General features: G+C 39.7%; 4 protein-coding genes, 1 long non-coding RNA gene and 2 pseudogenes across 12 annotated transcripts; 1 reads left to right on the forward strand and 6 right to left on the reverse strand.

Annotated features, from left to right (window-relative positions):
* Positions 1–6,777: 6,777 nt before the first annotated feature.
* On the reverse strand, positions 6,778–8,157 carry LOC112170268 (annotated as a pseudogene).
* A 1,078-nt stretch (positions 8,158–9,235) lies between these two features.
* Positions 9,236–41,754, reverse strand: LOC112170904 (annotated as a pseudogene).
* On the forward strand, positions 26,821–34,956 carry LOC112170265 (disease resistance protein RUN1). Of its 7 annotated transcripts, none has more exons than XM_040507795.1 (11): positions 26,821–27,485; positions 27,744–28,845; positions 30,172–30,519; positions 30,618–31,902; positions 31,994–32,134; positions 32,310–32,481; positions 32,673–32,750; positions 32,833–33,596; positions 33,683–33,734; positions 33,894–34,158; positions 34,283–34,956. In XM_040507795.1, the coding sequence occupies exons 1-4, from the start codon at positions 26,977–26,979 to the stop codon at positions 31,890–31,892; spliced, it is 3,234 nt and encodes a 1,077-aa protein (XP_040363729.1). In that variant the 5' UTR covers positions 26,821–26,976; the 3' UTR covers positions 31,893–31,902; positions 31,994–32,134; positions 32,310–32,481; positions 32,673–32,750; positions 32,833–33,596; positions 33,683–33,734; positions 33,894–34,158; positions 34,283–34,956. The 7 variants fall into 7 exon arrangements, with proteins under 7 accessions (XP_040363729.1, XP_040363727.1, XP_040363731.1 ...); XM_040507793.1 differs by having other exon boundaries at positions 32,833–33,422; positions 33,518–33,596; positions 33,683–34,158; XM_040507797.1 differs by lacking the exon at positions 33,683–33,734 and having other exon boundaries at positions 32,833–33,422; positions 33,518–33,596.
* Positions 39,747–40,817, reverse strand: LOC121049742 (pentatricopeptide repeat-containing protein At2g15630, mitochondrial-like). Of its 2 annotated transcripts, none has more exons than XR_005801201.1 (2): positions 40,538–40,644; positions 39,747–39,896 (listed from the first exon to the last, which is right to left on the reverse strand). XR_005801201.1 is itself a non-coding variant. In XM_040507802.1 (2 exons), the coding sequence occupies exons 1-2, from the start codon at positions 40,781–40,783 to the stop codon at positions 39,819–39,821; spliced, it is 249 nt and encodes an 82-aa protein (XP_040363736.1). In that variant the 5' UTR covers positions 40,784–40,817; the 3' UTR covers positions 39,747–39,818. The 2 variants fall into 2 exon arrangements, 1 of the variants encoding a protein (XP_040363736.1); XM_040507802.1 differs by having other exon boundaries at positions 40,613–40,817.
* A 211-nt stretch (positions 41,755–41,965) lies between the features above and the next one.
* On the reverse strand, positions 41,966–44,742 carry LOC112170272. The gene is made up of 2 exons (XR_002925050.2): positions 44,705–44,742; positions 41,966–42,204 (listed from the first exon to the last, which is right to left on the reverse strand). It is a non-coding gene; the product is annotated as an uncharacterized LOC112170272 (long non-coding RNA).
* Positions 44,743–45,294: 552 nt separating this feature from the next.
* Positions 45,295–46,632, reverse strand: LOC112170906. The gene has a single exon (XM_024308176.1). The coding sequence runs from the start codon at positions 46,630–46,632 to the stop codon at positions 45,295–45,297; it is 1,338 nt and encodes a 445-aa protein (XP_024163944.1).
* Positions 46,633–47,086: 454 nt separating this feature from the next.
* LOC112170907 lies at positions 47,087–48,110 on the reverse strand. The gene is made up of 2 exons (XM_024308177.1): positions 47,799–48,110; positions 47,087–47,704 (listed from the first exon to the last, which is right to left on the reverse strand). The coding sequence occupies exons 1-2, from the start codon at positions 48,108–48,110 to the stop codon at positions 47,087–47,089; spliced, it is 930 nt and encodes a 309-aa protein (XP_024163945.1).
* Between the last annotated feature and the right edge of the window lie 23,507 nt (positions 48,111–71,617).

Below are 71,617 nucleotides of genomic sequence, written 5' to 3' on the forward strand. Positions count from 1 at the left end.
GCCAGTGATTGCTGAAGGTAAGCTTTAATCCTTTTATGATTTATGTGCATATGTTGTGAGCATGTAAGTATGGTTTTACAATTGGTATCAGAGCATAGGCTCACAAGTATCAAAATCGTTGAAGGGTTTTGCAAAACAAACACACAAAAAAAAAAAAAAAAAGGGTTTTTGCTTTACGGGTCAAGTAACTGACCAAGTCACTGACCATGTAACTGGTCATGTAACTGATCAAAGTAAGTTACTTAAGTCGATTGCTGCATCTGGTTAATTATCAAATTCACGCTTCCGCTGTGATTTTTAGCAGCAAATTGGGGAAAAAGAAAAAACAGGTTTTTCTGTGAAATTGATTTCGATTCATAGCATGATAATTGAGTTTTTGATTGTGCTCAAGAACACTAGTTGCATTCCCGGCGTGCGTTAGGTTAGAGTAGATGGTGACCGGATGAAATTTACAATTTCTTGATTGTTCTGTGGTTTCTTGGAATCAAATCAATTTTGGTTATGCTTGAATATGCATGTTGAATTGATTGATGATATGGTATTGTATCTGTGATTGTCTAAAAATTGCATGAAGAACAAAAAAAAAATCTCCCAGAATTTTTTACACATTATTAAAATTGACAGATACGAGAGCTTAATTTTCTTACAAGGATGAATCTGGGTAGAATATAAAGTTAAAAGCTCATGAGTTTTGTGGTTTTCTATTGGCATAAGTGATTATGATGCACAAAGTATTCTTCATTGATGTTGGCAGAAAACAATGATCAGGTAACTGACCAACTAGTCAGGTCACTGACCATGTAACTGGTCGGGTCACTGACCAAGTAACTGGTCAGGTCACTGACCATGTAACTGGCCAGGTCACTGACCATGTAACTGGCCAGGTCACTGACCATGTAATTGGCCAGGTCACTGACCAAGTCACTGGTCAGTTAACTAATCATGTAACTGATCGAGTAACAAAACTGAAATTGTGTTTTGTGTTTTAAAACTATGCTTCAGTTTTATCTTCCAAAGAAGTGGTCAAGTATGGTTTTAGAATACAAAACAGCAATATGCGTGCTTGATGAAAATAAATACGGATACTTAGAAATTTTTCTTCTGTCTAAAGATGTGGATAAATTTCTTTGGATAACTTGTTTTCATTGAACATGGTATATTGATAAAGAACTCCAGGATGTTATGCTTCTGCTCAAAAGTGTTGCTTAACATTATTTTTGGTTATGGACTGATATGAATGCAAGTATGGATTGTTTAGGTTTTCTGTATGTTCTTGTTTTGGTTGCTTAAAGCTAAATAAAACACAGAAAACTTAAAGTTATTTTCTTTACAAATTGAGAACTCACACGAATTTTTTGTTTTGCTCCTTAGGTAACTCTTACATGAACTTGAACAGTGTCTTGATGCTAACTGGAACCAACTATAGATCTTGGCTAGATTCTGTAGAGAACTATATGGGAATGCATGAGAACATAGACTATTGCTTCACTGAGGACAAACCTGAAGAGTTAACTGAAAAGAGCACTAAGAAGGAAACTGATCTTTACAAGAAGTGGCATAGATCCAATAGAATGGCTAAGAACCACATTCGTACCTCTATGTCCAAGACTGTCAGAGGAAGTATAGAAGAACCTGAGCTAGCATCAGATTTTTTGGAACTCATAGGTGCTAAGTTTAAAGAAAGTGAAAAGGCAGAAGCTGCTAGGCTAACCAAGGAGTTTCATGATTTGAAGTACATGGGTTCAGGGGGAGTTAGAGAGCATATTATGAAGATGATCAATATAAATGGCAGACTCAGGGAGCTCTTGATGGGGGTTAGGGTTGAGCAGGTAGTGCATTATGCACTACATTCCTTGCCTAACAGTTTTAGTCATCTTAGGACCAGTTACAACTCTCAAAAGGGAAACTGGACTCTAGATGAACTTATATCCATCTGTGTGGATGAAGAATCTAGGATCAAGGAAGAAAAGGAACCTGCTACAACCATTAACCTCATTGAGAAGCCTAAAAGGAAAAAGCCCCAAAATAAGCTCAAGCCTATCAAAGCCATAACTAAGAGTTCAACAGCTACAGTGGCCAAGGAAAATAGGCCATTTAGGTTCAAGTGCTACTTTTGCAAAAGAGTAGGACACATGAAAAAGGACTGCACTGGCTATAAAAATTGGTTAGCCAAAAAGGGTAAGATTTTTTCTAATACAGTTTTTTCTTTAGAAATTAATCTTATAAATGTTGAACCACAGTCTTGGTGGATAGATTCAGGCTCACCTATTCATATTACTAATTCTTTGCAGGGATTCATAAGGAGGAGAATCCCAAAAGGTGATGAAGTGAACCTGTGTGTAGGCAATGGCATGAGAGTGGCAGTCAAGGCTATTGGAACCTTAAAGCTCGATTTAGGATTAGGAAAATTGTTAGTTTTGGACAATGTTTTTTATGTACCTTCTATGAGAAGGAATTTGGTTTCGGTTTCTCTTTTAGTAAAATCTGGTTGTAGACTTGTTATGGATAGTAATGGAATTCTTATTTCTAAAAATTCTGTTCAAATTGGTTCTGGTGTTATTATGAATGATTATTTACAGTTAAATTGTTCAATGGCTCAACAAGAAATTTTACTTGTTGAAAATAACACAAACAGTACTAACACTTTAACAGGTGTTAAAAGAACCAAACTAAATGAAAAGTCTGCATTTTTATGGCATAGAAGACTCGGCCATGTTTCAAAAGAGAGACTGAAAATTTTGGTGAAAAACAACATCCTAAATGAACTTGATTTTTCTGATCTAACAGATTGTGTGGAATGTTTTAAGGGAAAAATAACCAACACAAGAAAGAAGACTGCATATAGAAGCCAAAATTTATTAGAACTCATACACACTGATATATGTGGACCATTTAGGCATCAAACTATCTGTGGGAATGTGTATTTTATCACATTCATTGATGACTTTTCTAGATACAGTTATATTTATCTACTTTCAGAAAAGGCACAAGCATTGAAAGCCTTTCAAATCTTTAAGTCTGAGGTAGAAAATCAACTAGAAAAGAAAATCAAAACAGTAAGGTCAGATAGAGGGGGAGAGTTCTATGGAAAGTACACTGAATCCGGCCAACAAAAGGGTCCATTTGCCTTGTTTTTGCAAGACAATGGAATTAAAGCTCAATACACAACACCCTATAATCCACAATAGAATGGTGTTGCAGAGAGAAAGAATAGGACTCTTTTGAACATGGTTAGATGTATGATGTGTACAACTGGTTTGCCTAAATTTCTGTGGGGTGAGGCTTTAAAAACTGCAAATTATATTTGCAATAGGACACCTAGCAAAGCCATAGAAAATACTGCTTTTGAGCTTTGGTGTGGCAGGAAACCTAGTCTTCATCACTGTCATGTTTGGGGATGTCATGCAGAAGCTAGGATTTATAATCCAAGCTTGAATAAACTTGACCCCAAAACTGTTAGTTGCTATTTTATAGGTTATCCAGATAAATCTAAAGGCTATAAATTATATTCTGCTCATCATTCACCTAGAATTTTTGAAACACATCAAGTAAAGTTTCTAAGTGAAAAAGTTCACAATACAAACCTTGAGGATTTAACCTCAGATTTTGAGGAAATTGTGTCAGATGAGAATATAAGTGTAGCATTGCCTTTAGAACAAGATGTAACTGATCATGTCACTGGTCACGTAACTGACCATGTCACTGACCAAGTAACTGTACCTGGTCGAGTAACTGGCCAAGTAACTGACCATGTCACTGACCATGTCACTGACCAAGTCACTGACCATGTAACTGCCCAAGTAACTGTACCTGGTCAAGTCACTGCCCATGTCACTGACCGTGTAACTACCCAAGTAACTGTACCTGGTCAAGTCACTGCCCATGTCACTGACCATGTCACTGCCCATGTAACTGCCCATGTCACTGACCAAGTAACTGACCACGTAACTGGTCAAGTAACTGAACCTCAAAATCATTCAGTGGTTCAACCTAGAAGATCACATAGAGCAAGAAAACCAACTTATGGGGGGGAAGAGAGTGACTACATTGTTTATCTACAAGAAGCAGAAATTGAAATGGACTGTGCAGAGGACAATGATCCAACTACATTTAATCAGGCCATTGAAAGTAGTGAATCTCATCAATGGCAGCTAGCAATGGAAGCAGAAATTAATTCCATGAGTCAAAATGCAGTTTGGGAATTAGTTGAACCTGACCCCAACCAGAAGCCTATAGGTTGTAAATGGGTTTTCAAAACCAAAAGAGATGCAAATGGCAATGTAGAGAGACATAAAGCAAGATTAGTTGCCAAAGGTTTTACACAGAAGGAGGGCATTGATTTTACTGAGACTTTTTCTCCAGTTTCTACAAAAGACTCGTTTAGGATAATCATGGCCTTAGTGGCTCATTTTGATATGGAGCTACACCAGATGGATGTTAAAACAGCTTTCTTGAATGGTGAACTAGATGAAGTGATTTATATGAGGCAGCCAGAAGGGTTTGTACAAGCTGGAAGTGAAAACTTAGTGTGTAAGTTAAGAAAATCAATTTATGGCCTTAAACAAGCTTCTAGACAGTGGTACAAGAAATTTGATTCTGTGATTTCTACTTTTGGATTTACAAAAAATCTTGTTGATGAATGTGTTTATTTGAAGACAGTTGGGAACAATTTTATTTTTCTAGTACTCTATGTGGATGATATACTTTTGGCTAGCAGTAACATTAAATTGCTTAAAGATACCAAGAGTTTTCTGTCAAGGAATTTTGACATGAAAGACTTAGGAGAAGCATCCTATGTACTAGGTATTGAGATTAAAAGAGATAGGGCACAGAGGCTACTTGGTTTGTCTCAACAGAATTATATTACCAAAGTTTTAAAGAGATTTGGTATGGAGAAGTGTGCAGCTAGAGAAGTTCCCATGTCCAAAGGAGATAAGTTAACCAAGAAGCAAAGTCCCAATAGTGATGTTGAGAAAGAAAATATGGAGTCAAAGCCTTATGCCAGACTTGTAGGAAGTCTCACGTATGCACAAGTCTGCACTAGGCCGGATTTGTCTTTTGCAGTAGGAATTTTGTCAAGATTCCAATCTAATCCAGGCCATGAACATTGGGTAGCTGGGAAGAAAGTGTTGAGATACCTGCAGAGAACTAAAAACCACATGCTAGTTTATAGGCAAGTGGAGGATCTGAAACTCATTGGATTCTCAGACTCAGATTTTGCAGGGAATTATCCAGACTCCAAGAAGTCCACTTGTGGATATGTGTTCTTGCTTGCAGGAGGTGCTATTGCTTGGAAAACCATGAAACAAACACTTGTTTCAACTTCTACTATGCAAGCTGAATTTATTGCAGTATATGAAACTGTGTGTGAAGGACTTTGGATTAGGAATTTTCTCATGCAGACCAAAGTTTTGAGTCACATTGTGGCTGGAACACTTGTAATTTATTGTGACAATGAGGCTGCAGTTTTCTTTAGCAAGAACAGTAAAAGGTCAAATAATTCCAAGCATATTGATCTAAAGTATTACAGTGTTAGAGAAAGAGTAAAGCATGGCGAAATAGCTGTTTTGAGTATTGACACAAATTCACAGCTAGCAGATCCTTTCACCAAGGCATTGTCAGTAGCAGCATTCCAGAAACATACAGCAAGCATTGGAATTTTAACTAATTTAGATGCTTAGGTTCAATAAAGAGTTAGTCCAGTTGGAGCATTTAAAATTCTAAGGTTTTTTGAGTTCTTGTGTGTTTTAGTTGTGATCTTTTATTTTGTTTATCACAACTTGTTTGTAATGACAGATTTTATTATTAATAAATTTTGAGGTATTTTCAGATTTTGGTTATTACTGCAGTTTTTGTTGAATGTTCTGAAAATTATCGATTTTGTGTTTAAAGTTATACTTGCTATCAGATGGCTTAAATCATGTGAAGCATGATGTTAAGGTTCAAGCAATATCTTTAAGCCATCAGTGTTCAGTAAATTTGCTTGAGTTTTTGGTTTTAGAAACATAAAGTAGGACCTAATATATGTTTACTTGTTGATACACATTAACATATATTGTATCACTTCTGGTTTGACATATGTGGATTGCAGGAGCTTGTGTTTGTGGTTTTGAAACTCTGCATTTTTGTTAAAATGTATACTGTTTCTTGCTCTGCATAAGTAACTGTGATCTGACCATGTTGGAATGGATTTTCGATTTAAGTTTGTTATCTGGCGCGCACTTCAGTAAGTTAAGTAGGTTTTGATGTTCTCTGGTGCAAATCATCGAGCATGATATGTGTGAGTCCAAGGGGGAGATTGTAAGATCAAATATGGACATAACACATATCATCATAAAGTAATTGATGATTAGCTTAATATCAATCCTAGTTTAACATGGATACAAACAGTAAATCAATACTAGTGACTTAATGAATAGTGTATCAATTCATTAAGGATAGTAATCTATTGCTTAGTCTACAAGGAAGGCTACAAGTTGTGATACATTAAGAATCTAACTAGGAAACCTAAACCGATATGGATAGCTTTAATGGGAAGCTTCTTGAGGTTTAAGTCACCTATATATACAGATGAATTGGTCCCTGATTACTGCCGACGTTTTGCATATTGTTCTGTCCATTGAGAAGCAAGTTGGTAAGTAACAGAAGACCATATTCAGTGATCGTGTTTGCAGCATAAGATGGAATCCATGCCAGTGATTGCTGAAGGTAAGCTTTAATCCTTTTATGATTTATGTGCATATGTTGTGAGCATGTAAGTATGGTTTTACACTATCTGCCAAGCTTGAAGCCAGCTCTTGTCGGAGAAGTCCACTGAATCCAAAGAGGCTCTACACTTCGGAAGCTGCAATTTTCCACGAACCAAAAGCAACCAGATGCACAATTCAAATATTCAATCCAAAAACTCCTCCATACATGTAAACACAATCACAATCTTATTGATAAAGAAAAAACCAAAGGCTTTCTGAGCTTCTCTGCAACAAGATTATACAACAAACACAGTAGACAATTATGAGCAAAATGAACAAAACACATCAAAACTATCAACCCTAATCAAGCTTCAAAGTTGTCAACATCTATATAATTGTTTTCAATAATAGACCCAAATCAATTTTCATACTAAATTAAAAGTCGGAAGTTAATCGATACCATAGAAAAAATAAAAAATTCTTACCCAAGGTGGTGTTCTTTGTCAAGCCTCCAATGAATATCTTTCTGCACAAAAAGAATGATAGAGCAAATTGGATCATTCGCAAGGCAAATGGTAAAGCACCAACCTTGCCGCAAAGCAAACACTATGAGCTGCAATAACAAATGATAATGCCCTTCAAGACCAACATGGTCAGTGGAGTGGAAATGGAGAAGGAAAAGATCTTGGCAGAAAACAGAGGCCGTAAGCAATCCAACGACCCCAGGTAGGATTTGAAACGAATTAATAAACCCAGCTGAAAGCGAAAACCCTGCAAATATGCAAGGTGGAGGAACATGGTTGCATGCTCCAAATTATGGAGCTTGAAGGAGAAGTTAAGAACAGGGAAGTCTAGAACTTGCACGATAACTGCAAATCCAGAGAAAGATAAGATGAAAATGAGTCCCAGGTGTTTAATTTTGGAAAAAGGGTAGTTCAATGGGTACCAAAACCTCACTCTAAAGTTACTAGTGCCTTTGAGAAAATAAGATCTGATAGTGTTGACTGTATGCCATAAACCAAGAAGGGTGAGGGCAAAGCCAGGTACTACGTGCCCAATGAACGTGCCCATCGCAAGCTTTTCTCCATAGATCAGGGTTTCTGGTACATGATTTGGAGATGCTTAACTCACAGTCTCTGAATAGAGCTTAAACACATGAAGCCATTGCAGTGGCACTGAATACTAAAAGCAGAAAACCTACATTTTGGTAATTTTTCAAAACATTTGGTGCATGATGCATGTATTTCCACACACATAATTGCACAAGACGACACTCAGCTATGAGTGACACTCCAAACAATGGATATCGAAAATGGAAGTGTGACCACAGGAAGAAGATTAATGGTTTTACTGTTACTTTCAACTGTCAAGACCATTGAATTGAGTTGTTTGGATTCCAGGCTGATTAATTTAATTTATTTCTTATTATAACATGGCTTTCTTATGAACAATGTAGACTATCCTTGGTATTTATGAATTAAAGGTCTTGAATCTTCAACAGTGTAAGGACTAGAGTGCAACTAGTGGAGAGTGAAGTGGTTTCAATATATGAGTGTGGCAAATAAGATGTTCCCACTTGTTCAAGATATTTCATTATCTCGTGGACTTATTCAACAAAACAATAGTATAGTGATGGTAAAAGTCGTAAGATTCCTGGTATATTACCTTGCCACAAAATGAGTGTACCAAAGATGATTGATTTCTAAGTCCAAATCACAAAATGCTAAACTTCTTAGCACCTGAAAAAACAAAAATGTTTAAAGCTGGAGACTTGGGAGCATTATCGTTGAAAAAGTCGGGACAATTAAGAAAGCTGAACTAAAACCACGTTATTGAGTTCATTTTTAATAATGTTAATGCTTGCATACATCCTCTACCCTAGTTCTTCTTATTGTTGGAAATGTTAGGATTCCCATGTTTTTACCAGGTAACAATCTGGAGGCAATTAGAAATCATGATTATCATTGAAATAGTTTAATCTGTTTTGAGTTATAACTTGATTCAGTCAATTTAAAGTAGTCTGACAAGAGTCATATACTCATCGCAATTAATCCAGTTTATATTCTTTTGAAGTAGTTAAGTGTTATTAGAGTTAGAACTGAAAGGAAACAAGTGACTGGATATGCCTGCTCTAAAGCATGTATCAAGATCTATAAAAGTTATTGAGCTACAATTAAACAGCAAAAACACATTTACTGCACAAAATGGTAGATTTTCCGGCTGTAATTAACTTGGCAACAATACTGTCTTTATGGAGAATGCATTATTTTCAATTTTTCATGAATTCCACTCATATTAAAACTCAAGTATACTGTGTGTACATGGTGTAGCTCAGTGCCAACAAAGAAATAAAGAACTACACAGAAGAGGTTACATAATCTTACAGTAAGACATTCTCTATAAACCCAATCAGTTCATTCTGAATCAAGTTCAACAATACTATTGAATGCGATAGATACCTGAGCTGAGCTTGTCAGGTCATCTTCAAGAAGTAAGCAAAAAAATCTTCCAGAAACAGAATTTGAGTTCGAGAACACCACTATCATTAGAAGTAAAATACACGGAGTCATGAATCACCCTTTCTGAGAAATTCCTCAACATTCTCAATTCCCTCAATCAGAGAGTAATATGTGCTGTCATTGGGAGTAATCCCTCTGCTCACCATTTCTTTAAGGAGCTCTTGAGCAAGATCACCTTCTTGGTTTTTGCATAGACCTTTTATAAGAGCATTGTACGTTAGATGTGTAGGATTGAAACCTATACTCAACATCTCGTCTCGAACTTTGAATGCATCATTCATATCACCCCGTTTACTATGTCCACTAATGAAATCAGGCTTAATTCCCTGTCTCTTGATCTCATCCAGAAGTTCCCGAGCTTCCTCAACTTTCCCTTCCCTGCAGCGCCCTTGCATTAGGGTATTGTAAGTCACCTCATCTGGATGAACCTTCATTTTATCCATCTAACTCAAAAGCGAAAAATGCACGCTCCATATTCCCATTAGCACAATGACCATCAATCAAGGCATTGAACATCACAACATCTGGTAGAACACCCTTACGCAGTATCTTCTCAAACAAGTCATCTGCCTCATTCATTCTCTTCCTTTTACTCAAAACATAAATAAGTGATGTATAAGTTTCCTTAGTGGGCTCTATCCCTTCACTCAACATTTCATCGCAAAGGATAAACGCTTTCTTTGCATTCCCAGACCTGCAATAGCCATTAATCAAGATATTATACGTAATGGCATCAGGAACCATTCCCTTTTCTTCCATTTCTCTAACCATACAATCATCTTCACTCACCCTACCTTCCATAAACAATTCATGAATCAACAAATTGTAAGTTGACACTGTCGGCATTATACCCTTCATCACCATCTCATCTCTATAACCGAAAGCCCTGTCCAGAACACCCTTATTGCAATAACCATCAATCAGGGTGTTGTAAGTAACAGCACTTGGAAGCAGCCCAATTTCCAGCATTTTATCAAAAAGACCAGACGCTTCATCAAGCCTTCTCTCCTTACACATCCCACTAATAAGCAATCCATACGTGTAAGAATCCGGCTGAACTCCTCTACCTTTCATAGCATTAAAGATTATCAAGCTAAAGCACTCAAAAGCGTCATAAGCCCTCTTCATTTCACAGCAAGCACTTACCAGCAAGTCGAGAACGACGCCGCTTTGGGCACCCAAATGTACTCGGGCACGAGCCAGCGAGTCGAAAACGTCTCAAATCGGAGAAATGCCACTGCCGACGACTTACTTCAGGAGCTCCAGGGAGGGTTTTGGGAAAGGCAGGGCGGCGAGAATGGCGACGGCGAGGCATTGGGTTTCGATTTCGAGGCGGCGGAAGTCGATGTGGGATGTGAATTGATGGACGAGGTGAGGGCTTTGGTGGAGATGGAAGAGGGTTTGAGAGATTAGAGAGGAGGGGAGGTTGGATGAAATGCAGAGCCGTCCCTTGACCAAGGCAGTGGCCTTGGGCCTCAGTTTGGGGAAGGCCTCCATCTCCAAATATATATATATATATATATATATATGTTAAAAAAAAAAAGATTGTAAGATTTTGTCATTGTCTACCACGGGTTTTGCTTTCTAGAACGTGCCTCACGCGCTTCCCCAAAACCCATCTGCTACTCATCTTCTTCCCCGATTGGCCTGTCAACTCTAAATCTCTCCGCCTTCTCCGGCTACCTGAGCTTCTCTGGTGGCTACCCCAGCGTTCGTGTTCTCCGCCCTTCCACAAGGCTCCGATGTTGATTCAACGCAAACATGCGAAGAATGGCGATGATATCAGCTCCGATCTGGAATCTCTTCGCATGGAAGACTTGGACTCCTCGGTTCGAACCTCGCCTTGCCTTCAACCTTAGATGACCTATGCTAGTACTCTTAAGAATCCGGTTGACCGTTTCAGACAAACCATGGTGGAAGACTCTGAGTTTACTGATGAGGACTGCTCTTATTCCCAGGGTATTCATGGCCTAAATGTTTCCTTCTCTGAAAAGGTGCACAACAAACTGGATTATGATTGGCGATGTGCTGTTGTGGTCAAGCTCATGGGTAAGCCAAATTCAACTAATACTTTGATTTCATGTTGAGGGGTCTTAGGAGAAAATGGCAGGTTAAAGGGGGCTGGCAATTAATTGACCTCCCCAATGATTTTTTCATTGTGAAATTTACTCTTGAGGAAGACATGAATTATGCTTTGTGTGGTGGTCCTTGGATTCTTGGGGGCCAAACTTTGATTGTGAAAAAATGGAGACCAGATTTTGATCCCATGACTAAACAAATTGGCAAAATGGCCTTATGGGTTAGAATTTTTGGATTGCCTGTGAAATATTTCAAGGAGTTTACTGTTGCAAAAATTGGAAAAATCCTTGGAGACGTTGTGAAAGTTGATAAGCTTACTGTTGGGCAATCTAGGGGCAAGTTTGCTAGAGTTTGCATTGAGGTTGACCTCAGTAAACCGTTGAGGCCTTATGTTGAAGTTGAATCTTCTGCTTTTCAAGTGGTTTATCAAGGAATATCTCTTATCTGCTTTGAATGTGGCTGTTTTAGGCACCCTAAAGACAAATGTCCTACTCTGAAAGTTGATGCTAATAAAACCTTTGTTGATGAAAGCACCAAGACTCCTGCTCCTAGCTATGATGTTGCTGATAACTCTGATGTGAATATGTCGCATGAATTACCTGTTAATCCCTGTGATCCTGATGTTGTGCTAAAAGATGACATGGGCCCGTGGATGCTCATGAGTTACAGAAACAAAAAGAAGAGCAATGATTCTGGTGGCAACAAAAAGAGCAGTAACTCTGGCTCTAGATTCTCTATACTGCAAGATGAGAGTGAGCCTAATTTGCCTGCTAAGACCATGAATGAAAACTCTGTTGATACAGCTCAGCCGATTGTGAGACTTTGGCAAAGCTTCCAAGAGAAAAAGAAACAAGCCCCTGTGTCCACCAAAGCTAAAAATGCTAGCACTTCTAAAGCCCCTATGAAGAGCACTGCTACTGATGGCATTACTTCACCTCCCAAAGCTGGTCCAAAGTTCACTGACATATCTAGCTTCAAAATCATGGGGAACTCCAGAGTTCCTATGAAGGATGTTTCTAACCTTGAAAGCTCAGGTGGATCCAAACTTGAAGTGGTCTACCAAAGGAAAACTAAAAGCCACACTTCCTCTACCACCAAACAGCAGAACCACATCTTCAAGAGGCTCTCCTTTGAAAACATGGGTTCCACTGCTCCAAGTGATGGCATATCTGCCATTTTTGGTCATTGCCCTCCTGAGGAGCTTGCGACTAACATGGTTGCTGCTTCCTCATCATCCCAAGACTCTGCCACCTTTGTTGAAAAGACTTTTGCTGATAACAGCAAGCTGACAGCTGATGACAACCTACCTTCTCATGATGGGGAGGGCATGGTTGATGCTTAACTTGGGGTTCCTACCCTCTCTTTCACTGCCTCTCAATGATTAAGATCTTATTTTGGAATGCAAGGGGTGCTGGAAGTGAAAATTTCAGGTCTGCTGTTGCAGATCTTGTTAAGATTAATTCTATTGCCGTTTTGGCTTTATGTGAACCTCGTGTGCAGTTCCATAAAGCTAGGGACTCTCTTAGAAAACTGGGATTCTCCGATTTTAAAGTTGTTGAGGCTGCTGGGTTCTCTTGTGGCATTTGGCTTCTTTGGATCATTGTTCCAGAACCCAGATTGACTTCATTGATGATAATTTTCAATCAATTTCTGTTAAAGTTACCCTTCCTGGAAATTCTCCTTAGATGCTTACTGTGATCTATGCTAGTCCTAACCACACCTCAAGAGCTTCCCTCTGGAGTTATTTGGATAACCTTAAAGCTTCTACTAATCTTCCTGCTTTGTTTATTGGTGATTTTAATGAGCTTGTTTCGGATGCTGACAAAAGTAGTGGCTCTCTAACTGGACGATTTGGTGCTCTTAGGAGTTGGATTAATCGGAATGCTCTAATTGACATGGGGTTCAAGGGCTCATGTTACACTTGGAGTAATAATTCTGTAAAGGAAAGACTTGATAGGGGCTTATGTTGCTGTGAGTGGAGATCCATGTTTGCTGAAGCTTTTATTCAACATTTGCCCAAGACAAGATCGGATCATTGTCCCATTCTTATGCAGTCCTTTTCCAACATTCACATTAGTAGAAAAGCTATGCCCTTCAGATTTCAGGCCATGTGGTTTTCTCACCCTAATTATTCCAAATTTGTATCCTCTACTTGGAATACTTTATCTGGTGATTTTTCCTCTAAAACTAATGCTCTCTCTATTGCTCTAGCTCATTGGAACAAAGATGTTTTTGGCCATCTCTTCCAAAGGAAAAGAAGGTTACTGGCTAGAATTGGTGGTATTCAAAAGGCAAGAGACAGGTATGAGAATCCTTTTCTCATTAATTTGGAGGCTGAACTCATTCAAGATTATGAAAATATTAGAGATCAAGAGAATCTTTTTTGGAGGCAAAAGTCTAGAGACAAGTGGCTGCTTGATGGTGACAGGAATACCAGGTTCTTTCATTTGACCACCCTCATTAGAAGAAAGAAAAATAAGATTGAAGGTCTTTTTGATTCTCATGGTGCTTGGTTCACTGATTCTGAGAGCATGAAGAACATCTCTGTTGATTTTTTCACTGATCTATTTTCTTTGCATAATCCTGAAGATATTAGATTCTTAATTCCCTGGCTCTTCCCTACCCTTGATCAGAACAGGCTGGTGAGTAGCCGACCTGTTTCCCTCTTAGAAGTTAAAGATGCTTTGTTTGCTATTGGTGGCCTCAAAGCCCCTGGTCATGATGGCTTTCTTGCTATTTTTTATCAAAACCACTGGCAAACTTGCTCTAATGACATTTTTAAGGATGTCCATGAGGCTTTCTGCGCTTGCAAAATTCCTGCTGGGCTTAATCATACCATCATATCTCTCATTCCTAAAGTTGATGGACCTCAACATATGGTCAATTTCAGACCCATTAGTCTTTGTACCACCATTTATAAAGTGATTTCTAAAATTATTGTGGCTAGGATCAGACCCTTGATGAAGACCCTCATTAGCCCTAATCAGGTGAGCTATGTTCCTGGCAGGCACATCTCTGACAATGTCATGATTGCTCAAGAGATGTTGTTTAAGTTCAAAAAGTCTTGTGGCCATAAATGGTTCTTTGCATGGAAGGTTGATTTGTCTAAAGCCTATGATAGACTAAGATGGGACTTTATTGAGCGTGTGCTTTGGGAAGTTCAATTTCCGGAACCTATTGTGAAATTAATCATGCACTGCATTACTTCCACCAGTTTCCAGATTTGCCTTAATGGTGAACTCACTAATTCTTTTAAAGCTCAGAGAGGGATTAGAAAAGGAGATCCTCTTTCTCCTTACATCTTTGTCCTCTGTATGGAAAAGCTATCTCATTTGATTTAGTCTGCTGTGGAGTTTGGCCAATGGAAACCTGTTAGAGCTTCTCAATCTGGCCCTATGGTTTCTCACTTATTTTTTGCTGATGATTTAATGCTTTTTGCTGAGGCCACTACTAATCAAGCCACTACGCTCAAAAAATGTCTTGACCTCTTTTGCTCTCTCTCTGGACAAGCTGTTAGTTATCAGAAGTCTCTTATTTTTTGCTCTCCTAACACTACCAAGATGACTGCTGCTGATATTTCCAGGACTTGTGGCTCTCCCCTTACTGAGGATCTTGGAAAATATCTTGGTATGCCTCTCATTCACTCTCAAGTTAATATGCATACTTATGCTGGTGTTTTTGACAAAATCCAAAATAGACTCTCTAGCTGGAAGAGTAAGGTGCTTAGCATGGCTGGCAGACTTACTTTAGTTCAATCTATTACTTCTTCTATCCCTATTTATGCCATGCAAACTACAAAACTACCTGCTAGTCTTTGTGATAAAATTGATAAATTAAATAGAGACTTTATTTGGGGGGATACTGATGGCAAAAAGAAAGTCCACCTGGTCAACTGGGATATGGTCTGCCAACCCAAACAGTTGGGTGGTTTGGGAGTTAAATTGACTGCTGAGATGAACCAGGCAATGCTTTCTAAAGCAAGTTGGAGAATCTTCCAAAATGATAGTGGTTTATGGGCTTCCATTTACAAAGATAAGTATCTATCTAAAAATCTTCTTACTGATATGAACTATAAGCCTCCTCCTGATTGTTCTAGCACTTGGAGAAGCATCTCCTATGGTGCTGAGTTGATGAGAAAATGCTTAAAATAGAGAGTTGGTGATGGGAGAAGAATTAAGTTTTGGACTGATCATTAGCTCATGCCCAATCCCCTTATCACTTTTGCTCTTCCTTTAGCTACTATCAATATTAATGCTGTTATCAGTGATTTCTGGGATGATGTTGGTTGGAATATTGATCTCCTCCTTACTTTGGTGCCAAGTCACATTGTCAGCCAAATAGTCAATGTCCCTACTGGTTTTGCGAACTGTGGTAGTCAATGAATTAAAAAATGCGCCTTGAGGTGCTCCTGAGGCCTAAAAGGCGGAAATCAGCCCCTAAATTGAGTGAGTTTCGATGAAAAGGCGACGAGGCTTCTGAGGTGGCGAATAAGGTGTCCTAGGCGCACGCGCAGCGGTTTTTTTTTTTTTTTGGGTCTTTTCCGATACGACGTCGTTTTGGGTTTTTAAGGCTTAAAGACCTGCCTAGGTCGCGCGACACTGAGCAGAGGACATCGTTCCAACCCCCATTTCAGCTTTCGCACTTCCAAAGAGATAAAAGGCAGCAATCTGATGCAAATCCCTTAGAACCCAATCAACCCATCATCTTTCTCAAGGATTTGGCTGTAAAGGAGACCAAGCAGACTATTTTCGAACTTGGAGTTCGAGTTGCAGACTTGGAGTTCGATTATTGGAGTTTGATTTGCAGCCTTCAAGTTCGATTATTGGAGTTCGATTTGGAGTTTGATTTGGAGTTTGATTTCAGACTTGGAGTTCGATTTGGTGTTCGATTTGCAGACTTGGAGTTCGATTTGGTGTTCGATTTGCAGACTTAGAGTTCGAATTGGAGTTCGATTCGCAGACTTCGAGTTCGATTATTGGAGTTCAATTTGCAGACTTGGACTTCGATTATTATAGTTTGATTTGCAGACTTGAAGAGGTGCTTGCAGATTTGGAGTTCGACTTGCAGACAAGATTTGAAGGTACAGTTCAATTGATTTTCGCACTTTGAAGTTTGAATGTTTAGGCTCTGCTTTGTAAGGCTTTGTGAATATAAGATTTTTGATTGTTACAAGTAATTCGGAATTGCTGAATGCATAGATGTTGGTTGGTATTGTATCCTTGACTAAATGCATAGATGTTGGTTGGTATTGTCCAAATTAGCTGCCCAAATTGCATCGGACTCCTTGCCCAGATGTTGATTTGGTTACTATTGTTGTTGTGTTGATTGTGCCCATATATTTTTTGCTTAATTGTTATCTCCAAATTGTCTATATATAATAGGCTTGTCTACTAATGTTATTTTATCTACACTGCCCAGATTGTTATTTTATATGTAATTGATAGGATGTTATGTTTAGTGCAGCAACAATGAGTTCTAGTACTACTACTAGTGGGATGACAAAGAAAGATCATGCTTGGAAATGGACTAAACCAATTCCGGGGGAGTTGAAGTACTTTTTGTGTGCGTTTTGTGATCAAAAAAATACCGGGGGAGTTTGAACTTTCTTGATCTTTGGTGTTTGAACTTTAAATCCTTGATTTCATTTTATGTTGGTAATTTTTTTGAATCATATGCTTCTAGTACTTCATTTATTGTGAGTGAATGACAATTAGTAATGTTCTTTTGGTTACTCTTAATGTGGTATATATAAGAGTAGTAATTACATGAATATAGGTCAATTATGCGTAAGGCTTACGCCTTACGCCTCAAGGCGAACGCCTTGCTGAGGCTCACAGGAAAACGCCTCGCCCTATGCCTCAGCGTTTTAAAACATTAGTGGTAGTGATTCTGTTATCTGGGGCACTACTTCCAATGGTAAATTTTCTGTCAAGTTTGCCTACAATTCTAAGTTTGATTTGACTAGGCCTCATGTCTCCCATTGGAACACTATATGGAAATTTAATGTTCCTCCAAAACTCAAATCTTTCTTGTGGGTGGTTATGCATAAAAAACTTCTGACTAATGTCCAAAGAGCTAGAAGAGGCTTCACACTGGATCCTTCATGCCCTATATGCCATATGGAGGAGGAAACTATCTTGCACATGCTCAGAGATTGTCCTAGAGCATTTGCCATTTGGAGACCCTTTCTCAAACAGGGTAACATTCTCAACTCTTTCTCTCTTGATTGGAATGGTTGGATTGCTGCTCAAATTCATTGTCAAACTGTCATTCAAAAGAATGTGAAATGGTGCAGTCTCTTTGTTTTCATTTGTTGGTTCATATGGAAATGGAGGAATAAGGCTGTTTTTGATCTCAGTTTTGCTATGCCTACCTGCCCTAGAAAAGTTATCTGGAACTATGCAGATGAGTGGACTAGTGTCAATCTCAGGAAAAATGCGGATTATGTTTTCAGTAGTGTTTATCTTGCTTGGCAAAAACCTGCTGATAATTTCTATAAGTTAAATGTGGATGGGACTAGGAGCTCATCTTCTGGTAAGATTGGAGCTGGAGGTGTGATCAGGGATAAATTTGGCAACTGGATTTCTGGATTTCAAGTCAACTTAGGCATTGGTGATATCCTTGATGCTGAGGCCTGGGGTCTTTACTTTGGGCTTAAAATGGCTGCTAACTTGCAGATCCCTCAACTGGAGGTTGAGTCTGACTCTGCGGTCCTGGTTCAGCTGATCCAATGTGCTGAGCTTGACACTCACCCTCTTGGTTCTTTATTGATTGGTTGCTTGAACTACATGAAGAGCATGGGAATGGCTCATATCTGCCACATCTTCAAGGAATGCAATATGACCGTAGATGCCTTAGCCAAAGACAGTATTAATCATGAGCTTGATCTTATTGCTCTTGATAGCCCTCCCCTGCATGCCACTCAGTTCTACCTTGATAACATAGCCTCTATGTCTAGAGCTAGAAGGAGTGCTTGTGTTAATTCTTAGTTGTTGTTCTTTTCTGTTTGGGTCTTTTAGGCCCAGCTTGTAACCAAAAAAAAAAGATAGTAAAAGAAAGAGTTTTTGTCCATTTACCCCATTTCTAGGGATTTTTTTCCCACTTACCCCATTAAGTTTTTTTAATTCTCTCTTACCCAAAACACTCTAAGGAGGTCTTCCCTAATACCCCATTAAGGTTTTTTTTTTGTTTTTCATTTTTTTTTTAATACCATTTTACCCTCATCCCTTTGTTACTTAGAGAGAGAGAGAAAATGGAAGAGAGAGAACCCATAGGAGACTTCGCCGGAGCCGGTCACCGATCGCTGCCCACCGGAATTTTCTAAAAACATCTATTGCCCCCAATACACGTCTATTGCCCCCAATAGAGGGGCAATAAACTTCTATTGCCCCCTAATAGATGTCTATTGGGGTCTATTGCCCCCAATAGACATCTATTGCCCCCCAATAGACGCCTATTGCCCCTAAAATTAGACAAATAAAACTTTGATTAAAGAAAAAAACAAAGAGATTATATCAATTTTAAACGTCTATTGCCCTGCAATAGACGTCTATTGCCTCAATAGACATTCAAAACTTTTTTTCTTTCCTTCTGTCCCATTCAAAAAATTTGGCACATATAAGCACATGCTCTGCCCTGTCCGCATTCACATCCAATGCAATGTGTATCTACATAGCACAACGCCAACCATGATGACAACAAACAAATAGACAAGAAAGACTCGTAAATGAACCTACGGAAATGCATCGCAAATGGCTACTCTGGAAAAACCCCAACCACCCGAGAACTATAACAATCAAAACCCATTATGGATGCGCTTCTTCTTTTCTTTCTGTTGCTTTGCGGCGCACCCTTCTTTCCCTGCCCGCCCATCGCAACCCCGAAAGCCCATCCAAGATCCACGCCCCTTCACGCTCAACCTCCAAGATCCGATTGGCGCATGGAACTACTGGGATTTCTCCACGCCTTCCGGTCCCTGCAACTAGCGCTGCGTCTTTTGCGACGATACTACTCGGGTCTCCGAGCTCCGCTTGCCTCGCCTCCAACTCGGCGGCCGACTCAGTGACTCGCTCGTGAATCTTAGGATGCTGGGGAAGCTGAGCCTCCGGTCAAACTCCTTCAAACAAACAACAAACAAAACTCGCTGATCTCAGGCCTGAGGTGGTGATGATGATGCTTCTCGATCGAAACGCCGCCACCGCCGACGCCGTCTTCTACCATGGACGAGTACTTCCGCTTCAGAGTGGCTCGATCGGAGCAGGAAGACTCGTAAATGAATCCAAGGAAGGATCCGGTGAGAGAGAGAGAGAGAGCAGATCGGAGAGTGATGAGAGAGAGAGAGAGAGTGCAGATCATGGAGAAAGCAGAGAGAGAAAGAGAGAGGCATAGAGGGTACATGTAATTAATTAATTAAGCTAAGGGTAAAACTGTCATTTTTCTTTAAACAGGGTAGGTGGGAATAAAAATTTATTGTTGGGGTAAGTGGGATATTTTTGTTCAATTTTGGTGCTTTAGGTCAATGACCCTAAAAGAAAAAAGACGCAGAACTGCAGTTTGTAGAAGACGACGTTGAGGCCAATGAAATCAAACCCGTGACTCCATGAGGCCTCAAAATTTCTTCTTTTTCTTTTGTATTTGTAAGTTAAACACCCCAAGCTTTCCTCTTTCTCCATCACTTTGGGTTTAGAAAAGAATATAACCAAAAGTTTTGCTCTCACTTTCACTAATTTGGGCAAAAATGAAACATTGGCTGCTGAAACATGAATTTTTGATTCCCCTCTGATTCTTTCAAAGACAAACGGCAACATTTCTTCCTTTTATGTCTATTAAGCCATTGACAAACTCTCATAGACACATAGAAGCAATCTTTCTCTTACTTTTACTCAATTCTGAATTTCACCCTCTGTTCTAATTTCGTAATCATAATTCAGATAGTTGATACAATTTTAACAAACCGTCAAGGCCTGAAGTCCAAAATTTTGTGGTTAGAAAATCAGGTTCTAATGTTCTTTATTGGCATTGTTACTTTTTATTTTGTTTATATAATCTACTGTGTTTTAGTTTGAACTTTGCTTTGCTGACATTTTTTTTTTCAATGGACAAAATTATGAGGAAGGTCTCTCTAAATTTTGCCTCAGGCCTCACTTTGTCACGGGATGGCCCTGATGAAATGCCACTGACAAGTTTGGATGGAATTGAGGAGAGAGTGGTGGATGATGGGTGGAGGAGGGTCTGGTGGGGTGAGGGAACAGAGAGATGGGGTTTGGGTTGTGAGGAAAAGGGGTCTGAGATTTTGGGGTTTAAGGGTCTGAGGGTTTAGGAGTTTGTGAGATTTCATTGTTGGCTAAGAAAGAAACGACTAACGAGGGCGCCTTAGTGCGGAAACGAGTGAGGGGTTTTGATTGAACTATTTTACTAATATGGCTCTGGATATGTGAATTTTTTTTTTTTTCACAGTTGGACGTAGGGGTCATCATGGGCCGGGCTAGGGCCAGCCCTACCTTAAATTTTAGGGCTTAGGGTCAGGCCGGGGCTTAAAATGTTAACCCTTACCCGCTCGAAAAGCCCGATCCGCTAGGGCCGGGTCGGGCCGACCTTCCGAATAGGGCCGAAATGGGCCAAAAAGGGCCTTATTTTGTTTAACAAAATATATATATATATATATATATTATTATTTCTTTCCTCAAAATGTGGCTCAATGATTATATAGGTAATACAAGACTTATTGTTTTTTGTTGATCATATTTAATACAAGACACACACACACACACACACACACACACACACACACATATATAACCACCACAGGTGGTCGAGTTGGTAAGAGCCTCCAGGTGTGGAACCCCCACACCCGGGTTCGAATCCCACCGACGCTTATTAGAGTTAAATCCCAATATATTCTTGGTGGCCAGGGGGGAGGAAGCGTTCTGACAAGATCCCCCGAGCACGGATTAGTCTCTGGGCCTAGGAAGTCTTTGAGGACACCGTGTGATTGACAAAATATATATATATATATATAAATTAACTTATAACATGTATTAATTTAGTTAAGGTAATTATATTCAATTAACTATTTCTATAAATCTCACAATATTAATTGTTGTGTAACAAAGAAAATAAAAATTAAAGAAAACAAAGCCTATGGAATAGAAAATAATAAAAATAATATATAAATTTTAGGGTTGGGCCGGGCCGTAGGGTAGGGCCGGGCTTCATTTGCATGACCCTTACCCTACCCTATTTGAGAAAGGGTAGGGCCGGCCCGCCCTAATGCAAGGGCTGGGTCGGGCTTCGGCCCTACTGGCCGGGCGGGTTTAGGGCCGAAGGGCTAAATGATGAGGCCTAGTTGGACGCTTAACTTGCTTAGGCTGACTAACTCAAGCATCGTCGAGTCGAGTTTGATTGAGCCAACAAACCATCAAAACCCAATCCAATTTGAAAACTAATTATACAGACGTGTAGAGCAAGACAAGGAGAGGAGGTTTCATACCACAGGCGGCCCAAACGGTGGCCGGAGGCGCCAGAAGTTGTTGAGGTTGCCGGAGAAGTCTCGGAACTTGCAGTCATTGAGTCTCCTTCTTCGTTCAATACATGGACGATCAGAGGCTACAGGGAGTAGGCCACAGCGAGACGAAGACGTTGGTGCCCGCGCTCCGTCGTGGGTGGCCGTACATGGAAGTTCCGGTCGGGTCGCTTCGTCGGGTCGCGATACGTCTCGGGTCAGAGAGCTCCCAGCTCTCGCTCTCGCTCTCTCTCTGTCTCTCTCAGCGTCTTGGGAGATTAGAGAGGAGGGAAGGTTGGGTGGAAGGTGTTCCGTATGTGTGAGAGGCAAAAAGAAAAAATTCAAAATCATGCCCACACGGTGTTATAAGGGGAATAAAGATTATGTGATTCAAATTGTTTCGTATGTGAGTTTTGCTTTTCAGGTTTCCACAAATATTACCCACCCCATCTTGAGATATGTTCACTCTTCACAACAAAAGGTATAGAATACTCGATCACCCTCTATCTTACATTGTGATTGTCGAAATCAATTCACTCGTGTGTGTTTGAACCCAAAATTAACATTTTTTCCAGACAAGGGGGACTCGAAGAAAACTGGGCCAATATCCGTGGCCCAAGCGATATATTTTTGACAAGTTCGAAATATATTATTTAGAGGCTAAATAAAGCCTACTTAGAGGCCAAACAATTTTGAAGCAGATCTGGATATTCACTGATTTACTATTAATTATCAAATATTTGATAATTAATGGTGATCTATTTATTTGATTACCAAGTATGGTGCAAGAAGGAGCAAGGACATGAGCCATGCGAGTCATATATTCTCATGCAATTAAGTCCTATGGTGGACCAAATAAGGAAGGGATCATGGCCAAGAGCCATGCATGCAAGGAATCAAGGGGTCCCACATATATTGCAATTAAGCCACAATGGACGGACGTGGGGGAGATGGTAAGGATATAATCATCCTTGATTACAATTCAACAGGGAATATATATATATATATATATATATATATATATATATATATACAGGTCCGTTCCAAAGCGGACGTCGGAAGGCGACGCAGCGGCGGCGTTCTAGGCCACGACGGCGGCTCGGGGCTTGGCGAACGGAGGCCGGAGTCTTGGCGGAAGGTTCTGGGCAACGTTCGAGGTCGGAGGAGGTCGGAGTTGCAGGTTTCTGGGCAGCGCTGCAACCACGTCGCCGGCGACTCCACCGACTGCAGACCGGTCCGTCCGATCCCTAGCGTCCGTCCGGCAAGCCCCGCCGCTCAGTCGCGCCCCAAGCCGAGCTGCAGCGTCGACATCCGCACTTTAACAACAGTGCGGACGTCCTCTTTGGAACCGCTCCGTATATATATATATATATATATATATATATATATATATATATATATATAGTGGCTCATGCATGGTGAGACAATTAAGGAAGGGTGGCCCATCAACTATTCGCTGCCAATAAGATGCAAGGAGTCATGGTGCTATGCAATTAAGTTTTGCTCGCGAATGTCAACAAGAAGATATATATGAATATAAGAGACGTGCATATCCTACTATTCACATCCAAGAAAATTACGTTCAGAAGTTGACTCCAAGAGGCTAGGGCCCAAATTTCGCAGTAGATGGAGCAAAAAAAAAATTGTTGTTTGAGAGGCTAATAGTACATCAAAAATGCAAAAAGCTTGTCTCTTTCTCTTTTTGTAAAAAGGGTCGGTTGACTAAATATGCCATGCTCACCCTTGATTGGTGAGCACATGTAGTATGGATGGCAACGTGTGAGAGAGAGAGAGAGAGTGAAAAAAGCTAAAGAGAAAGAGAGTGCAACGAGGGGCCCCAAATAAAGTAACGAAAAGGGTTCGTAGAAATGAATAAAGCAGTAGCAGGAGGAGGGAGGAAATCCAAAGAAAAAACAGACGTAAATGGTGGGAATCTTTCTTCATGTTCTTCTTCAACTGACCACTGTGCAAACCATCCCATACCGCCACCTCTCTCTCTCTCTCTCTCTCTTCTCTCTGACTCTCTCTCAACCTAAAACCCAGTTCATTTCATCCCAAATTTAATGGCATCAAGCCATCAACACAAATTCGGGGCCCTTCTGAGAGTACAAATTTAGGGCTCTTCTGGCATCAAGCATCAAGACAGTACGAGGAAGACGAAGAGGATGAAGAAGATGAAGTCTTCTCTTTGAGACTCGACCCTTCTGAGAGTACAATCGCTGAAACCAGTCGAGATCCGGTCGAAAAAGTTGCCGGAGAAGCTCCGGCTGCCGCAACCAACAAATCTGGATCTGAAGCAATCGCTTGGCTGTCGGGAGCGATTACTTCGGGTTCGATCTCGGTTCTGGCAAAACCCGGGCCCGGGCCGATCAGGCCGATGAAATATTTTTATTTATTTATTTTTTTTTTATATAAAGGGCCCAATTTTATTCTTCGCCCCGGGCCTTGAATGTCTCAGGGCCGGGTCTGCAAGAGGCAATTAACTTTGCCTATATTCTAGCTACGATAGAGGCGGATAATTATTATGTTATCAAGACTATTTAGTGTTTTGATTTGATTCAAGACCAATAACTGTGGCCTAAAATATAGTATTGCATTCCTATTAGGAAAGAGAATCTGCAGCCTATATATAGAGGCTAAAGCGATACAACAAACAACACAACTCTTCAATCAATCAATCTCAACGATTATCAAAGCCTCTCCGGAGCAAACCTACCTGCAACCTAGTTGCAACCCAGCGAAGCAAGGGTAACGCCCTCGCAATCCAGCGAAGCTAAAGTCACCCTTTAGCAAACCCGTGCTTTCTCCAAACTTCCCAGTGATTGCTCTGGTTAATCTACAACGTTAAGTATCGATTCGGTGAACGCAAGAGATCACAACACAAGCCCTTATTTGTAAGGCAAGAAGTCCTTTTCCGAAAGGCATAGAAAAGAACCTTGTGACGAGGTTGGTGCTCTCCTCGTCCACATCGTTTGATCAAGAAGTCAGGTCAAGGGACTCCCCGACGACTGCACCCCACGGTGCTGGCATGCCTGCGCATTCAAAAAGAGACTGTTTGCAACCAGACTGGTTTTGGAGCCAAACAGTGTGAACTTATTTTGTTACACTCTTGTTTATGGTTAAGTGGTATTGCTCTTGTTGGAAAAGTTATGCGAATTAAATCTGTTTTTAGCATTTGGATACAACCCACTCATTGTGTGTTTGCATTTCATTCTTGCATCTCTCATTACATGATCACACTTAGGGGGAGTATTAATACTTGGACTATCTTCCTCTGATTGATTCGACTTGGGCTAGTGTCTACTGTGCACCATCTATTTGTGATCCTCCTTCTACATCGCTTCCGCTACGTAAGTTACCTTTGTCATTCCTATTCAAAAAGGGGGAGAAATTAGATGTGTGATTGTGATAACGTTATTCTATCTTATGCATTTTACCAATGTGTGATAAGTGTTTCAAGAAAAGTATGGATTGTGATTCTCTCCTCCTGTACTTGTTGAGGGGTAGTTTGCGTTGATTAGATGTGTTTTGTATAGGAATGCCAAAGGGGGAGATTGTAGGTACAAGTTTTGACCAACTTGATGTATTGGCATTCCCATACAAAACGGGGAAGTATCTTACAAGCTGATCCAAGAGAATCTCAGGTAAATGCATCCATGCATACATGCGTAAATTAGGTGTTGGTCTAGGAAAGTATCTTTGGGGTTTATTGGGTTTAATATTTATTTATTTAAATATATTTTTCTGTGTGTCAAGTTGGATTATTGATTGCCTAAGTTTTTTACGTTTTGGTGTCCTTATTTGTTAATTATCTTTAACACAAAAGAAAGTTTCCTTGTAGAAGTGGAATTAGGTTAAAAATCTGTTTGATTGGGTTTTGCACGGCATCCATTCACATATTGAGAAAACATACAGCCATAGGTTTGTTTTTTGGGGAACGCAAGAATGTTGGTAAAGTCTTGCTTGGTTGCTTAAAGATTAAGTCTTCACAAGAGTCAAAACACTTGATCCATGTATAAGTGTTCTTGATCATGTTTTCATATGCATCTTGGGATCAGTAGAGAAGCTGTGAAGAAAGGAGAGCGATATTTGGTGATCGTTCAAGTGAAGAAGGAGTTCGAGACGGAAGACAAACTTTGGATTAGTTTTTGTCTAATCATTGTAGCCGAGCTAGTGTTATTCAAGTTTGTAAAGAACATATCCTTCATCATAAGTTAATTCTTAATTTGGGTTCTCAAGAGTAAGAGCCCCGCAGTGTTTTTAATCTCATGTTTGAGGTTTTCATTGCGTAACCAAAAATCTGGTGTTCTGTTCTTTATTTTTGGTTTCTGCCCAGTAAGGATTGATATGTGCCTTGCAATCCCCATTTTCCAGAAAACACATTCTGTCCTTGTATTTTCATAGTTCCTATCTTCAAAACAATCCAAATTTCAGAACAATATCTCACTCTAATTTAAGACCCCATAGAACGTCTCAGTGTGATATTGTGGAATTATTGACTTGAGAAAACCGATCTGAACTATGTAATTAAGCCAACACTACCACAGAATCTAACAAACCAATTAAGCTAGCTAAATACTGGTATTATACTACTTCACTTCACAGAAAACAAAAAACAAAAGTGTTGAGATAGATTAACAATCGGAGTATTATAAGAACAGTAAGGCATGTAGAATATTCTGTAAATATTTACTTTCCTTGTATGTGTAGATTAAGTATCCTGTATAATTATAGGAGATATGTTCCTATTAGGATTACACTTGTACCTCCATATATACCTCCTCTTTTGGAGATGAATAATTATTATTGAAGTATAACAAACACATCCAATTTTTATTTTCAACTAGGCAGAGGCGGCCCCTAGTAGACCCTTTTCCTAATAATCCATGGGAACGGGCAAAAAATTTGCAGCCTTTCTTGACCAACTAATGTGCTAAGGATCAGATATGTATTCACACTACTGTGTAGCCAGAATTTCTAAGATATCATTGTCTTTTGGGGCCTACAGCCGTCAATCACATTGGTGTGTCTCCCACTTTTGTTGTAGTGCTATTTCTAATGACCACTCCGTGACACTTACAACTCGATTACTTCAATTATTTCAAGAGATATAGTCCTTGACAGTAACAATACCATCCCAAATTATTTCAATTCAGCCTCCTCACTCATCCTCCTGCAATCAAACACCATGGATCTGAGCATACCTCAATTCGGAGCCTCTTCCTCTTCATCATCTTCTTCCACCCATTTGCTCACACACGAAGTCTTTCTGAGCTTCAGAGGTGCGGATACGCGCAACAATTTCACAGGCCATTTGTACAGCAATTTGGTTAACAAGGGAATTAAGACCTTCATGGATAATGACCTTACAAGAGGAGAAGATATAAGAAAGGAGCTTCTCGATGTAATTGAAGGATCAAGGATTTCCATTGTTGTATTTTCTGCAAACTATGCATCTTCAAAGTGGTGCTTGGATGAACTTGTCAAGATCTTTCAATGTAAAGAATCCAAGCAACAAATTGTTTACCCAATTTTCTACAAGGTAGATCCTTCGAAGATACGATACCAGAAGGGCCAGGTTGGTGAGGCAATTGCACACCTTAGCAAATACAAGGATAACTCAGAGAAGGTGGAGAGTTGGAAGGCAGCTCTTACACAAGCAGCAACTTTGTCTGGGTGGCACATCTTGGATGAAGGGTACGTGTTCAATTTCAAGCATCTCAACTTTATAACGCAAATTTTAACACATTCCACGTTTAACAGATAGTTAACTTAGTTAACAAATTACATAACATTTAATCTTACCCATGCATCAATAGTTTCACTAACTAATGGACTAGTTAGAGTATAATCTTAGAGTATGATTTAGTCCGTCATTGATCTGTCCCTAAAAAACTGGACATGTAGGAAAGTTTAAACTAATTATTTCATATGCATATGCTTTTACATTTACAGGCATGAAGCGAATGTCATTGATGAAATTGTTAAAGAGATATCAACCAAAATAATGAAATACACCCCTTTAAATGTGGCAACATATCCTGTTGGAATAGAATCTCGTGTAGAAGACATACTTAAACTCTTAAATGTTGCGGAAGACGATCCTCACATGATAGGGATATGGGGAATTGGTGGAATAGGAAAGACAACACTTGCAAAAGCTGTTTATAATTCAATTAGGCATAAGTTTGAACATAGCTGCTTCCTGGCAAATGTTAGAGAAGAATCATTTTCACATGGAGGTCTTCTGAAGCTACAAAACAATTTTCTTTCTAAGATTATAGAGAGAAATCCACCTAATGTGACCAATGTGGATGAAGGAATCACTCTGCTGAAGCAAAAACTAAGCCAGAAAAGGGTTCTCTTAGTTCTTGATGATGTGGACCGCTTGGATCAATTAAAAAAACTTGCTGGAGGGTGTGATTGGTTTGGTCCAAGAAGTAGAATTATTATAACAACAAGAGAAATGAATTGCCTAAGGGCTCATAACATCAATCCAATATATGAGGCCAAGGAATTAAATGATCAAGAAGCTTTAGAGCTCTTCAATTTCCATGCCTTCAAAGGAAATATACGTATGGATGATTTCTTTAACCTTTTAAATGGTGTAATACGTTATGCTAAAGGGATTCCGTTAGCTTTGGAAGTTTTGGGATCAGATCTATGTAGTAAAAATAAGGATGAGTGGAAAGATGCATTAGAGTATTACAACAAATATCCTAACCAAGAGATTCAACAAGCTCTCAAAAGAAGTTATGATGCATTGGAGGATCGGATGAAGGAAGTTTTTCTTCATATTGCATGTTTCTTTAAAGGTCATGAACAAAGGTATGTGATAAATGTCCTACAAAGCTGTGACCTCAATCCTATGTATAGTCTCAAAGTCCTCGTAGAAAAGGCCTTAATAAAAATTGAGAAAGGCAATAATATTTGGTTGCATGACCTTCTAGAAGACATGGGAAAAGAAATTGTTCGACAAGAGTCTCCTGATGAGAAAGGACAACGCAGCAGACTGTGGCTATATGAGGATATTCGCGAAGTCTTTGAGGAAAACAAAGTAAGTGATATTTATTTAGCTTTATGATATATTTTTTTTTTTGAACCAATAATCATTCATTCAACGTACTCAAGCCAGAATGGCACGGATACATACCTTCCCTTGCCAACTCTAGGGCAAGTTTAGGACGTGATATGCTAGCACCACCCATTAGACAACATGTGCTCACTTATTCAACGAGCCTATGAACTATGAATGAACATAGTAAATAGGCACATAAAAACAAAACAAAAGTGCATAGGTCCCTAACTTAGAAAGAAAAATCTATCTAATTTGGAGCCCAAACAGACCCAATAGTAAGGACCTATGGCAACAACCCCAGCCCAAAATATTAAGCCCAAGAGCCTCAAAAGGAAGGGTTCCAACTCAGAGCCCATCAAGCTGGCTTGATCCAGGCCCAACATCTCCTTGACGACCTGGCGTACGCAGCAAAAAACCACAGCGCCTCCGCACGATCCATTCTGCCCAGACGCGTGCCACCGCGCCCCACGCCGCCACGACCTCACGCCGTTTCGACCCCACCGCCCGCCGCGCCCCCGCCGCCACAGCTCAGACTGTGAAGACCCGATCTAGAAGCACATCAGTTCAGCACACAAACATCTGCACCACCGTCAATTCAAAAATCAAACGTTGCCGGTCTTGATCAGCTCACAACCCCACCGCCAGTTTTGATCGGAGATGTTGCCAGAGAAACAAACCCACACCGTCTGGAATCCCCGAGCACACAACACCCACCCAAGAAGCATCCTCGACTAGATTAGATCGAACACCCGTCTGGCAGCAGACCTCAGACATCTTTGCTTATAAAATCTTGAAGAATTATGTGAATCTATACTATTATTAAGAGAAAAGAGTTTGTTAGTCAAAACAGAAATTTGTTTACTGAAATAGCCCTCAAATATTAAAAAAGTTCAAGAAAGTTTAAATGTGCAAGGACAAAGTTCAAATATTACAAAACGAAAAAAGATAAAGAAAATTACAAAAATAAGCATTATCCATCTGCTCTCCCGAACTGTCACCCACCAACTTTTTTTTTTTTTTTTAGAATAAAAGTCAACCATTTTATTAATAATAAACATAAGAAAAATTACAACTTATAGATGTAGGAACTACATCAAAATATAAAATAACAAGAGAAATACTAGATGCAACAAAACATCAACTTCAATTGTTCCCCATATTCAATTGCTAAAAATTGATTTCATTATTTTAAAATGCTTTTTTTTTTTTTCAAAATTAAATGCACACACATAGTGTGTGTTTTCCTTCTAGGATTTATTATGAGAAGAATTTGCTTAATTTGACCTAATTGCTATTTCATATTAGGGAACGGATAAAATTAAAGGCATTGTGTTGAGATTGAGAAGAGATTACTACGACAACCACTATTCACAAGAGATATGGTTGAACGGCGGAAGCTTCACAAACTTGAAAAATCTTCAAATTTTTATAGTCGATTATTGGATACTTCGTAGACAGAGCTCCTATTATATCCCCGACCAGCTGAAAATACTTCATGGAGAAAGCGTGGATTATCTCCCCAACCAGTTGAGGGTCCTTGACTGGAAGGATTGTTTATTACGATCGTTGCCAACAAATTTTAATCCTAGAAAACTCGGCATGTTGCACATGGGTGGGCCTTGCACGACCCTACTAGTGAACAAGGGATTGAAGGTATTTGAAAGAATTCGATCACTTTTTACACATATTTTAACTTATCGATCAACTCAACCTTTTTAATTTGTTTTTTCGGTTCTCTTTCTGCCAAACAGAATCTGCGATATTTGAAATCTATCAATTTGTCATTCTGTTGTGGTCTAACAAGAATTCCTGACTTGTCTGGATTAACAAGCTTGGAGTATTTGGAGCTGTCTGATTGTAAGGATTTAGTTGAAGTTCATCCTTCGGTTGGTCGTCTCGATAAGCTCGTCAGTTTGGAACTCACCTATTGTGAAAAGCTTCAGGTGTTTCAAGAGAGGATCAACTTGAAATCTTTGGAAACTCTGAATCTCTCTTGTTGCCAGCTTAAGTTCTTCCCTGAAATCGAGGGAGACATGAAGTCTTTGAATCGCCTGGATCTAAGTTGGAATCGTGCCATTAGAGAGTTACCTTGCTCAGTTGGAAATCTCACTGGCCTTAAATTCTTGTCTCTACAGTGCTGTAGAAATCTTAAAAATGTACCATCGAGCATTTTCTATGGATTGCAACGTCTGGAGGAGCTTCATCTACAGCGCTGCTCTTACCTTGTTACATTTCCAACAAAGTCAAAATCACTTCCTCCACCGGTCTTTTCAAATAATCTCACGAGATTACAAGTTTATCTGGACAATTGCAAGCGGCTTGTAGAAATTTCAGAATTTCCACGAGAAATAGATTTCTTATCTGTGTGGGGTTGTGAGTCGTTGGAAAGAATTTCAAAGTTGTCAAAAATTTTGGAGGGTAAAGATTCAAAAATGTTCGGTGAGTTGGACATGACTAACTCCGACACACTCTGCGACAATCTGGCTCGTGGAGTAGTATCAGAGGTTCATGTGGCCAAGAAGAGAAAGAAAATGACATCATCACCGTTTGCGGGAACCAAAGAATTGATGGGAGAGGCAGAGAACTTGACGGCTCTGTTGACTCTTTTTTTCTCTTGTCCGAAATCTGAAGAATTTCAAGTAACATTTCCAGCACGTGCTCCGCTTCCAAACTGGTTCACCTACCGTCAGGAAGTGATAAATAAAGAGCATGAGTTTTGCATTGAAATTCCTCAAAACTCCAATTGGGACAACAAAGGGTTGGCTCTCTGTATTCAATCGTGCTTTATTGAGGGCACTCATTTTGTTTACATCAATGGAATAAAGTTTGATGAGAAACAAATGTCTGGGGCTAAAGTGTGGGTGCATTATATTCCATTCGTTACAGTACTAAGGAGGTTCATCAGTGAGTGTGGGATGCCGCCACCTGATATGTTTCGAGTTATGTTTCGTTTTGAAACTAATTTTATTTTCGGCAGAATGCCTTTGGCGGGAAGCTGGGGAGTCCACCTGATCAAAGGCCGATGATAGTCTTTCAGTAGGTTCATTATCATTTCTCTTTTTGTGTGTTTTGAGGCTTCTTTTATTGCCTACTATCATTCTCAAAATCAAAATCATATTTGAATCAGAAATGCATTCTGTTGTCCAAGTATATGCTGATTCTGCTGCCACTGAGGATGACATTCACATACCCAAGTTACAATACACTTACCTCGGAAGAACTACTCCTTTGAAAACATGATGCTCGATCATCATCATACAATGTTAAGGTACTTATTCCCTGTCTCTGAGATAATGGCACATACATATAGTGTGTGTGTGTGTGTGTGTATATATATATATATATCATATATTGTTTCTAGTTCTGAACTTGCCATGTGTAGTAGAACTAGTCTAGGTTAAACACTATAACTTTTATGAATTTCCTCGACTTACTTCGTTCAGGAGTGATCAATTTAGAGGAAATGAACGAGTGAGTCTTTGGAATCAAACCTCTAGAGCATGATCAATGGAGTTGATAAGACCTACTTCGAGGGTATCTATGTCTGAATTCCTTGTCTGTTCCAGAGCAGTAAACACGCACACATTGATCGATATTTCAGAAATAAATGGAGAGGTACGCAAAAAGCCTTACACTTGAACTGATCTTTTGGTTGAAATCACCTTTTAGCTTGGCTTAATTTAGATCTGCTAGTAACATCCAATAAGTGGGCTGCTTATAAATTGCTCGAGATTGTATTTGGTAATTGGACCTAGTCTGCACTCATGTTTGTAGCCTTTGATTTTTGATTGTTTCTTTTTTTGTAGGTAAAAATCCTTATGCAATGTCTGTATTAAGTTGAGTTGCGAAGGAACTCGATGCTCCAGATATGGCTGATACAATAGGTAATTGCTTTTTTTGGGTGAATTAGTTAGCTAGTTGCTAATAATGGATTTTATTAACAATGGAACTTTTGTGTGTATTCAGAGCAAGTGGATTATGTACTTCATTAGCAAGCAAGGTTGGACATATATACCATGGATTTCATTCAGTTTTTCCATGCATAGTCAGACACACCTCAAGAGGGTTTGGTCTCTTTGCAGCTTTGGTAGCATAGTGAATTCCGGTCCTCTTTTCTAGTCAATTGTCACTATCCCATTCGCGAGTGTAATGGATTCTGTTTCACAAGTGTACTTCCAATGTGAGTGCACAGTTGGTCTTTGTTCTGTTTATCTTTAAAAGTAATACTCGGAAAGAAAAGTTTTCCAACTAAGGGCAGCCTTTGTTCAACCAGGTTTTCCAGAAATTAGTTCAGCACGCTTTTCGCCTGTTTTCATTTTCTTTCAGTACAGGAAGTAATGTTTGTGAGTTAATTTACCTTTGTTACTGTGAAGTTCTTGATGAATAATCTGATTAAGATGTGAGGAAAACAGCAATTTGGGCCTCTTAAGAATAAGACAATACATGCTTGTTGAGGAGGACACTGATAAAGAAGAGTTGCAGGCGGGTGGAAGCATTTCACCAAGAGCTTATATTGGAACAGCATGGTGATCGATCAACATATATAAGATGCTGAGGTGAACTATATATTCCCTTTGAATTAACAATTAGAGATGGTTTATGAGTTGCTATCATCTGATTAATTATGACTAAATTCTTATCTTTATCTAAGCTGGTACAGATTTTTAAGGGCCCAACAAGTGTGGGATGATATGCTCAACTTGAGGAAGGAATTTTTCTGTTCAACTGTGGTACAGATTTCTGCTTCCATTGGAGCTTTTAGTGGAGACTGTCTCGTTTGACTACTTTTAAACTTCTTTCTTTGTTTATTTTGTAGACAGACTGATCTAATCAGTGGGATGCCAAACTGATCGATTGAGATTTAATTAGTTTAGTACTGGGTTCTACTCTACACTCATCCTTAGAACTCTTGATATTTGACTAGTTGAAAATCTGCAATGTTGTCGTCTTAAGGCAAACTAAGATGAATCTAGAGATCTGGTCGAGACAATAATGGGTCACTGAGTTTAGTTTACTTCTTTTTCTAGGAGCTACCAGTGCAGACAATCTTTGCAATATGTATTAAAGGTTGGTCTTATGGAATTTGAATCTTTAAAGGTGATGTCTCCTAATTACATGCGCACAATGATCTATGTAGAATGCACTGTAAAGTGCCTTCAAGAAGATTTTGGATTCTTGGTAGCAGCCTTGCATGGTGTATTACATCCCTACTTTTCCAGTCAATTCTCAGCATTACCAGAAGCAGTCTGGAAATGCCAACATGGATTCTGCATCGTACATCTGCATACCAATGTGAGTACACTGTTTTTCTTTGTTCTGTTGCAGTTTGTCATTGCAATTCTTTCTTCCACAATTACTGTAGGTCTTTGATAGTAATATATAATCGTTGATTTTAGCTGTCTACCTCATTGTGTAGGCAATCAGTTTGATTTTGCACAGCTCGTGTCTTAGAGAGACCATGATCCTACCTCTGCAGTAGGGATTACGAAATCTACACGACTACTTTAAGTACTCAATACAGCCAAAACCTCCAACACAAATTGTCCCAACTGGTGCAAGGTTAACAATTGACGAGTGTTGCAGCTCTATCTCTGGAAGAATTGGTGCAGGAGAATATTATGATGGAGTTTAGCAACTGGATCAAAGGTTTTTCTATAAGCCTTGCTTTTGGTACAATCATGAATGCTGAAGTCTGGGGTTTATTCAAGGGTCTTCTTATTCCAGCTTAGTTAATCTGCAAAGAGCCTATTCTCTGACACTAGCTGGGACATCTCAGTGACTCATGTCTAGCTACAAGGAAGTTAATGAAACAGCAGATAACTTGCCAAGCTCGATCATCCTTAGCCATTGATTTGGAAGTTTTGGCTAAAGAAGTCTTTATGGATTTGTGAAGACTGGGGTTGTGCAATATTGCAAATGCAGTGCTAGTTTCTTTCGCGCTTAGGTGCTAGACTTCAAAAAGAAAGAAAAAAGAGGGAATTGCACCCTATGTAGTTGAATTTCAGATGCTTACGCTTTGTGTGCCCCATGAACCTTTTTTGATATGGGAAACTGATTTCTTTCTCTTCCTTCAAAATTTTTAGTTGTACATTTAGTTTTTTTTTTTATTCCCCCCCCCCCCCCCCCGGTTTTGAGAGTAGTCTCATTTTTCTTGTTGATCAAGGTTGGGAGCTATCTTTCCTTTATTGTAAGTTTGCGCTCAGTTATTCCATCTTCTTGGGCTTGCTCTTTGTCACCACCTCACTGAACCTCCGAAGTTGGAACTAAAACAGTCGGCTGAAAGAATTAACCCAAATCGTATCAGATGCATATATATGTAATACCATTTGCTTCCTGCGGTTTTAGAAGTTTCTTGTGGTTACGGCGAGACAAAAAAGAATGTTCACTCTTAAAAACTGACCATTGTGGCTCTGCTTTTTTGTAACAAAAGCTCACAAAGATATACATATCAAGTATTATTATAGTCACACCCTACCGAAGTTTTCAAAATATCCCACCTCCAGGACTTCTAAATATCCTTCATCGAAAGACAAAATAATCCCTTCAAATATCCCCGTCTAATTTCAGAAGCACTAGCAAGTAAGCCCGATGCTGCGGGTTTGTTATTTTCCTCAAATTTATACATAATAGAGTAACAATCATAATCCAAGAAGCGTTAACTGAAGGGTTTAAAACATCCTCTGGAGCAGAAAATCAACTAATAGCTCAAGCATACACGGCTGAACCTATTTAGGATTGCCAGCCAAGAGGCCAACAAGAAGCAGATTCTAATATGTCACACAAACTATTACAGTCCAATGTCTCAAAAGGAAACCAAAATCAGCGAACTTGACATATATACTACTACCAATGCTATTTGACGACCTTCATAACACTACATTTAAACAATACCTGACCATATATATGCATAATAACATAAATCCACTCCATTCTTCAGCATTTAGTGGTCTTCAGTCCTAGCAACTCTCATAATATGATACTCAATCTCCTGGTTTCAACAAAAGCAAAGCATCAAGGACTGAGGAAATCATGCATTTTATAATTGATTCAACCAAATTGAAGCTACAACGGATGATGGAAAACAAACCTCTTCCTCTTCCTCTTCTTCTAACCTCTCTCTCCATCTTCTTTAGAAACATGTCAGGCTCCAAAATCTGAAAGAACACAGCTTTAAAAGGTCTCAGCCAATCACGCAGCTAGTAGTAATTATTTGATGTACTGGGGCAATTATCATACGTTCATGAAGTTTATTAGATGTCCCTTTTAAGATAGTTCAGAAATCATAAGATTAATTATTCAGTTTGATAGCCACATTCTTTCTAGTACTGCAAACATCAAAACATAAGCATAAAAGCCACATTTTTTCTGGTAAGATCAATTATTCAGTTTCAGTTATTCAGTAAAATATGAAAGAAAGAAATACAGTATTATTATTACCTCCATTGCAATAATCCATTGGGAGCAATTTGATCCATATATACCACAACGATCTCCCTGCAAGCATTGAAACATATGAAAATCCAATATTTTTCCCTTTGTTTACAAATGTGAGTAAGTGGGGACTTGACTTACAGGACACAGAACACACATATGTTCTTCTGAGGTTTGAGTATCAACTGGTTCATACATGGGCAACACGACTATGTGGGTCTTTCCACAACCAGTTTCCAGATACACAATTATGTTCTCCTCCAAAGCTTTCTTACACAGTTCCAATTGATACCTTCAAAACCAACACATAAAAATCAATAAACAAAACAAAAAGACTCCACCTTTACTTCCATTTTCAGTAATCAAATTCCAAATGAACCCAACCCAATATCCAATTAATTGATCCAAATGAACCCAACCCAATATCCAATTAATTGAGCCACACTTTTTGTCAATATCTAGTACCAGCTGTCCAGTGTGTGAATATAAAGTTCCAAATGATACCAAATCCTATCAGCATGCAATGTATATTCGTTCTCTTTGAACCGTTTTGGCCCTTGAAATCAGGCATGACCAGGTTTTGCAACTAAAAGCAACTAAAAATACCTCCTCTTCATTGCATAGAGTGGAGCCCAATCAATATGCCCATATCCTGCCTGCAATTAGAAGAATCACAAAAAGACTGAAATTTGATCTCAATTGGGTACAAAATTCAACAATCCTAAGGTTATTTTCTTCAATCTTTGAGAAGATTGAGTAAAAGGGGAAAGGAAAACATTGATGGCGGCAGCGTCACTGACCAAGCCGGGGCTGGACTGCGAGGTTCCTAAGCCCAAAGAAGGCATCTTAGCTCCGGTTTTCAGAGCAAGAGAGAATTATGAAACTCTGGTAGAGCTGAGGGCAGGAGAACGAAATGGAAGAAAAAATGGGGGCGCAGACTGAGGATCGCCTCTTATACCCAGGGGAATGGCATGGGGACTCTGCTACAGGCCTTTCAACTGCATCGGACGATCATTCCAATCTGAAGCCAGTGGTGCACTCTTGTCAACTGAATGCTGAGGAGCTGCAGATAATGCAGGTTGTCCTTGAGCAACGCATAACTTTGAAAAAGAATCAAGCAGGAAAATTGGGTCAAATTGAAAGACATAATGTTGGGGAACAGGTTCAGTACATACTATAGAAGCATAGGTTTGCTTCTGGGGCTCTTAAATATGCTCCTCAACAGATGAAGGCAGGTGATCTTGTACAACATTCATTGCACTTTCAAATGAACCGGTTCTGCAGAAGGATCCTCCATGATATACTTAGATTTGACAACCTACGGCAATCTTTGCTCTGCATAGCTATAGTTGTCAACTGGACCATTTCCATTAGCATCAGGCACCACATAGTCTCTAGTATGAGTTTCTCTACTCATCATAGAATTAGCCACTGCAAAAGCATGAGTATCATAAAATGATCTGTAAATGGAAAACACTAAATTTTACATTGTTGAAATGAAAGCTCGTCTACTCATAACAAATCAAGTTGCTAAGAACTTGGGGGAGAAAAAATGCCATTTTAACCAAAAATGGCTCAAAAGAGACCAAAAGAAAAAGGCATTGAGGGCTTTTTCTTATGAGACCATAAGCAAGTATGAACATAACAAAACCATAACAGTAACTGAAGCAACTGAATGTTGTGCATTATGAACCCCACCACTAGCAGTAACAACGAGGACTAAAGCAACTGAATGTTGTGCATTATGATCCCCACAACTAACAGTAACATCAAAACCCTTTATATCCCTTCGTATAAAAAATAAATAAATAAATAAAAAACCTTTATTTCCCAATCTATCTAGAGACAGCAATATCAGAGTTCACCGAAACAAATGCATATAACAAATTCTAAGCATAAACAGCCATTTACAGAACTCACATCTTGAGACATTTGAGTAACACTATCCGCCAAGCTTGAAGCCAGCTCATGTTGGAGAACTCCACTTAATCCAAAGAGGCTCTACACTTCGGAAGCGGCAATTCTCCACGAACCTAAAGCAACCAGACGCACAATTCAAATATTCAATCCAAAAACTCCTCCATACATGTAAACACAATCACAATCTTATTGATAAAGAAAAAACCAAAGGCTTTCTGAGCTTCTCTGCAACCAGATTATACAACAAACACAGTAAATTATGAGCAAATTGAACAAAACACATCAAAACTATCAACCCTAATCAAGCTTCAAAGTTGTTAACATCTATATAATTGTTTTCAATCATAGACCCATATCAATTTTCATACTAAATTAAAAATCGGAAGTTAATTGATACCATAGAAAAAATCAAAATTTCTTACCCAAGGTGGAGTTCTTTGTCAAGCCTCCAATGAATATCTTTCTGTACAAAAAGAATGATGGAGCAAATTGGATCATTCGCAAAGCAAATGGTAAAGCACCAACCTTGCCGCAAAGCAAACACTATGAGCTGCAATAACCAATGGTAATGCTCTTCAAGACCAACATGGTCAGTGGAGTGGAAATGGAGAAGGAAAAGCTCTAGGCAGAAAACAGAGGCCATAAGCAATCCAACAACCCCAGATATGATTTGAAACAAATAAATAAACTGAGCTGAAAATGTAAACCCTGCAAATATGGCAAGGTGAAGGAACATGGTTGCATGCTCCAAATTATGGAGCTTGAAGGAGAAGTTAAGAAACGGGAAGTCTAGAACTTGCATAATAATTGCAAATACAGAGAAAGATAAGATGAAAATGAGTTCCAGGTGTTTAATTTTGGGAAAAGGGCAGTTCAATGGGTACCAAAACCTTACTCTAAAGTTACTAGGGCCTTTGAGAAAATAAGATCTGATAGTGTTGACGGTGTGCCATAAACCAAGAAGGGTGAGGGCAAAGCCAGGTACTACGTGCCTAATGAACGTGCCCATCGCAAGCTTTTCTCCACAGATCAGGGTTACTGGTACATGATCTGGAGATGCTGAATTCACAATCCCCGAATAAAGCTTAAATACAAGAAGCCATTGCAGTGGCACTGAATACTAAAAGCAGAAAACGTACATTCTGGTAATTTTTCAAAGCATTTGGTGCCTGATGCATGTATTTTCACACACATAATTGCACAAGACGACACTCAGCTATAAGTGACACTCCAAACAATGGATATCCTAAATGGAAGTGTCCCCTGATGAAGAAGATTAATGGTGTTACTGTTAATTTCAACTGTCAAGGCCATTAAATGGAGTTGTTTGGATTCCAGGCTGATTAATTTAATTTGTTTTGTATTATAACTTGGTTTTCTTTTCAAGCATGTAGACTATCCTCGATATTTAGGAATTAGAGTTCCTGACTCTTCAACGGTGTAAGGACTATAGGAGTGCAAGAGTGGAGAGTGAAGCTGTTTCAATATATGAGTGTGGCAAATAAGATGTTCCCACTTGTTCACGATATTTCATTATCTCGTGGACTTATTCAACAAAACAATAGTATAGTGATGGTAAAAGTCGTAAGATTCCCGGCATATTACCTTGCCACGAAATGAGTGTACCATAGATGATTGATTTCCGAGTCCAAATCACAATAAGCTAAACTACTTAACACCTGAAAAAACAAAAAAAAATTTAAATATTGAGAGCATTATCGTTGAAAAAATCGGGACAATTAAGAAAGCTGAACTAAAATCACGTTATTGAGTTCATTTTTAATAATGTTAAATTGTTAATGCTTGCATACATCCTTTATCCTAGTTCTTTTTATTGTTAGAAATGTTAGGATTCCCCTGTTTTTACCAGGTAACCATCTGGAGGCAATTAGAAATCATGATTGTCATTGAAATAGTTTAACTTGTTTCAAGTTATAACTTGATTCAGTCAATTTAAAGTAGTCTGACAAGAGTCATATACTCATCGCAATTAATCCAGATTATATTCTTTTTGAAGCAGCTATGTGTTATTAGAGTTACAACTGAAAGGAAACAAGTGACTGGATATGCCTGCTCTAAAGCATGCATCAAGATCTATAAAAGCTATTGAACTACAATTAAATAGCAAAAACACATTTACTGCAGAAAATCGCAGATTCTCCGGTTGTAATTAACTTGGTAAAATTACTGTCTTTATGGAGATTGCCTTATTTTCATCAATTCCAATCATATTAAAACTCAAGTATAATGTGTGTGCATGGCGTAGCTCAGTGCCAACAAAGAAATAAAGAACTACACGGAAGAGGTTACATAATCTTACAGTAAGACGTTCTGCATAAACCCGACCAGTTCATTCTGAATCAAGTTCAACAATACTATTGAATGCGATCGGTACCTGAGCTGAGCCATTAATCAGGATATTATACGTAATGGCATCAGGAACCATTCCCTTCTCTTCCATTTCTCTAACCATACAATCAGCCTCACTCTCCCTAGCTTCCATAAACAATTCATGAATCAACAAATTGTAATTTGACACCGTCGGCATTATACCCTTCTTCACCATCTCATCTCTATAACCAAAAGCCCTGTCCAGATCACCCTTATCAATCAGGGTATTATAAGTAACAGCACTCGGAAGCAGCCCAATTTCCAGCATTTTATCAAAAAGACCAGACGCTTCATCAAGTCTTCTCTCCTTACACATCCCACTAATAAGCAATCCATACGTGTAAGAATCCGGCTGAACTCCTCTCCCTTTCATAGCACTAAAGATCATCTGAGCCCCTCCAACTCTGCCTCTCAAACAAAACCCATGAATGATTGTATTATAAGTAACAACAGTAGGCTTAATCCCCAAAATCTCCATAAACCCAAGAAACTCCTTTGCCTTGTTCAACTTGCCTTCTTTACACAACACATTAATCATTATGTTAATAGTACAAACACTGGACTTGATCTTTAACCTAAACATGTCAGCATACAAAACCCAAGCCCTCTCGGTTCGATTCAATTTCGAAAACAAACTCAACAATTCATTACAAGTCTTAGTCTTAGGCATAACATTTCCACTCGTCATCAAGCTAAAGCACTCAAAAGCCTCATCGGCACTCTTCAATTCACAGCAAGTCCAAAACGACGCCGCTTTGCGCACTCAAGCACACTCGGGCACGAGCCAGCGAGTCGAAAACGTCTCGGATCGAAGTAATGCCGCTGCCGAGGATTGGCGACGGTGAGGCATTGGGTTTGGATTTCGAGGCGGGCAAAGTCGATGTGGGATGTGAATTAATGGATACGATGAGGGCTTTGGTGGAAATGGAAGAGGGTTTGGGAGATTAGAGAGGAAGGGAGGTTGGGCGGAAGGTGTTGAATGAAATGGCAGTGAGAAGTTTGGATGGAGTTGAGGAGAGAGTGGTGGGTGATGGGTGGAGGAGGGTCTGGTTGGGTGAGGGAACAGAGAGATTGGGTTGGGAGGAAAATGGGTCTGCGATTTTGGGGTTTAAGGGTCTGAGGGTTTAGGAGTTTGTAAGGTTTCATTGTTGGCTAAGAACGATGGGTTTATGATTTTGTAAACCCCTTCCTACAGATCTCTATGGAGCCATGGCTTAGCCTTCTTATACTTCAGGTCATCACTACTCTTTCCACCAGTGTTCTCATCCAGGATTTCTATTGACTGCTAATCCACAACGATGAAAAAGTTCAGCAATTCCATTTTACATTGAGATCTAAGAACATTTGCAGAAAGGGATTAAAGCGATACCTTTTTTATATTAGCATCATCACATGTATTCAGTAAAAAATATGTCACACAATAAGGTTAAGCTCAATAATGATTATAAGATTGCCCTCAATGTATCTCAAATCAATTCATTTTCATGTTGAATACAAAATTTCTCACTCCCCACTTGCACGCCTAATATTGAGTTAAAATCTAACAAAACTTTGGACGAATCCTTCCACCATTTGGCCACCTCCATACAAGGCCATCTGCAATACACAAAGCATTCACAGAATCAGTAGAGTGCTTGTAGGTATACCAAAATTTGAACTTGCAGGAAATCTAATGTGTAGTGCACGAATGACCTAATTTATAAGTTTCCCCCGAGAAATAATGACTTCCAGTTTAGTCCCATTCTACATCAGCTTAAATTTTCCCATCAAACTCAATGCTGCAGCACAACTTAAAAGGGAAAAGAAGAAAGAAATGGCTACTTGCAGTGCTGAAAATGCTCACTCTTGCTTTGGTGCTGAAAATGCTTTAACAAATTATAATAATTTTTACCCAAACAACATTCTAAATCATTTTAGTTCTGATGAAGGACTTGGGGAAATGAAAATACTGTTATAAAAGAATTCCCTTCCCAGAGTGCAAATCAACTATACTATCTAGCAAACCATCACATAAATCGGTTAAAATTTATATCAAGTCCTACTGGCATCTCTAAATTATACCTACTAAAGCAATGCTAGAAGAAAGACTGCACAAAAGCATTATTTAAGTGTGTAATAATTAAGACAAAACACTGATAGTACGACAGAGGTTAGACCACATACAATGACAGAAAACAATTTTCCAGAAACAGGATCAAAGCACAGCTCAGAGGAATCGGAGCTCATTATCTGCTGTTTTAACAACTCGTCTTAGTGATAGTGAAGTTGCCATTCAAATATCCACAATTAATTCCACCCACAATTTCATATCTCGGATTTTGCAAAGTCTGGAGGAGGATGGGCTTGAAATACTGAATGCTTCTTCCTTTGAGTCCTCTGGAGGGGAGGTCTTCTAGTTTTTGTTTTTCTACTCTCATTTATTTGCTTATACAAACTAATAAGTAATCCAGCGTTTACATTTTTCATATTTACATTGTCTTCAGGTAGATATGTTCTATAGGTTGGAATGTGAGAATTTAAGTGAGAAGCTCATGTCCTTCTATGCATGAGAGAGAAGTAATTCCAGAGGACTTTCTGATGAATTAATGTGCTATCACATACCACATTGGTGCTTCGTCTATCCACATTGAAGTGAAATAACCACTTATGCAGAGAGAAGTTCATCCTCTACAATATTAGCCCTGGCATGAATTCAGGGAGAGAATTATGACCTATTAAGCTACACTAGGAAGAAGAGAATGACGTTTAGTAGAGTTTGGAAGTAATGTATTTGTGCATTATGTAAAGTGGCACAATTTTCTCTTTCCTCTTTCAAATGTCATAACCCCAATGATTCATAAAAATAAGTAAGTTAAAAAAAAAAAAAAAAACCGGACAAACATCATAATTAACCCTAAAATCTCTTCCTTGTATGACAAGATGGTGAAACAAGTGACAAATTAAAGCCGAATGGGAAAGAAAAACAGAATTCTTACAATCAATTAAAGTTCAAAAATTTGAAGAAGCTAGATATACTACTTAGCGAGTCTTGTGAATCTCACAGAAGGAGAGGGCTAGAAAAGGGGAGGCAAGAGGCTCTCCATCTATAGGAAGATTGTGTCCAGGATCTGGTAATCCAAGCACTTATTTGATATGAAACACTATGAGATGACAAAAGTGGGCATTGACTAGATGATCAATGAGGACGTAATCTAACTTTTGTCAAAGACTTTATATAGATAATTCATCATCAAGTCATCAGTAACCATTTTTGTCTCATAATGCATCATATCGAAAGGAACAATGTGATCTACATGACACGAAAATTGATCAACTGCGGTGCACATAACCAAGTTTTTAGGGTCATTATCGTCAAGCATCCTCTTTGTTGTCTTCAATCACCAATTACCATGCATGATGCATTCTGTTAACAATGCTAACACTGAATCTAGGATCTTGACATGAGCCTTAGCTAATCTAGAAGTCTTTTGATAGCATTGTAAAGCTTCGCCAGTTTTTTCTCAGTCCAATGCCAAGTTCGATCTATTTGATTTATGCTAACAGTTAATACAATTACAAGCCAATATCTATATAGTAACACCCATTTGAACTCACATAGTCATATGAGTTACTTGATTCTCTATTTTCTTCTCTGTTCCAGTTCTGTTGCTGAATTCGACAACTTATCAGGGTAGCATGGCAAGGTTTATGGGCTAACTAGAAGACAATTGCAGTGCCTACATATGGACATACACATTATAACGACTACTTTACTTCCCCAAAGTTCCAATCACACATTCCATGCATAGAAAAACAAACAAAAAAGGAGCTTCTTAGGTATAGCCTATAGCTTATCGGCCCATGTAAACCGAATCGAAAACTCATCAAAACAACACTAAATCAACATATTCTTTCCATTCATCCCAGCAAATACGAATTAAGCAATAAACTATAATCACCAAATTCATACTTGACTTCCTAAACAAAAAGCATACCCATTTAAGCTCAAAGACAGCTGTGATGTGAAACTATAACCCAAATGGAGTCAACAGAGTTAACAACAGTAATTACGATACAGTACGGGTGAAACTGAGTGCGGTGATAAATAAAATTTAACCTGAAATCCTAAGCGACGGTGAGGGATTGTTGCTGGGATTGAAATCCTAAGAGCATCAGCAGTGGAGACTCATTTTTTGGACTCAAATTTGGGTCCAAATAAGCTGGAATAGTAATTTGAGTCCATCTGAATAGTGTACAAAATGACTTACTTTTATTGGGTGCTGCAGTGGTGCAGGACTTATTTTAGGACCTATATTTTGGACTCATTTTTTTAGACTCAAATTTGGGTCCAAAACACAAATCTTGCCACTGTGGAACAGATTCATATTTGAGTCTTCTACTTTATGTTTGTTTTAATATATATATATATATATATATATATATATATATATATATAGACATACACACATATACAACTTAAATTAAGATAAAAAAATGCCTAACAAATTAGTATAAATAAAAGTTAATCATGAAACATTAAACATAACATTCATTAAATTTATTCATTACAATATATAAAAAAAAAAAAAAAAGGAGGACCGAAACCCGCTCAAGCTAGGAGGCCGTCCTTGCGCCTATTTTATTTAAAGAAAAATAACACAACCAACACTAATAAAAACAATAATACACTTGAAAAATGAGAACTGCTTAAGGCCGACCGCCTCTAAGATTCCATAAATGATCAATAAGATCTTGTTTGAGTTCGTCGTGGCGTCGGCTACTCCTGAGCTGAGTGTAACGAGCCAAGAAGACATCTAAGTCCGCTGGAAGTCGATGCACATCTTCAGCATCGGGTAGAGATTCGTACTCATCTTCTTCATTCCTTCTCGTACTATTTTCGGGCACATCACATAATGATACTTCCTCTGATGGACGTTCATCTTCAACAATCATGTTGTGTAAAATTATGCACGTCTTCATTATCTTGCCAAGAAAATCTAACTGCCAAGTTCGAGCAGGTCCCTTTATAATAGCAAATCGAGCTTGGAGAACCCCAAAAGCTCTCTCCACGTCCTTGCGATATTTTTCTTGTTTAGTAGCAAAGTACTTGAGCTTTCTAGTTTGAGGCTGAGATATTGATTTCACAATCGTACCCCATGCGGGATATATACCATCTGTAAGATAATATCCTATTGTATGTGGCTTTTGATTAAGAAAATAGTTAACAGTAGGACCATGACCTTCAGCAAGTTCATCAAACAAATGAGAGCAATCCAAGACAGATATATCATTGTGGGAACCAGGCATTCCAAAGAATGCATGCCAAATCCAAGTGTCATACGAGGCTACTGCCTCGAGGACAATAGTTGGACGGTGGTAATGCCCAACAAATTGTCCTTGCCAACCACTAGGACAATTTTTCCATTCCCAATGCATACAATCTAATGAACCAAGCATACCAGGAAAGCCACGAGACTCACCTTTTCGTAGGAGCCTGTCAATGTCCTCTTGTGTTGGTTTTCTAAGAAATTCTGCTTCATAGATGTGCACGACAGTGTCACAGAATTTCTTCAAACACTCCCTTGCAGTGCTATCTCCCATTCGAAGGTATTCATCAAGCGCATCAGCAGCATTGCCATACGCCAACATCCTCATTGCTGCGGTAACCTTTTGATGAGGACTAAACCCAAGTTGACCTCTGCAATCTGCTCTTTGTTGAAAATAATTGTTAGCATTAGTTACCTCTTCAAGAATGCGATCAAAAAGGGAGCGTCTCATTCCGAATCTTCTACGAAACTTTTCTGGGGGATACAAACAACCAGGATCGAAGTAGTCTAACATCAATTGACGGTGACCTGCCTCGTGATCTTTAGGAAGGTAACGGCGGCTGGAAGAGGTACCACCGTGCTTTCTTGGATTCCTTGTCTGACTTTGATGAATCTCGTTCATCATGCCGACCACTATTCTTTGGCCTTCATTTTCCTCATCAGAACTGCTGTTGAAATCACCGCGCATGTACGCATCAGACAATTCTTTCAAATCCATGTGAATACACAAAATTATACGAGAATTGATGAAATGAGACTCTAGCTTTGATAAAGATATTATAAGAAATGGGTGTTTTGATCTGGTCTAGGGATGATTGATTTTATAGAAACTATATGAAGATATAGATAAGAATCGGATGGCTTTGATTTATTGTACTTTATTTGATCCAATGGTTATTATTTTACAAAATCTTATCTTGTTGGCATTTTGAAATGTGTGTAGATTTCCTTATCTTCTCAAATTATTGAGCTCTTTTTTTTTTTTTGTCTATAGTCAAATGATTAAGATTCTACACGTTTTCTATAAAATTTCACAATGAAAATTCATTTAACTTTTAGCCAAAATTAACCATTTATTTAATTCATAAAATAAGCAATAAAAATAAACAACATATAACTAGTACAAATTTATAACACATAATAAAAATAAAACCCGTAAGCTATATTAAGACTCAATATGGACCAGGATTCGGATCAACATGATATTCTGATGACGTATCGAAGTCTGAGGTTACTGATGGGTTACCGGAGCTTGAGGAATCGGAGCCACGGAATCTCATTTTATTATAAATCTCAGTTTTCTTATGCTCGAAGAATTCTCTCTGCTCTGGAGGCATATAGGTGGTATCTATTTTCAAATACTCCAAATCTGCCTTTTCTTCTTCCCGTCTTGCGGACTCTTGAAATACTCGTATCATATGTTTGTCCTTCTCTTTCTTCCTAATAGCTTCAGCTTCCATGATGTTATTATATCGCCGAAGTTCTTGAGCCATATCAGAAGCTTGCCCCTCTTCAATAATCTTCCTCTTTGCAGCCTTTTTCCCGATGGGCCTTTGATTGGGGTTAGTGGCCGGAATACTAACCGGCGGCTCTTCATCTCCATCTCCATCAAGTGAAGTGTGTGTTTCTTCTGTTTCGGTAAACTGCGACGATGAATTGCCGTAGAGTGAGTTGTTGTCGGTTCCCGCAGGAATTTTCCATGTAATAGCATCTTTCAAATATCTCCAACAATGATGATGAGCAAACACAGTTTTCTCCTTATTTTTAAAGCTTATATTTGCTTGTTCCATCTACCAAAAAAATATGGACACATATCAACACTAATTACTAACAAACAAAAACAATGAACGATAAATTAAAATATTATGGATGAACAAAACTCACAATGTCGGCTTCAGTAAAACCGCTAATCCGTCTTCGTTTTGTCTCTGTTACTCTTGCAGCATATTTAGTACACTGAGTTTTTATAGCTTTGAATCGAGCACGGAGACTACCTGGTACTCTCTTTGGGGCAAGCCCTGTTTCTGCAACATACAATTCTTCCCATTTTGCATGAATTCGTCGCCAAAATACAACCTTTGTTTGCCCGGACCCAATAGCAGAATCTTGACTTACATACAAAAATGCCTTGCATAGTGCGTCGTCTTCTGGACCGGAGAATGCAAGTCCTCTTATTGTCTTTTCAGAATTCTCCATATTGGAAATTTTTTTTTTTTAAGAACAATAGAGTGAGAGTAAGGAATGAAAGAGGCAAATGAAAACTAAAATAAAGAAGTGAAGTGGGGTGAGAAAAATGGTGAAGTAAAATGAGTTTATATAGAAAAAATAATTAATTTTTTTTTTCTAAACATAGCAGTTGCAATAGCCGTTGCAACAGTAAAAAAATTTAAAATAAAAACATCACAAAGCCGTTGTAAAACGGCTATTTTATAAGTAAAAACCAAAATTTTACGTTTCTCAAAAAAAAAAAAAAAAAACTATAAAACAAATTTATATATAATTGATGGAATCTATTTCTGGCCGTTAGATTGAATTAAACATTCAATCTTGGCCTTTAATTATACACAGAAAGAGACGTTGGGGTAAAAGAAATTGTGGGTCCCAAAATTTTCTGATCCCTTCCTGCATGCACGTGTAGCTTTTCTGATCCCATAGGCAAGTGGCCTGTCCTTGCATGCATCACCCACACAACATGGCGGGTCCCACTGATTTGGGTCCAATTTTTTTTGGGTCCAAGACTGGATCAGATTTGCTCTCACATTTGGGTCTCCGGTAAATATAGGTCCAGTTTTTTCCGACCCACTGCAGCTCAAATCCAACACTTTGGACTCAAATTTTGAGTTTGGACCCAAATATAGGTCCCCATTGCTGATGCTCTAAGCAAAGGTATGTATCATTGCCATTCTGACTTGAGATTGAATGAGAATTTATCTGTTGATTCAAAAAAAAAAAAAATTGTTAAGAAGAAAACTAAACAAATGATTGAAATGATAAGTGATTAAAACAATACACACACACATACGTATATTTTCCTTTAACATAAAACGTGATAGTCTATCGGAAAAAACATAAACATTTATATGTCATGTCAGAATTCTCACTAATGTTGAAAGAGTCAAAAGAAGGCTAGTTGTTGATCCTTTTTGCCCTGTTTGTCATGAACATCCTAAAACTCTTGTTCACATACTTAGATATTGTCCCTCTGCTAAGAATGTTTGGAATGGGTTCTATGCCTGAATATTATAGTAAGGACCATGCAATTAGGATGCATGAATGCACTACTAGCAAAGAGGGCAACTCACACAGATTTAAATCTGTGTGAAATACTACCATTTCACACGGATGACAGTATGTAAAAGGCTGTACCTACAGTGCAAGCACGGAATTAATTTCGGTTGCCTTCGGAGGGGGCGCTAATGCTCTATTCACACGGTTTTGGGAGTCCGTGTGAAATTTTAAGTGGGTCCCACTTGTCTTCCAGCATGCATAGTAGAATTTTATGTAATCCGTGTGAGATGGAAATAATATTTTAGGGCTAACTACTGTTTAGTCCCTGAAGTATAGCTTCGTCCTCGTTTCAGTCCCTGCCTTTCTGATTTAATCCCAAAAGTCCCTGAACTCACAATTTTCAGTCCAACCGGTCCATCTCCTCCATTTCCTCCGGTTGCTTGATGACGTGTCAGTCACTCCTTGCCAGCTCAGCGCCACGTAAGGCATCCATTGTGTAAATTGACGAGAATACCCCTGCTTCACTCCGTCTTCTTTCTTAACTTCTTTCTCCACTGTTCTCCTTCTTCCTCTTCTCCACTCCCATGCCTGCCCATCGACTCCTGCAGTTCACCATTTCCATAATAACACAAATCAAATCCATTTTCCATAGCAAAAACTACAATGAAACAGAACTTCAATCCAATTATCAACGAAGAGTTCAGTCTTAATAGCATATGCAGAGGGACCTTGGGCTCTTCGACGACGGCGGAGTTCAGATCGGAAAGGAGATCGAAGCAGAGGAGCGGCTCCGGTGGCTTCTGGGCGTGAAAGGGTCGGAGGGGTGTTGGTACGAAGTGGGTGTAAAACGAGGTCGGAGCCGGAGCCGGAGCCACTGTGGAGAACGAGGTCGCTGCCTTCATGCACTCTGGGGTTGCTACTTCTCACACCAGTTGGTAGTTTTCGTCAGTATGGGTATGTTTTGTAGAAAAGTTCGATTCTTTGAGGTGGTAACCTGCAAAAGGAGGCTTCTTGATCATCTGGGTTTTCTAGATATTTGAAGTGTTGAAGCCCTGATTTTCACTCTGGGTTGCTACTTTTCACCATTGTTGAGTCTCTGTAAGTAGGCGTGTTATGCAGAAGATTGACTACGATTCTTTGGTCCCAGTTCAGTTTCTTGATTCTTGGAAGTGGTAACTTGCATATTGAGGCTCCTTCATCATATGAGTTTGTATAGATTTCAACTCTAGGTTGCTGCTTCTCAAACCAGTTAGTCTCTGCAGAACATTTCAGTTCTTGGAAGTGGTAACTTGCAATTGAGGCTCCTATATAATCTGGGTTTGTAGATACCAGTCTTGGGGCTCTGATTTTCACTACTATGGGTTGCTGCTTCTAACTTGTGTTGGTCTCTGTAACTAGAGGTATTTTGTGGAAGACTGATGAATATTCTTTGTCCTGTAGTCAATGGTCCAATGAGGCCCTTAATGTGTTTCATGTACATCAACAGTTAACTGAGAAATTAATGTGAGAAGCAACAACCCCGATTATCCAGCTCAATTCATTTTGGGTTATTGTTCTAAATACACCTTCATGCAGAGTTGCAGACGGGGAGTGGAGAAGAGGAAGAAGGAGAACAGTGGAGAAAGAAGACGGAGGAAATTTTGGAAAAAACTGAAGCAGGGGTATTCTCGTCAATTTACACAATGGATGCCTTACGTGGCGCTGAGCTGGCAAGGAGTGACTGACACGTCATCAAGCAACCGGAGGAAATGGAGGAGATGGACCAGTTGGACTGAAAATTGTGAGTTCAGGGACTTTTGGGATTAAATCAAAAAGGCAGGGACTGAAACAAGGACGAAGCCATACTTCAGGGACTAAACAGTAGTTAGCCCAACTTAATAACTTATTCAGTGTGAAATACCTTCTTAACACACACAGACATCTGTGAGAAGTAGCTCCTTAATTCACACAGATATCTGTGTGAAATATGTTCTTAACTCCCACAAATGTCTGTGTGAATTGATTATTGTGATCACACCGATTTCAGAGTGAAATAAATCTCAACAAAAGTTGTTATGAATAGTCTCATACTGAAATCTGTGTGAAAATATGAATACCATTAAAAAAAAAAGCTGTTAATTAAAAAATACAAAAATATATACAATTGCATTTAATTTTTCCCAACAAAAATAAACTCATCCACGATAACTCAAAAATATATAAAATTTACATTCCCAACCTGTCATCATTGTTTTAATCCAGCTATATATCATTGAGAAAGTGACCAATATATACAAACTGGCCATGCTAGCAAGATCTTTTTTTACATTTCTTGGCATACAAAAAGGACATCTACTTCATACCTTAAACAAATTCTTGGCATACAAAAAACAAGGATGTTTTCCAGAATACAGTGTTGTTCAAGGTGGAATATGACTAAGATTTTCCCCCTTTTAACAACAAAATCCTTGGCCAAGAACATAATTTTGATGGAGCTTTGAGGATTAACTCAAAGTAGACAAAAACAAAACCATCAAAGTCAGGAAATGACATCTACATAAGGTAAAACTAACCAGCTCAATTCCGCTGCGATTCTGGAACAATACGTTTGAGGCATTTCCGGGCGATATACACTATCAGTGATGGCTGGGGTTGGGATCACGGGTCTACTACCTTTAGTCATTGGCTCAATATCTACTTGTGATGCTGTGTCAATCCCCGAAAAACCAGCTTCTTTCATCCATCTACCCATTTCAAGTGTTGCTAGTTCCTTCACCTTCCTTGTCATCATTGCCTCTTGCTGTATCTTTAACTGCTCCATTTGGGCTATGAACTTTTTGTCCAGGTCAGCAGCTTCCTTCCTAATTCTTTCCTCCCTTTGGGCAGCTTCAATTCTCTATTTTTCAGCTTCACTCCTCAATCTTGCGGTCTCCATGCGTTGTTCTTGAATTGTTGCTGTCAATGCTTCCACAATGCTTGAAACACCTCTTTTCTCAATATGAACATATGGAACATCACGCCAGCAGACACCCGCTCCAAGACCCCTCACTCGGTTACGCTTCTCTACCCCAAGAACCTCTGCATAGATATCTTCTCTAACTTGTGGAGTTATTTCAACATTCAAATTCTTTCTCTCCTCTTCAGCTTTTTCCAAATCTTGCTGCATTCAAGTTTGAAATTATAAAGCATTCAATTCATAAACCATCAGTCCAATCCTAATTATATGGAATGTACTATGGAAAAGTGAGTTGTTCTAAAAACCACAGCTGGCCAACAAAACTGAACTGGGTACTGTGTAATGCATATAGTGTACATAAGAACCAAACTCAAAGTAGGATGAGATCAGATGCATATAGTGTACATAAGAACCAAACTCAAAGTAGGATGAGATCAGTTGGAACATGGCTATAGCAGTTTGTCATGAATAATAGAAGTGAAAAACAAAAAAACAAAAACATAATAAGAACCAAACTCCAACTTACTCAAGCAACAGCTAAAGACAAGGCAAAATGATCATGTATGGATATCGTTGTTCTATAAGGTAGTACTGAAATTTGTAATTGTACAATTGCTTTTAAACTATTTGGCACATGATGTACAATTACTTATCCTAAGTACACAGAGGCATAGTTTCAGGAAACTCATTGAAAGAACCAGAAGCTAATGAAAATGAAAAATGGGGTTTATGATGTACATGCATGTCATAGTTTTGTATGGTCAAGTTCGTACCTCACATATCTAATTTGCTACCAACACACACAATGAATGCCAAAACATATCTTATCTAGATACATGCGTGTACATGCCAAAACATAATATTTGCATTTTGCAACCATATGATGCAGCTACTTGAGAATCAAAAAACTATGTGGTATCGGCACCTGCACTAGAGATTTTGTGACCAACTGAATCTTTTAAAGTTTATCTTACAATCTTACATGTCAAGGCTATATCTAGACCAGATAGTGTTTACATTTTCTCTTGTTACCAAGAAGAGGCAAAAGGTGTCAGCAGTAACTAAGAAATGCAAGTACTCATGCGAAGACATGTGATATATAGTTAGTTAATTTCCTAACATATATATATATATATATATATATATGGGCAAAATACTGTTTAGTCCCTGAAGTATGCCTTCGTCCTCGTTTCAGTCCCTGCTTTTCTAATTTAATCTAAAAAGTCCCTGAGGTCACAATATAATTTCGTGTCTAATAGGTCCTCGCCGTTAAGATTCCGTCAAGTTGGACCGTTATGGTGCTGATGTGGCACTCCAAGCCAGACCACCTCAGCATTTGCAGGCCATGCAACCTGTAAATTGTCCAAAATAACCCTTCTTCTTCTTCACACCCAAACCACCACCAAGCTTTCTGTCCGAGCCCAACCCATCGCCTCTTTCCTCAACCCCTCGCCGCCTCGTTTGAAACTGAACCAACCAACCTCTCTCCCTCTCTTACTCGAAGAACTCAAACTCGAATTCCCTATGTTGCTGCACCACCAAAACTTGAATAGGAACAAAGTCTCCGAGAGCAGTTTCACAGTCACCATCTCCAAAACCACCTTCTCACCACCACCACTTGCTGCTGCACCACTTCCTACTCCATTTGTCACTACACCCAATCCGACCACCCTTACCCTCCACCACAACCATTCCCAGACCCACTGCCTCTCAACTTCTCATTTCTAATCCCCCAGATCCCTACCTTCACCACCACCAAAACTACCACAACCGCCACCGAGCTCAACCAACAATTCCATTGCTATTATATATCAACAAATTCCAAGAACTACACCTGCATAATCAATCAAACCAACATATCCAACATATGGGTATTTCCAAGTTCATCAAAAACCAAATTCCACCTCAAATTAACCCCAATTCTTTCTTTGAAACCCAAAATTACCAGAAAATAATCAATCCGAAGCACTGAGATTGGGTTACCTATCCCAATCCTCAGCCTGCTTCAGCAAAATTGCAACCGCCTGCAGCGTCGCCGCCATCACCGTCGACCTCGTACCCGCCATCACCGTCGGATTCCGTAGTCTGGTTCATCTTCCATTTGGATGGAACCGGACCGAAGTCGTGGTCATTGAAGCTCTGCCTCTGTGGCCAAACTCTGATCACGAGATCTGAACCAGAGCTCGATTCTTTGAGAAGCCCAACAGTGTCGATGAATTGGAGGCTGAGGCCCTCACCGGCCTCACCCCTGACATGAGATCGAGTTCTCAACCACCGCTCCGATCTCCATCGCAGCAGTGACGCTAGGTTTCGGCGCCGGCAAGCCGCGCTCCAGATCTGCACCTCCCTGCCCTTCACGATCCGGGAAGGACAAATCAAAATAGATTTGCCCACGCCGAGGACGACCCACCATTCTCCAGCCATGAACCGCGTTTCTGCCGAGAAACCGGAATACAACCCCAGACCAACATCCTCTCCCGGGCCAGAACGCAACGGCGGGAGCGCCGACGGCGTTTGGTCGGGAGAGATCGGACGAACTAAACTGTTTTCCTCTCTCTCTCTTCGCGCTCGTGGGGCGCGTTCTTCTCTGTATTTGTTATACTATGTGATAAAGATTAATGTTATAAGAGGAAGAAGAGATTGCAGCAAGAACAAAAAAGAAAAGAATTAAAAAAATTAAAAGGGGAGGCTAGGGTTATTTTCGACATTTTAACATCCACCATGCTTACGTGGCGCTAAGTGGGCGTCTACCGATCTGCCACGTCAGCCAGTTAACGAAGCAATTAGACGGCGAGGACCTATTAGACACGAAATTGTGACCTCAGGGACTTTTCAGATTAAATTAGAAAAGTATGGACTGAAACGAGGACGAAGGCATACTTCAGGGACTAAACAGTATTTTGCGCTATATATATATATAACATTTTTGACATCTACTCTGAACTCTAGGAGAGCCACCATACCCTTTGTTTCTTTCTCTTCTGTCCATGAATATGCAAATGATGGAACCTAGGAAGTATAACTTGAATACCTCTACAAGACATGTATACGGATGTTCAAGCAGTCGGATCATAAGAAGCTAAATTTAGAATCCTGAGATCATGCATTCAAGTAAAAAACAAAAACAAAAAAATATATTCTTGCACACAAACTATGCACCAAAGCTGTACATGGTCCACCTTTGGAGCTCCATCTACAAAGCGAAATATCTTGCCAATTGCTCTATTACTGACAGAAATTATAGAACCCCCTCTGGAAGCTCTAGCACTTGGAGAGGTGTGGTTCATGGATCAGATTTGCTCCGTAATGGCCTTGTCTGGAGGGTTGGAGATGGAAGAACTATAAAATTCTGGACAGACGTATGGATTGGTAAGCTTCCGCTTTTTAATGTAGCCCTGCCTAATGCTCATATTGATATGAATGCTCTTGTTTGTTCTTTTTGGGATAATAATGGTTGGAATATGAATTTACTATCTCTATGCTTACCTCAAGATATTATTCATGAAATTCTTTGTGTTCCCCCTGGCTTTGATGGTTGTGGAGCTGATATGCAAATTTGGGGTTACACTACTAATGGATGTTTTACTGTGAAATCAGCCTATAGTAGTGTTTTTAACCCTATGGAACATAATTGATTCCAATGGAAATTCATTTGGGGAATGAACATTCCTCCCAAATTAAAAACCTTTTTATGGACAATTGTTCATGGTAGACTTCTTACAAATGTCTAGAGAGTTAGAAGAGGGTTTACTGAAAATGTTAAGTGTCATGCTTGTACAAGGAGCCAAGAAACTCTTCTGCATCTATTTAGGGACTGCCCTAAAGCTATCACCATATGGGAGTCTCTCAATTGGCCTACCACTATTAGAAATGCTTTTCAATTGGATTGGCTTGGATGGCTTGCTGCAAATCTTCATTGCCTTATCTTCTACACTGAGAATTTAAGATGGTGCATTATCTTTGTTTTCACTTGTTGGTACTTATGGAAGTGGAGAAATAAGGTAGTTTTTGAGGATAATTTCCAGTTGCCTACCAATGCTACTCAACTCATCGTTAATGCTGCAAATGAATGGATGAATGCTCAAGCTCAACTTTCCAAGTTAGATAGTTATTGTCTTAATATCCTTTCTTGGTTGAAACCTCCAATCGGATTTTTGAAACTTAATGTGGATGGCACCAGATCCAATCAATCTGGGTTTATTGGAGCTGGTGGGGTAATTAGAGATCACAATGGAGATTGGTTGTCTGGCTTCAGCATAAACTTGGGGGTTGGCCAAATCATCAATGCTGAAGCTAGGGGGATGGCCAAATCATCAATGCTGAAGATAGGGGGATGCTTTCTGGGTTGAAACTTGCTTCTGACCTGAATATCAAAAAGCTTGAAGTAGAATCTGACTCAGCTATCTTTGTTAAGTTGCTGATTGATGGTTGTCCTATATCTCATCCTTTAAGCAACATTATCAACAGTTGTAGGCATCTAATCAATGGTTTTGAAGACGTTAGGATCAGGCATATTTTCAGAGAATGCAACTATACTGCTGATGCTCTTGCTAAGGGAAGTCTCAGCCATGACTATGGTATTGTGATTTTTGACACCCCTCCCCCTCATGTTGCTAGTGATTTCACTGATGATCTTTGCAATCTCCCAAGAGCTAGGAGAGTTAGAACAGGGCCTGAGGGCTAATTTTCTGTTTTTCCTTTTGTTTCAGGCCTTTTAGGCCTCCTTTGTAACCAAAAAAAAAAAAAAACTGTACATGGTCCACAAACTATGCACTACAAATTTCACATGGATTCACATAAGAAAGAAAAAAATAGCAAAAACCTGTACCACACAACAAGAACAATAATTTTCAAACTATAGGACCAGACACTCACCACTGCTTTGGTAGATGCAACATCTACATACTCATTTTTTTCCCTTTCTTACGATGTGTCAACTTGAATATTTCTAGCCTATCAGGTTCCTCCTCAACCCCATTCTCAAGTTGTTGTGTTTCATGATATATAAAGTATTCATCACTTGCAGGGAAATTTATGCAATAATAACAGGTAAACCTAAAAACAGATAATATTCATACTAAAATACTCACCCATTCATAAACAACTGTTGGAAAGGTTCTTGTGCCAGTACTATGATGCATTACCGGTTGCGAGCGATTACTAACATTTATAGCAGCCTTGGTCTGTTAAGATCACGTAAATATCAGATTACTTTTGTTCATATGGAGTCAATTCAAACTTATTGTTTGACACACACGTACATGTTTTACATTACCTGAGTATCCTCTTCATCCAAGTGAGAAACCCACCTTACAAGGGCACCTAAAACGGTCAGCAGTCCCTTGCTTGGGTAACCAAAACACTTTTTTCAGATTTGACTTGTGTTGCTTCCAGCGATCTGCAAGTCTTTCAAATGCAGATTTTGGATCTTTTAGTGGAAGTTGCTTGGTCTGTCCAATCAATTGTCCCCTGCATTTAGTCCAAAAACAATCACTACAAACTAATTGAAAAATCTGAAAAACTAATTGGTCTTTTTTCCTACCTCAATACGTGTCCATGCCTTGCTATGGACATCCTCCTCAAAGTGCCGCCAATCCTTGACGTCAATAGGGTAATATCCACAATCAACCGCTAGACTACCAATGAATTTTGAGTAGTGTGCACACTTATCCCTCGGCCACACTGGTGCACCAGATTTTCCCCACTTAACTCTTTCTCGCACTCCATTCACACCCCATTTAATAATGGTTTTCCCTCTTGTATTTTTCTTATTAATCTCATTAGCTCCACTATTTCTGTTTTAGGGACTTGTTGTTCGTTCATTCACAAACAAACGACCTACATCCTGAGTTTCACTATCATCATATTGGACGTGGTCATTCAACGATGCGATGACATCATCATCTAATTGGAAATCCATGCGTTCATTAGACATTCCTGCATATATTAAATAAATATCTCACTTTCCTCTTACAAATGACTGTAAAATAACAAAGATCAACAATTATACCAACTTTAAATCATCAAATGCCATAACAATAATGAAAATGAAAAGAAGAGGCAGAGCCATTATGTTGGATACTTTATATATATATATATATATATAGACATTCCTGCATATATTAAACAAATATGTCACTTTCCTCTTTTCATTCATGACTGTACAGTAGCTTATTGAATCAACTATTATACCAACTTTAAATCATCAAATGCTATAACAATAATGAAACTTAAAAGAAGAGGTAGAGCAATTCTGTTGGTTTAGTGGGATGCCTTCGAATATATATATATACTAGAAATGACACCCACGCATTGCTGCGGGACAAAACTTTGTATGTAAAGCTTGTTGATGAGTTCATTCAGCCAGTTGAAGCATGGCAATAAACTGAATGCATTCATTTGTCAAGATCAAGAGACTGGTCATAATGACAACAAAATGCATGCATAAAACTAATGTATGGCACAGAGCTAAGAGTATATGATAACTTGGGAACTTTGATTTCTGCACTAATCTCAAATGGGTGGTTTGTATTGAATTCCACGATGTGATAGCAGAAAAGGTACTGCTAAAAATATACAACAGATAGAAAAGCTAAAGGCTCTCAGTGATCAAATATGAACGCAGTAGTGTCAATACTATGATTGCAGTTGAAAAGAAAGAATAATACTCGCTGGTAATAAATATTGTTTGGCTTCAGTTTTTCTTGAGCTGGTCAACAATCTCTTTTCTTGCGTGGGCGTGCCAGCACCGTTCAGGTGCGGTCGTCGGGGGTGTCCCTTGACCTGACTTCTTTCGAGCGATTGTGGACGAGGAGAGCACCAACCTCGTCGTGGGATTCTTTGTGCCTCATGGTGAGGACTTTTGCTGAGCTTCTTCAAAATCACACAATCGATACTCAACGTCGTAGATCGAGTAGAGCGAAAATCACTGGGAAGTGGGGAGAACTTGCTAAAGCGTGACTTTAGCTTGGCTGGTTTGCGAGGGCGTTACCCTTGCTTGGCTGGTTCCGTAACCGTTATGGTCGCGGCACTACAGTCGGCTCCCGAGGAGACTAGGACCAAAGCACGTTGACAGAGGGTTTGGTGGCACTGACAGTCGGCTCCTGAGGATTCTGGGACTGGAATGTGGTCACCGGTAAGAGAAGGAGAGGGGTTGCTCTGGAGAGGCTTGGATAATCGTAGAGATTAGTTGATGAATTGTGTGTTCTTTGTTACTTGTTGTAGCCTCTATATATAGGCTACCAAGCCATAGTGGTTGGCCTTAAACAAATCATGATGGGTTTTCCATTTAAGCACTAATGGAATCATGATAAGTTTTCCTATTAAGCACTAATGGAATCATGGAGCACTTAATGGAATTATGGAGCACTAAATGGAATTATGGTGGGTTAGGCACTTAAGCACTAATTGAATTGAAAATGATGAGTTTTGGAGTGGTTTTGAGTCACTTTCTCCTCCTTTATTCCTTCAATTATATCTGCACCAAGAATTCAGAATGGGCCTTCGACTTCTTCATATCAAATGATCCACCATAAGTGTAGATCATTCTGATAAAATTTCAGAGCTTACTTCCATGTGGTTGGGCCGGAAACACTGCTGGACTCCTTACAGGTCCGGTTTTCCAGTTTTGTCTTTCAGAAAATTGGACTGATTGTTTGAAGGTTTTCCACTCCAAACTAGTTCTTGCACTATTCATAAGAAATGATCCTTGGGATGTCTATAATGAATCTGGAAAGTTTTAGCTTATTTGGATTTCGTTTGGTTAGTCTGACGCCCCTCCTTCCTTGTTTAACTCGGTTTCTCCTAGCCGAAGTAGGAAAATATGCTAAAGTTGACTTTTCATTTCCATGCTTCCATAATTTCCTTTTCTTGCAGCTCGCATAATCTTCCATAATTCTGCAGGTAGGCTTTATTTAGCCTCTAAATAATATATTTCGAACTTGTCGACAATATATAGCTTGAGCCACTAACATTGGCTCAATTTATCCAAGACACGCCTTGTCAGGCCAAAATGCTCATTTTGGATTCAAACATTTCCCCCCAGACCTCGAAGTCAAAGGTCTTCATCTTGACTGAAGAGGTCTTGAATCAGCACTGCTCTTATAATGTTGTTGCTCCAAAGCCACTTTTATTGGCTTGACTGAAATTACTTGCAATTGACTGATTCCATATAGGCCTCTAAATAGGCCATAAAGCTTGAATGCCACAATCTAAATTGCCTTTGTCATGAACTAACGCTTTTTTTTTTTTTTTGCCAACTTTATTGCCCCCCATGTATCTGATGTCTGGTATGCAGTGAATTGGCGAAACTTGGGCAGGTTGTAGGAGATCAGAACTTTAGCGTGCCCCCCATGCGAAGGAGACTGCTTTTGATCGCGAATGAGGTTCCTTCTCTTCCTTGGTGGTAGCTTCGCCATGTGTATAGCAGCAAGTATCTGCCTTGTTCGCTAGCTCTCTATTGAGAATGCGATTGCTGCAGAAGAAGCCCAACTCGATGAACCTTTGGCTGCTTCTGAAGAAATGGGCCGCAACCTGGCCCGTGTCAGAGAACGGGCCACTCAGGCCGAAGCTAGTGCCATTGCGGCAAACCTCCGCGTGGAGGAACTTTGCTTGAAATTGAGCTTCACGGGCCAATCTCTGTAGGCCTCCTCGAAAATCGTTCGGTCTCCTCATGTGCTACTAGTTCCTTTTTTTCCCGAGATTTGGAATCACTAATCTCGATTTACCGACATCGGTTTTGAAATTGAGCTTCACGGGCCAATCTCTGTAGGCCTCCTCGAAAACCATTCGGTCTCCTCACATGCTACTAATCCTCTAATAATAGCTAACTTCTCGAAAACCGCTCGGTCTCCTCACATGCTACTAGTCCCTTTTTCCTGAGATTTGGAATCACTAATCTCGATTTACTGACATCGGTTTGACTCTTTAACCATCCATCCAAGGGTGGGGATTTGCCTGAAGTCCCTATAAATAGTTGTATTTTGGGCAGGGAATATTCACAACAAATCTTCTGAAATATTCAAGAAATGGCCTTTCAGTCCTTGCTTCTCTTTCTCCTTCTTCACAAATCTTCCCCTCATGAAATGACCTTTAGCCTCTAAATTTTAGGCTTTATGGCGTAATCTCAAGCCTGGGTTAGGCCTTATGGCGTAATCTTAGGCAACCCCGTGTTTTTTACCTTTGACAGCCTGGATGGAATGTATAAGCTTTCACGGGAAAAGAAGCACGGGGAGCTCCATTAGTGTGGGATCTCGTGATCATGCGAGATCATCTTCGTTAGAATCCCACACGCGGAGCGAAACGGGGAAGGGAGGAAGGCCACTTTGTGGTTCGTCTTTCCTCCTCTGTTTCCTTCCTTCTGGACCCAGCCCGTGTTGTGCCCTCCAGATGGAAGGGGCTTTGGTTATTTTCAACTATTTCAAGGCGGGGTTCTTTCTTCCTATCAGCTCAAAAGCGGAAACATCATTCTCCTCTTCCTCATCGTCATCCTGGAAAACCTCTTCGCCTTGATAATAGGGATCATAAGTGGCTGGCTGGTAGTTCAGGGCATCCACCGTACAGTGTTTGCCAGGCACATAAGTTCCTTTGGACGCATTCTTCCTAGCATCCGTTTCTCTGAGGAGATGCTCGAAGCTACCTACCTCAGTAATGAGCTCGCCCATTAACTGTATCATGCTACCATGCTGCTTCTTTCGCTGGCGCGGCTCCAAGCCCTTGATTGCCAGCTTAACCAATTCTCTTTCTGGCAGAACCATGTTCAGTTTAGCCTTATGAATCTAGAACCTTTGTGATAGGAGCATAAAATGCGACAAAACAATGTGCAATCCTTTACACTTTTCTTAGCTATTTTCTTTAAAAACTCAGTTTTAACTTTGTTTTCTTTTTAGGTAGTTCGTGAAGTGATTCAAGAGAAATGGGAGCTGAAAGGGAGCAACGAAGCCATGGATCATGAAGCACTGATGCAGAGGACTAAGTTTGATCAACCTTTTGGCCAGAAATTACAAGGGAAGTCCACAGAAATCATTGTGCAAAACAGTTGCTGCAAAGCAGAAAACTGCAGTTTCAGAATCAGCTTTCTGGGAATTGTTTTGGGGAGCAATTATCGCATTCTTCCAGCTTCAACTTTGCAGAAAGGGCCAGCGATCCTTCAAGAAATGATGTTATACTTTAACAAGAACCAAAGAACTGGTAAAAATCGTTGACGAGGCAGCAAGAAATCAAAGTCAAAGCAGGCTTCTCGATAAGGCAGAAACTGTCAGCTTTTCACAAAGCTTTTTAGGAGAACTTTTCCGGCTACTTTCTTGGAGTTTTTCCAGAAGAATATTGATTATTATAGAAGATTTGATGTCATAGAACACGTCGGAGTCAAGAACCATCCAGAAATTTGGTAAAACGAAGTCGTTCCTTGTCCAAGAAGTAAGCTTCGGAGACAAAAATTGAATCCTAGTCAAAACTGGACAGTTTGGCAGAAATCTTCTATGGACGGATTTTGGGAGTATTTTTGGAAGGTTATTGCTGCTGCAAATTACAAGGAGAGTCCTAGAATTATTCCTCAAGACTTTGGGAAGATTACCAAGGTTTAATTGTGCACCAATCAAAGGAGTCCTCAAGCAACTAGGGGAGGTTTTCAAAGCAGAATTGGAAAAGGGAACTTGGGGGTGCTCCACATATATATAGAGCAGCTGAACACGTTGAAAACAACCACCCTACAGCGCCATCTTCTGCCCTAAACCCTAGTACACAAAGTCCTAAATTCCTCAACTTCAAGAAGCAAAAGCCGTGCACACCATCATCCACCTTCATCAAGCTTTGCCGTGTTCTCCATCTTGAAGGGAGTTCTTGCATCCAAGGCTGCCTAAAAGTGAATTCGTGGCTCTCATCTTCTTCCCTTTACAGTTTTTACTTTCTTGTAAATCAAACTCATATGTTTTTAGTTGTGAACTTTTAGACAATGTGTGGCTAATTCACTTTTGTTAGGGGTGAGGTTTGAAGCCCCTAAGATATGTTTTTGACAATATTTTGATTCCTAGTTTCGTGATTGCTTTGTGAAATTGTTTATTTGGTTTTGGTTTACAGATAACTCTTGCATGTTTATGTTTTATGAATGCGCATATAAAATATTATGATCATGTGAGTGGGGCTAGAAATAGGTATTTTAATCTCCTAAACGGTTAATAATGCTTGTTTCAATGGTATTAAAACCTATAGGACAATAGGTGAAACCAAATAAAAAGGATTGCATGCTAGGTAGGCGTTCCACACTAGTTTTGCATACTTGTTCAATCAAACTTCCACACGTGATTAATGCTTAGAATAAATTGTTGATAGGATAGCGTTCTATACCTTGATTGTTTATTCTAAAGGCTTAGTAATGGTGCGTTCATCTTGCTTAAGTAATCTAGGGCAGTAATAAGAACTTATGCATGCATTCATGGTTTGTTCTTGATTGAAACCTTTTTCACGACTTAGTAATTGAAACTAGGATAATAAATTTGTCTCAAGCATATTTTGGTGGTGGATTTCTGAGTTCCTAACATCTTCATCATTATCTTTCAAAACCCTAAATTCAAAATCGTGTTCTTTTCTTTGATTTCTGTTTATTTTCGTTAAAAACCCAAAACCCCCAAATCAGTTTTGTTTTTAGGATTGCAGTGCCCTCTTCTATCCCCTATATGTCCCTCCATCTTTCTCTCTTTTCTTTTTGTTGTGTGACGTTTTCTTTAGTGTTAGTTCAGTTTTTTTTTGTTTTCTTTTGTGTGATTAATATAGTTACCCTCAATCTCTGGCATCGAACGATCCTTGCTTATCCTTTACTACTGACGACTACATCATTGCAGGGTTAAATTGAGCGTCTATTCTGGGCGTATCACTTTGGAGATAAGCAACCGCAGATTCAGTAGGCTGTTGGGACATCTGGGTAAGGGAAGTCAAATCAACCTCAGGCTCTATAGCTCCGAAAGTCTCTCTAAAGAGTTTCTCCATTGCTGGCCAATTTGCCACCGACCCTGGGCGGAGTTTAGAGAACCATGTAAAAGCAGCTCCCGACAGAGAAGTGCCAAAGATTTTGCACTTGAGGCTGTCATCATTCTTTTACTGGCCGCATTGCACCTTGAACTTGGCCAGATGAGTTGCCGCGTTCTTGGTGTCTTCCCCTGAAAAAGTAGAAAATATGATATTCTTATAGCCTCTGGGGAAAGGTGCGAGCATGATGTGTGGCGGGAAAGGCCCCTCATAAACCCCATCGAGGTGGGCCCTAGGGTTAGCCAACCTAATCATCTCCTCCACCTCTTCACGTCGCACATAATCTGGGCCAGGAGGAGGAAGTGCAGCCACCGTCTGATGGGCCGTTTGCAAAGGAGGCACCACGTGGCTAGTAGTTGCTATTCCATCTTCCAGGCGAACGACCCTGGGAATACTGGGCTGTTGAAGAGTAATCGCTGGTGCGGACACATCCTTGGCCAAAACAGTGATTTTGATTGGAGAGCCCATCTGATCAATCCCATAGTAATTCCCTAGGAGCTCTTGGTAGACATTCTCTGCCCCATCACTATCATATTGAGCGAATACAACAGGATCAGCCAGGGTACTGTCACCGAATTTCAGAGTTTGCTCTTTTGCGCAGTCGATGGTGTTGCTTTGTCTTTGCCACCAATCACCAACGCTTTGTCCTTGGTTTTGGTAGACGTCGCGGTGGTGGCTGTAGAGGGTGTGGCAATACTGCTGCTAGCCTTCTCGCGGGCATTCGGCGGAATGTACTTGCCAGATGCAGAGGGTTGGCCAAGGGAACCGAGGATGGCGTTGGGATCTCCCAATGCTTTATTCAGAACCTCCTTGGCCTGTCCCAATTCGGCTTGCTGCATGGCAACTTGGGTCGCGAGATTGGACCCCTCTTTGCGCATTGTCGCGATGTCAGCTACAGTATCCTTGCTTTGTGTGTTAAAGGTGTTAACAGCACTCAGAAGCTCCTTATATTGTGTGAGATTCGTGTAAGCAATCTTATCTGCGTGAATCATGGCTTCATTGGCAAGATTTTGTGCAAGCTCCTAAGCCTTCTGGGCATTCTCGTTCATTCGTCGATCGAAATCGCGAAGTCGCTGCTCAGTCCTCGCGATCGACGTGGCCAGGTGCCTCCTATAGTTGTCGCTGTTGACCGTAAGGATGCGGAGTCATTCATCGATGCTAGCATCCTCTGGGATGACGAGGGGCGTGAACTCGTTGGTCTCAATTGTTTCGCTAACCGCAGCGGCTACTGTGGTAGCGGGGACATTGGCCACCTTGCTAGTAACAGAATTCTTGCCCTCAGTAGCGGGCGGCTTACTTCCTCCCTGCTCAGTTGACATGTCTAGTGATTGCAAGTTGAGAGAAAATCTTTGAGTTACTTGTTCTTCAGAAAGACCACGACAGTCTGCACGAGAGTGCGGGCTGTAATTGGAGGTCTTGTGCTTCGGGCAGTTAACGTAAACCTTTTGGTAGGGGTTTGCGCTTGACTTCCCAATGGTCGCGATCACGAAGAAACGCTATGTAGAGTCCCACTGGGCATACCAAAATGTTTGGCTCCAGTTTTGTTGCAGCTGGTCAACAGTCTCTTTTCTTGCGTGGGTGTGCCAGCATGGTTCGGTTGCGGTCGTCGGGGGTGTCCATTGACCTGACTTCTTTTGAACGATTGCGGATGAGGAGAGCACCAACCTCGTCGCGGGATTCTTTGTGCCTCGTGGTGAGGACTTTTACTAAGCTTCTTCAAAATCACACAATCGATACTCGACGTCGTAGATCGAGTAGAGCGAAAATCACTAGGAAGTGGGGAGAACTTGCTAAAGCGTGACTTTAGCTTGGCTGTTTTGCCAGGGTGTTACCCTTGCTTGGCTGGTTCCGTAACCGTTGTGGTCGCGGCACTACAGTAGGCTCCCGAGGAGACTAGGACCGAAGCGCGTTGACAGAGGGTTTGGTGGCACTGACAGTCAGCTCCTGAGGATTCTGGGACTGGAGTGTGGTCACCGGTAAGAGAAGGAGAGAGGTTGCTCTGGAGAGGCTTGGATAATCGTAGAGATTAGTTGATGAATTGTGTGTTCTTTGTTACTTGTTGTAGCCTCTATATATTGGCTACCAAGCCATAGTGGTTGGCCTTAAACAAATCATGATGAGTTTTCCATTTAAGCACTAATGGAATCATGATAGGTTTTCCTATTAAGCACTAATGGAATCATGGAGCACTTAATGGATTATGGAGCACTAAATGGAATTATGGTGGGTTAGGCACTTAAGCACTAATGGAATTGAAAATGATGAGTTTTGGAGTGGTTTTGAGTCACTTTCTGCTCCTTTATTCCTTCAATTATATCTCCACCAAAAATTCAGAATGGGCCTTCGACTTCTTCATATCAAATTATCCACCATGAGTGTAGATCATTCTGGTAAAATTTCAGAGCTTACTTCCATGTGGTTGGGCCGGAAACGCTGCTGGACTCCTTACAGGTCCGGTTTTCCAATTTTGTCTTTCAGAAAATTGGACTGATTGTTTGAAGGTTTTCCACTCCAAACTAGCTCTTGCACTATTCATAAGAAATGATCCTTGGGATATCTAGAATGAATCTGGAAAGTTTTAGCTCATTTGGATTTCGTTTGGTTAGTCTGTCGCCCCTCCTTCCTTGTTTAGCTTGGTTTCTCCTAGCCGAAATAGGAAAATGTGCTAAAGTTGACTTTTCATTTGCATGCTTCCATCATTTCCTTTTCTTGCAGCTCGCATAATCTTCCATAATTCTGCAGGTAGGCTTTATTTAGCCTCTAAATAATATATTTCGAACTTGTCGACAATATATAGCTTGAGCCACTGACATTGGCTCAATTTCTCCAAGAGACGCCTTGTCAGGCCAAAATGCTCATTTTGGGTTCAAACAAATATAAATCCAAGAAAACTTATCAAACTCTACAGAGGGACTAAAGTTGCAATAGATCTTGCTATGATGGACTAAAGTGGTGTGGTGTATTTGATTATACATGCTGGTACATATGGAAATGGCGCAACATGGCAATTTTTTATGGTAACTGCTACCCTCCTTCAGTTTCTAGTAAAATCATATTAGATTCGGCTAATGATTGGAAGTATGTTGATCATTCTGTTATCAATCCTAGCAAAACTATTATATTGTTATCTTGGTCTAAACCTCCTGACCACTCTTTTAAACTTAATGTTGATGGAGCTAAGGGACAAAATGGACAAATTGGTGCAGAAGCAATTTTGAGGGATCACAATGGTTCTTGGATCTTTGGCTTTTCTAATAGTCTTGGTAATGGATCTGTTTTACAGGCAGAGGCTTGGGGGCTCTTACTTGGTCTACAATTGGCTAGTAAAAATCATTGCCGGCATCTTATTGTTGAATGTAACTTTGAGGTTTTAGTGAATTTGATCAACAGTTAGGTTAATGACTTGCATCCTCTTAAGTTGGTTTTATGCAGCTTTTAATTTTTGCAGAGACAGTTCTTGAGTTGTGACATTCAACATGTTTATCGAGAAATAAACTTAGTTGCTGATTTGCTTTCTAAAGATGGTGTTGGTGTTGATCTTGAAGTGCATTTCATGAAGCAACCTCCTCCGCAAATTATCTATGTGTTGCTTGATGATTTGTGTGCAAGTCCTAGATCTAGGACTGTAATTCTTGATATTTATTTGTTGTTTTTTCGGGCTTTTCGGCCCATCCATCCAAAAAAAAAAAGGGGTAATTCCCTTTTGCCCAAAAATCCTATGTATTGTTCCCAAATGCACCAACCTTTTCGTATTTTACTATTTGCTTGGAAAAAGACCAAAAGGGGTTGTTCCTATGTGTTATCCTGAGTTTTAGAGATTTTGTTCATCTTCGAAACTTTTATTTTAAAGCAAGTTTGAAAACAAGACTAGCCTTCAACATACCCAAGTTTTTCTCCTAACGGCCTCCTGCCTAACGGATACTTTAACAGGTGGAATCACTGCTGCTTGTCTTAATCTTGGTTTTAAAACTGAGTTTTTCTGGTGAAAAAGACCTTTCAAACTTTAGATGCACATAGGAAGTAGATGGTGATGGACGGAAAACACGGTTAAGAGATAATAACAGATATAATGCAAACTAGATAGTGATAGATAAAGTTAATTAGTTCTGCTACATTTGACAAACATGGGTGGGTATTCCCTTTTATTATTCAACAGAAATACATGCTAGAAATTCAGAGCTTCATTCTAGGATAAACAGCACAAGGCTGTTTAGTTATCCATAGGAATGAAAAACAGGTACTTACTTGTAATGAAAGCACACTACTGCACACTGAATAGGTAGGAAAAGCACACTGCTTACTATGGCTTTCTTACTTCTTGAGAGAAGACTCTTCTACTCAATTTTCTGATCTAAACTTCTAATGCCTTCTAAGAGAAGCTGAAGCTCCTTATATAGGGAGCGGAACTCAAACTAGAATTCAAAATACAAAAATGTACAGGACAACTCCGTGACTTCTGCTTTTCGTAGTGCTCCTGCTGGTGGAGGTCGGTCAGGGAAAAGCAAAAGGAAAAAGTGAAATGTTTTTCACTTAACCTTTTCTTTTTGAAAAGGAAAAAGCAAAAGTAGCTTTAGAAAAGTCTAAAGTTCTACAGTTGCTATTTTGGTGCTGATTCTTCACCTGTAGCTTCACATGTTCTCGTCCGTTTCAGAATGGTGGCCAAAGACAAAGGAGTTGTTGTCTGTCTGGGCCATGCGAGTTGTTGTTACATTATCCTCGACGTCTGTATCAACATACATCTTGTAGTGGTTGTCATTTTCAAGCTTTTCCACCCAACGCATGCATGCCATTGTCGAGTCTATCTCTTTTCTGGTTAGAGATAGGAATATATCGCTGCTGACTACGTCAGGATGATCGTAAGCAGTGATAATTGTCTTTTCTCCTGCTGCCAGGAATGTGTTGTTGATGTCTTCAGAGATGATCTTTTTGATGTAGTCAAGAGCCATGGCCTTCATCCAGGGAATGCTAGAATTCGGTTGGCCGTTGTATGCTACACAGGCTGGTTGAAGATATCTTCTTTGAATAATTCTCACATAATGATATGGAGGAATATATTCAACTTCACCATCTGTCTTCTGGATCCATTCAGGAGGTGTGGATCTGAACTTCAGACGAAGCATACAGTTGTCTTTTCTGATGTTCTTGACCGTGTTGACAATAATAGGCGGCAAGCCTCTCAGATCATCATTAGTTTTAGTCCATAAATTATGGACAAAACCATTTTCAACAAGCCATAGCTTGTGTTCTTGAGGATGTTCACTCTGAACATTTACCAGGTATCTTCCAACATATGGTCCTGAGACAATAAAGAGGGTTGGAGGAACTAGGTTTTCAGGATTGTGCCTTCCTATCAGATTATGGAATTCAAACCAATCTGATTCATTGAGTGCTATGATAGGGACCCTAGCACTTTCTGGACTTTCAAGGAAGGATAGTTTTTCTTTCCTTACAGCACTCTGCTGTGTATGAAGCTCTTCACCTTGTGGTCTACCATTCTCGTAGAGTTCTTCAGCTAATGCAAACAGAGCTGGGAACATTAATCCACTGCTTCTTTCTTGAAAGGCGAATAAGAGATTGTCCAGGATTGCCTTCTGGTGATACGCTAGTCTCCTGCCAGTTCTGAACACAGGAGTATCAAAAGTTCTTAATTCGTAATTAAAAACATTTATAACTCCACTAGGAGTTGGTCTGCTTTTTGGCAAAGCAGCAGCCGTCAACGGTCTTGATGTGCCTTTACCGTCTGCCGTTTGAGACGGGCTAGCCAATCCTTTACCCTGGGATTGATCAGTTGAGGCCAAGCCTTTTGAGCTTAGCAGAAACCTTTTAAGGATTTTCTCCTTGGTTTCTTTTGGATCTTCTTCAGATTCCTGTTCTTTCCCAGTTCTTCTGCTTCTGGGATTACGACCTTCGTCGTCTTCTCTTTGGCTGAACATTGCCAGTTCTCTGGTCAATGCGTCTGGAAGATAGTTCTTGTTTCCTGCAATTAATTCAACAGTATAATCATATTGGTTAAGAAACAATTGCCAGTTGGCTAATCTTCCTCTATCAGCAGCTTTGTCAAGTTTAAAATTTTTAAAATTCTTTACTCTGGCACAATCGGTGCGGACAGTAAAGGTTTTTCCCAAATAAGCTGGAGAATTTAAAATCGTTTTCTTGACAGCTAAAATTTCTTTTTCCCCTGTGGGATAATTCAGTTCTGCAGGGCTAAACTTGCCGCTACAAAATTTGCAGATCTTTTCAATGTTAGTTCCAGGCGCTCTCGCCAGAACAACACCGGACCAGTAATTATCACTCGCATCTGTCTGGAGGATAATTTCATCATTCTCTTCTGGTTGTTGAAGAGGAGGGAGGTTCTTGCAGAGGTTTTTTATCTGCTTCACGATCTTTTCATCGTCTTCTGTGAAGTTCCATTTCCTTTTGGAACTTGTCTTGGGAGATAACATTGCTGTTAACCCTGAGATTCTAGGGATGAAATCTCTCCCATAATTTATGACACCAAGGAATCTCTCTAGACTCTTAGCATCAGGAATTTTGTCTGGGAACTTCCAGATCTTTTCAAGGATGTGAGGTTGGAGCTTTATGACTCCATTCTTGATGTTTATCCCTAGGAAATCAACTTCATCGAGGATAAAGAAGATTTTCTTCTCACCTAGGATAATTCCATGCTGGACTATCAGCTTTGCTACCTCGTGGAGGTGCTTCATGTGTTCTTCTCTGTTTTTGGAGAAGACCAGGATGTCATCTATGTAGACGACGCAGAACTCCGCTACATGCTTGAAGATGTTGTCCATCTTTCTTTGAAAGATTGAGGGAGCTTGCTTGAGACCAAAAGGCATTACTAGCCACTCGTAATGACCTTGTGGTGTTCCAAATGCAGTGAGAGGTACACTCTCAGGATGCATCTTGACCTGCCAGAAACCCGACTTTGCATCGAATTTCGAAAAGACTTTAGCTCCTCTGAGCTGGTTGATCAGGACTCTGACTTGAGCGATTTGATATCCGTCTTTGACAATCTTCTTATTGACATCTCTATAGTCAATGACCATTCTAGCTTTTCCTCTTAGATTCTCTGCATGATTTCTCACGTAGAATGCTGGAGCATGATGAGGGCTAGTGGAAGGTTGAATTAATCTCTTCTTCAGGAGATCTTCAATATCACTTCTGAATTCTTTTTGATCTTCCTCTTTGTACTGAGGAATGGCTTTGACATGGCAGATAGCATTCATGTCATGCAATCTCAATTCACAGACCACTGGGTCTTTTTCCCAAAACTTCTGAGGATTTGTGTCCACATTCTGCTCGAGTAGTTTCTTGATTTTGTCAAGAGTGGGAGTTTGTTGAGACTCAAGCTTGTTCTGAAAGTGCTTGAGGTTGTGCTCGTGGATGAAACTAGCTTCTTCATCTTCACTAGCTTCTTCTTCTTCTTCTGAAGATTCTTCAACAAGCAGTTCTTCTTGTTGTTTGATTTGGAGTATGGGTTGAAATTTGGGTTTGTAGGGGGTAAGATCACCACTATTCT

Source organism: Rosa chinensis, chromosome 6, assembly GCF_002994745.2.
Source record: "Rosa chinensis cultivar Old Blush chromosome 6, RchiOBHm-V2, whole genome shotgun sequence".
NCBI lineage: Eukaryota > Viridiplantae > Streptophyta > Magnoliopsida > Rosales > Rosaceae > Rosa > Rosa chinensis.

Excerpts from the sequence above, each read along its gene's own strand:
- LOC112170906 (XM_024308176.1), bottom strand. The coding sequence starts at position 46,632 with ATGGATTTGAAAGAATTGTCTGATGCGTACATGCGCGGTGATTTCAAC.
- LOC112170265 (XM_040507792.1), top strand. The coding sequence starts at position 26,977 with ATGGATCTGAGCATACCTCAATTCGGAGCCTCTTCCTCTTCATCATCT. Across the intron at positions 27,486-27,743 it reads TGGCACATCTTGGATGAAGG|GCATGAAGCGAATGTCATTG; the intron begins GTACGTGTTCAA and ends TTACATTTACAG. Across the intron at positions 30,520-30,617 it reads TAGTGAACAAGGGATTGAAG|AATCTGCGATATTTGAAATC; the intron begins GTATTTGAAAGA and ends TCTGCCAAACAG.
- LOC112170907 (XM_024308177.1), bottom strand. The coding sequence starts at position 48,110 with ATGGAGAATTCTGAAAAGACAATAAGAGGACTTGCATTCTCCGGTCCA. Across the intron at positions 47,705-47,798 it reads GTTTTACTGAAGCCGACATT|ATGGAACAAGCAAATATAAG; the intron begins GTGAGTTTTGTT and ends TTTTTTTGGTAG.
- LOC121049742 (XM_040507802.1), bottom strand. The coding sequence starts at position 40,783 with ATGGTGAAGAAGGGTATAATGCCGACGGTGTCAAATTACAATTTGTTG. Across the intron at positions 39,897-40,612 it reads TGATTAATGGCTCAGCTCAG|GTGTTAAGTAGTTTAGCTTA; the intron begins GTACCGATCGCA and ends TTGTTTTTTCAG.